Source organism: Gavia stellata, chromosome 9, assembly GCF_030936135.1.
Source record: "Gavia stellata isolate bGavSte3 chromosome 9, bGavSte3.hap2, whole genome shotgun sequence".
NCBI classification, from domain to species: domain Eukaryota; kingdom Metazoa; phylum Chordata; class Aves; order Gaviiformes; family Gaviidae; genus Gavia; species Gavia stellata.
This window is the reverse complement of record NC_082602.1, coordinates 30,018,275-30,090,363: the sequence shown is the minus strand read 5'-3', so window position 1 is coordinate 30,090,363 and position 72,089 is coordinate 30,018,275. Positions and strand designations below refer to the sequence as shown.

General features: G+C 42.3%; 2 protein-coding genes across 3 annotated transcripts; both read right to left on the bottom strand.

The window, feature by feature from the left end:
• Nucleotides 1-8,313: 8,313 nt before the first annotated feature.
• Nucleotides 8,314-9,648, bottom strand: ADRA2A (adrenoceptor alpha 2A). The gene has a single exon (XM_009808046.2). The coding sequence runs from the start codon at nt 9,646-9,648 to the stop codon at nt 8,314-8,316; it is 1,335 nt and encodes a 444-aa protein (XP_009806348.2).
• A 19,300-nt stretch (nt 9,649-28,948) lies between these two features.
• On the bottom strand, nt 28,949-67,491 carry SHOC2 (SHOC2 leucine rich repeat scaffold protein). 2 transcript variants are annotated; one of them, XM_009819831.2, is made up of 8 exons: nt 66,599-67,491; nt 52,084-52,221; nt 39,240-39,370; nt 35,447-35,635; nt 34,014-34,136; nt 31,753-31,890; nt 31,141-31,258; nt 28,949-29,213 (listed from the first exon to the last, which is right to left on the bottom strand). In XM_009819831.2, the coding sequence occupies exons 1-8, from the start codon at nt 67,299-67,301 to the stop codon at nt 29,005-29,007; spliced, it is 1,749 nt and encodes a 582-aa protein (XP_009818133.1). In that variant the 5' UTR covers nt 67,302-67,491; the 3' UTR covers nt 28,949-29,004. The 2 variants fall into 2 exon arrangements, with proteins under 2 accessions (XP_009818133.1, XP_009818134.1); XM_009819832.2 differs by lacking the exon at nt 52,084-52,221.
• Between the last annotated feature and the right edge of the window lie 4,598 nt (nt 67,492-72,089).

The window sequence follows — 72,089 nt, the reverse complement described above, 5'->3', positions numbered from 1 at the left end:
GCTGACAAAGACAAGGTGCCCAGAGCAATTTAATTCCTACCTGATGATGCTGATGCTCCCATGTAGCTCTGGCCTTTGAACGCTCTCTGGCGTTCAGAAGATGTTCTAGCTTTACTGCCCACATAAACATCCACTGGGGCTGCTATATGGGGGGGAGAGGGAGCTAAATATTTAATTTCAGTCTATTTCATCGAATATTTAATCTGTTTAATATTAATTAAATCTTGGTCTGAATAAACAACAGCTAAAAATTCACCTCTTCCTCCAAACATCTGATAACTTGAACACGCCAGTTTATGCCATCCCAATTGAGATGGTAATTAATAAGGGAGGGATCCTATATTTATATTCCCAGTTGCCGGAATTGCTGTGGTGGGATGTTGGCCTCCTCTAGCCTTTTTAGGCTGAATCTTTCTGCGGCTGGATGTACAGTAGCATCACCTGGTTTACACCAACCCCTTCCACACCCTGCTTCGCTGCCCCTCATTTTCCGTGGACTTCATTTGTATCCATACAAGTGCACATCCTCATCCCATTCCCAGACACTGTTACATCCTCAGCGGTAGGAATCCATGAAGCTAAGGTGATGAGAAAGGCTATTTCACCACGGGGAATTAAAACCCAAGCCCCTTATAGGTGGATGTGGCCAGTGTGAACCATTTCCCAGTGCCTGGCCCACCCTCCTGACACAGCTGCACATCTCAGACCATCACCCAGCGGCACAGCCAGGCATTTCTGGGGACAATGAGCAACAGCTAGAATAGGAACAGATCATTTCCACTGCAAAGGATTTAAGCCAATTAACACTGGGCTATAAAGGCAGCTGCCACCATTGCATCTGCCACTACAACTGTCTTATTTTACAACAGGAAACCCTATTTGGACCAAACCCCATTCATCCCAGAACACATTTTCTAATTAGCCCCAGTAGAGCCAACAGCGATGAAAGATTGCCCTACATGCAACACTACTTACCTTGCTTTCCTCAGTGCATGCCCAATTTAGCAGAGCAGCATTTAGCTTTTCTTTTCCTCTCTGCTGCACTGCTTTAAAGCCATCTCACCCAAACACTGACCGGTGTTGACAAAAGGAATTACACTGGGGTTCAAAATGTATCGGATGCATCTTCATTATCCGGAGACAACACCACCAAAGGACCTATGATGGTAAATCTTTCAATGTAAGCAAGTCAGATTATTCAGTTTAAACTGACCATTATAACTCTTCTGGCCCCACAAAATTTTGAGGCTGGCTTAAAAGCCACAAGATGTTCTGAAAATGATAAATGTAGGATTACTTTTAACTAATGTCTCTGAAGTTTAAACCTTTGTGTTGTGCTTAGATTACAGGTCAAACCTGTAACCAAGAGAAACGGGGGACTCCACTCTCTTCTCACGTTGGCCACTTGGTTGACTTGGGACGTGTCGCTGGTCTGTATTTTGTGTACACCCCAAGGAAGAGAAAAACTTAATAATGCGTTTGGGATCCCCTGTAGAAACGTGCCCTGTCTGGGTGACGGCACAGCAGAGCTGACTAATGTGGAGAGCTGGGTTTGTGCCGTGGCAAGGATGCAAAGCACCAGGCACAGCCATGCCTAAATTAACAGGAAGCTCATCCTGGCAAACCTTGTTCAAGGAGCCATTTCAGGTCAAATATCTGCATCACGAAACCAAGAACAAACTTAACTTTACACAGAGACGCCTTATCACTCAATTACCCAGGGATTGTGATTATGGGGATAATTGCTAGGAGAGGGGAAGCTCCGCCAGGGCGTAAATCAGCATCACAGCAGCTGAGCTGTGCAGGTCTGCCGCACTCAGGGTCTAACCCTGCAGGTTTTGGTCTGCAATAGGAATAGTTTGCCCAAATTTTCCTGGTGGCAAAAGTTAGCCTGCTAATAAAAGGCCAGAATTCAGCATTTCACTCTTTAAAAAAGTTCAGTCAATTCAGAAAAGCAGAAGGTTGGATGCAGTGTCTTAAATATTTATCTATACATTTATTTTATGTTTTTACTCCGGGAATTTTTCAGTAACACCTCAAGATTTCAATCTTCAAACGAATGCTTTGCAGCAACTCCACGCATGCAGATGAAGGCAACGCAGCCTTCAACAGGAATTATTTTATCAGAGATGTCCAGTAGTGGGAAGCTTTTTCTTTTTTTCTGTGGAGAGCAATTGAAAAACAAACAGGAAAAAGGCCATGAAGTCATGGTCCAGCAAAACATAACTGTTTCAATCAGCAAAGGAGCAATCAATTCTTGTTTTAAATCAGCTGCTACATGAAAATGTTTCTCATCTCTGGGAGCGAACCCTATGGCAGGTCACACGGCTTGGGAGGACCGCAAGGCTGCTCCTGCAAATGCAATGCCCTGGGCTGTACCCAAACCAGTATGGGCCAAACGCTGCAAAAGTTGCACACAGGGAAGCAGGGATGTTTCGATAAGCCCATCTCACCTCCTGACAAACCCCGCTCAGTTGCTGGCTTTTGACTCAAGCACGTTTTTGAAAGCCGTCCAGACCTCCCGATGCAGAGCATCGCTGAAGGGAAACACATGTCGGTGGAATTTCTCCATTAGCGCAAAACGCACCGCTGGCCCCAGGAAATCCCTTAATGCCTAATGACCCCCGAGCCTCCTGGGAAGGGTCCTTGCTCCTCCCTGTTCCCTAAAATTTGTTACAGGCCACTCTCAGAGCCACAGAGGGAGAGCAGGATCTTAGATCCAAGCCAGCACGGATGGCCTCTCCTAATTTGGCCGACATGGAGTTGACCATCACACATCACACTAACAGACTAAAGCAGAGCCAGCTTAAGCAGTTTTAAGCCAGTTAAACCAGCAAGTTTACACCCTTACCGATAGACACCTATGCTCAAGTGAGGGAGATGCCTTCCTGCTCCCTTTTATCATTTGTCCTCATGTTGCTTTCTTGGATTTGGGTGCTGGGACCCATCTTATGTCCCTATAGACCTGGCTGTGAGATGCTGTCCTCACACACTGGTGGTCCTCTCTGGGAAATGAGCACTCCTATGGGACTACTTAAATGGCCAAGAAGGTCCCTCGAGAAGGAAGGGATGTTGAATGACCAGCTCAAGCATCACCATTTCCATTCAACACCTCCCAACATCCCCTGTCCCACGACAGCAGGTCTCCTCCTCTGCTTGGAACACACCTCCCTCCTGGGAGCAGCCACGGACCGACCCAGGGAAGGCATGTTTCATGGTGCCCCCACAGCCCTGTTCACCGCTCCCTCTGCTCAGCCTTGGCGGCATTTGGGAGTGCGCTGTGGCCTTGTGCAGCAGTACTGCAGTGCGAACCCCAGCTGGAACTCCACCTGGACTTCCCAGGGCTCAGACTACAACCCTTTCTGTTCGCAGAGGGGTCAGGATCCAGTCCTGGAGTATCTGTGAGCTGACTGAGTACTAGTGGCTAATGCAGGGGGTGGACTCCCCGCTAACCCTGTGCTCTCTTCACTCCATTTCTACACCTTGGGATAAGGCACAGCAATCGCTGCTACAAATATTTAACGAGTCACAGAGATGTTACTATAAACCAGCTGCAAAGCGTGGTTCGTAGCAGAAACGATGAGACAGCTCCAAGTGTAGCTGCCTGCCAGGGCACCAGCTGTAATAAAGGAGCAATCTCAGCAGACTTAGAACTTCTCCAGTGGTGAAAGAACAGGGAATGTTAAGAAATAGAGTAAAACAAAGAGCTTCAGCTGATGAGACCCTCACAGGCAGAGGGACATTGCAGGGCACCAGGTCCAGCAGCCCCTGGGCGAGGGGATGCTGGATGGGATACCGGTACTTACGGCATAGGACAGCTGATGGACACAAGCTGAAACCCACGGAGGCTCCCCCAGGCATGGGAAACTCATCTTGCGTGAGCAGAGTGATTTGGGCCAAGTCCATCCCTCGCTGGAATATCTTGCAGAGGCTCCTCTGCATGACCAGCTCCTTGTCCCCCAGAGAACGGGGACCAAAACCCCATGGAAATAAACGCATGTGTCAGCAAGCCGAGGGGGTCAAGCCCCAGGCAAGCAGTCACCGATCTCTGCAAGGGCAACCCTGCTGCTTGTGCAGCTCACCCCTCGGGATTTTGGGACACTTGCCACATCTCACCTGAGCCCCTCCTGCGTGTCCCTGAGCTGACGCTTTTGGGCTGCCCTCGGGGGTCCCCGAGGGTGGGGTGCAGGGTCACCCCATGCAGGAAAGCTGTGGAGAAACCCCTCCGGGGGCAAAGGCACCCACAGCACCCCTGCCCACTGTTTGCTGTGCCAGCCCCGGGGGCTCCCACCCCACTGGGGAGGCAGGTCCCCCTCCCCGCCCTCGCACCGTTCACCTTTCAGCCCCAAAATACAAGGTTATAAAAACAACCAAAGTTCATTACACCCCCTAATGTGTCATTTGCGTGGGAATGAGCTGGGAGCAATGGGGCAGCTTTCTCCTGTTGAGGAGGGATTCGGGAGGGGGAGGAGGAAGACCCATGCTTTGGGACCAGGCAAGGGCAGTGGGACTCAGCCCCACAGTGAGATGAGGCAGGCACAGAGGTGAGCAAGATGGCAGAGCTGGACACGGTTATGGCAGAGTCCAAGGGAGCATCCCAGCAAAGCCCGCAGCAACATGACCTCTGGCTCAGAGGCAGTGGGGCTGGTCCTCACCTTCCAAAGGGAAAGTGATGGTGGTTTCACCCCAGCACCTCCACCACACAGCCCACGGTGCCCGGAGGTCACTGCAGCTTGGACGTGCCCATCCCCAGCAGATGTGGAGGGTCCAGGGCACAGCTGAAACCACAATGACCAACAGCTCGGGGAGAACGAAATAAAAGCCTGAGTTGGAAGGTGGCAAAGGCAGCAGGATGGTGGAAGTTCAGACACTGGCCACAAGGACAGGCAAGGCAGCTTTGCCTTGTCAGATGCTGGGAATCACTGCCCAAACGTAAAACAGCCCCCTGAGTATTTTATTTGACTGGGCTAAACCATGAGGGCATGAGGTTTTGGGAGGGACACAACCCTGGAGGTATAATTTCAGGTTTTTGCACCTTACTTTTACTTTTGATGGAAAATCGGGAGCAATCAGACATTTCAGCTGGGCAAAGCTTCACTATCTGAAAGCCCACCAAAGCCCCAGTGCCCCAGCCCCAAACCCACCAAAATACTCTATCGTCTGTACTAGAGGTTCGGCCATGAGGACATCAGACAGCCAGAGGGATGGGGCAGGCGTAACCGATGGCTGCTGGATTACCCCCTGCCCCACGGGGTCTGCTTTGTAAAACCCTCCAACAGGGCCAGCTGAGACCAGAGGACGGACAGCAGGACGCTGCCCAGATCAAGCCCTCCTGGCCTGCAAAGGCCACCACAAGGGGACCAAGAGGTTCATCTCTGGGCCATCACCGGGTGCCCTACACCCAGCAGTGATGCTGCTCGCCAGCCCTGGTCCACCTCCCAGCTTGCCGAAGCACCTCCAGCTGCAACCTTGGTGGCAGTGGCAGCGCTGGGCTGTGAGACCAGCAGCTCCAGCACTGGGCTCTGGTCACTTATCTCTCACCAAACAAGCAGCAGAGCAGGAAAGCGGGGTGACTCCAGGCACCCCAACAGTGGGAAGACCAGGAGCCAGAGCTCCCAAACGGTTACATGTGCTCCTGGGCAAAATGAAGCACACACTAAAGCACTCGCAGGATCAGCATCTCGTGTCCCCCCCACCTTTGGAGCTACCTGGCACTTGTGGCAAAGAAGGAGCCCAGCTGAAGCTGATGGCGAGTGGACCCCAGTGTCCTCAGGGAGGCCGGCAGCCACACAGAAGCAGCGCTTCGTTCGGCAGGAGAAGACCCCCCACCACCCTCCTGCAGGGAGGGTCTCGGCAGCACTGGTGTAAGGGCAAGTGAGCCCCGCCGGCTGGCTCTCCGGGGCTGGAAACAAAGCCCTGCTCAGATGGACACTCCTGCATCTATCAAGAAATATTGCCTTCCAGCCTAATCATTTCTAATCCCATCTGCAACCTAATTATTGAAAACCTTCTCAACTCGGTAGCTGTAAATGCTGCACCAGCCAGGCGTCCCCAGCCACAGTGCCAGGCTGCACTTCCAGGGAGCAAATCACACCCTGAAACCCTAAGCTCTTTCCTTTAAGAAACACGTGAATGCTCTTACTGTGGCATGAAGGGGGGGGGAAAAACCCAAGAAATATCAAGGACTCATTTGTTATTATGCCACTGCGCAATGAACCGAGCCATTGTTCCCTACCTGGAGTAACAATGCCTTTCAGAAAACACGAGTGCTTTTCCCAATGCGTTCTTTAAAAAAATACCAAGACCAAAGGCGCCACAGGATCGGTGAAGAGCTGGGAAAAAAAATAAAACAAAACAGCTAACAGATTATCCAGAGGGTTTTCACACTTGATCTGTAAACACTCTTTTATTTAATAAAAATAATCATCCATTATAGCAACTTCTGCTCGTGGTTGGTTTTTTTTCCTACAGTAAAGCACAGTTTATTTGCTTTCCTCACCTCTTGAGGATTCAATTCTGAAAATGCAAGTGAATGTAAACATCGCTCTCCAGATGCATCCGGGGACCCTTGGAGTTAATTACAAAGTCAAAAGAGAGAGCAAAATCAACAAAACACTTCCCAAAAGTAAAAAGGTATTTTTTTAAAGTCTCTTCCTATGCACCACACAACTCCAGAGAAGGCAAATTCATCTTATACACGAGACTTACACAAACTTTGCTTTCTCCAAACAATTTCTGTGACATGTCAGTATTTGACAAAGCTGTTTTCATAACATTAATAGGCTTGCAGACTCATTTATTGTGATGGATCAAAAGTTTTTCCTTTTAATAGTCTCCAGAAATTTCTTCATGGCACAAGGACATTGTATTTGTTCTGTCCATTTGTGTATATTTTTTTTAGCAGAAAGAGCTGAAAGACATTTCAGGAAAGGAGTGTAAAAGCAGTATTAACTCTCTCTCCTGCTCCAATCTCACAATATTTACACATTTCTTTTTTTTAAAACAAAAAAAACCAAAAAGCTTAATTACACTATAAAATACTGGAGAAACTGTCAGTTAAGTTTTCCATTTCAGAGTTTTGCCCTGTATAAGACTGAAAGAGGGGTGCTTTTGTATTTCCTAGGGAAGATGAGACTGGCACATTAAAAACTGAACTCTTCTCCCTTAATTCAGAACGGTGGAACAGCCTCTGCGCACAAACCCCCTCTTCTTCTGCAGGAAATCCTGCAGGAGCTAAACCATCACAAATCAATACAAACAAGATAACACGATATACGGAGCCCTGCTATTTGCTTTGAAATGTTACCTATTTACAGTTGGAGGCGGGGGAAGCAAGTTAGCATCGAACACATTTCGGTGCTGCAGTGTGGTATAATATCAACCGAGATTAACTCGTGGGGAGCTTGGCCGGGTCCCAAGCCTCACGTTGCATGGGAAATAGCCTGTCACTCCATCGCCCAGGACATCCCTGCCTACACAGCAAAGCCACCGCTCCGTCACAGTCTGCTTTAATGAATAACGAGAGGGCAGTTACCGTCTCAGCTGTATTATATCACAGGCAACATAGAAATTAAACACAATCAGGTACGATATAAAAAATAACAACAAAAATAGCCAGTCTGGTGAGGTCTGTGATCCTAAGCTTTATAGCCAAAATAATGACCGGACATTGGAAGTTTTGGTAATATTATCAAACTGTCAGGTAGGGGGAATGGCTCTAGTTGTTCAGCGGTTTTGAGTGAGGAGGGTTTCAGGGTTGGGAAGAGAAGGGCTTTTAAGGTGTCAAAGAGAATTAAAGCATTCACAGTTTCAAAGCTGTTTGCCTTACAAAAATTAAGACATTCAGATTCAGGGATACAATACCATATCGTACAAGGGGGTTAAAATTAGTTACATATACAACAGGAAAAAAAAAGATACAACAAAATAAAAAAGCCAACACCTCTGGGGTGGCATACTCCCTCTTTGTTGTTCATCTCACGGAGCTGCACGTTGCTCGTCTTTAAAGAGCTGACTGAGCAGTCATGAAAACATCCACTGAGAGATTCCGGCAAAAGAAAAAAAAACTAACAAAATAAACCAAGCAAGTCAAAAGCCATCCTCCCCTGGAAAGCCAAATGCCACGGCTCGGACTTCCACTTGCCTGCTGCTCCGTGCTGCTGCTGACCGGCGTTTCCGTAGGCTCATCTCAGGTTTTAAAGGCTTCCTGCTCGCGAGCTGAAGGAAACCATCCCATGCAAGCACAGCCCAAGAGAGCCATGCCTTACTCTCCTACAAAGTCTTGAATGAGTCCTGCCCATAGCGAAGGGTCCTTCAAACAATCCTTTTCCTCTCTATCCTGCAGAGGATCCTTTTGAAGGCCCGTCTGAAGTCGTGGTTGAAAATGGTATAGATGACGGGGTTCAAGGAGCTATTGCAGTAACCGAACCAGAAGAAGAACTTGAAGAGGGTGTCGGGCACGGAGCAGCTCTTGCAGACGGCCGTCAGCGTGTAGGTGAAGAAGAAGGGGAACCAGCAGATGACAAAGACCCCAATCACCACCGCCAGCACAAAGGTGAAGCGTTTCTCCCGGTTCTGCCTGCCCCTCCACCGGGACCCTTTGGTGTTCCTCTCCTCCTCCGCCTTCCTGGGCAAACTGTCCCCAGGCTTAATCTGGCTCAGCTTAGTCTTGGTCTTTCCCCTCGACGGTCTCTCTGACTTCTTACACTGGTTGTTCTCCTGGTGCTCGGAGGAAGAGGTGTCCTCCATGTCCATGCCGTTGACCTCTCCCTCCTGCCCGCCGCTGCCTCCTGCCGCCTTCTCTCCATTCAGCTGGGCTGTGGCGGGCAGGTTCTCCTTGTCGGCGAAGCCGTTCTGCCTCTTCTCAGAGCGCTCTGCCCGCTTGTTCGGTGGTACCCTGGTTCGTCTTTTGGCTATCTGGTAGATGCGCATGTAGACCAGGATCATGATGAGGCAGGGGGCAAAGAAGGAGCCGATGCTAGAAGAGATGATGTACCACTTCTCATCGTTGATCTTGCACCCTGCCACCCCCTGGTCAGCCTGCTGCCCACTCTTCTTCTCGATGGAGATGAGCGGTGGGAAGGAGATGACAGCCGAGATGACCCAGACGATGAAGATGATGCACTTGATGCGGCGTGGGGTACGCTTGAGGTTGTACTCGATGGCTTGCGTGATGGACCAGTAACGATCCAGGCTGATGGCACACAAGTGCACAATGGAGGAGGTGCAGAACAGCACATCCAAGGCCAGGTAGATCTCGCACCAGACTTTGCCGAAGTACCAGTACCCCATCACCTCATTTGCCAGGGAGAAGGGGATGACCAGCGTGGCCACCAGGATGTCGGCCGAGGCTAAGGAGACCAGGAAGAGGTTCTGGGGGGCCTTGAGCGCCCGGCTGGTGAAGACGGCGATGATGACCAGGACGTTGCCGAAGACTGTGAAGAGCATGAGCAAGCCCGCCAGGCTGATGAGGGTGACGGTGGTGTGCAGGGGGTACGGCGTGCCCCAGCCCGGCCCGGCCCCGCTGTCGTTGAAGGTCCCGTTGGCGCCGGGAGGCGGGTAGCCCTCCTCCTCCTCCAGCTGCCGCTGGTACTCCATGGAGGAGAAGAAGTGGCCCCTCTCCGTGAACGGGCGCTCCAGGTTAAACATCAACCCCGGCTGCGTGGACACCCCCGCCCTTCGCCCCCCGCCCCACCCGGCTCCGCGGGGCTCCGCGCTCCTACTGCGCCGCCGGCCGGGGCGGGGCTGCGCGGCGGCCGCCGGGGGGCTGCGGGCGCCCGCGGCTCATGCTGGAGCGCTGCCTGCCGGGAGCCGCTTGGCGCGGAGCGGGGCCGGGGCTGGGGCTGCAGCCGGCGGCGGCTGCTCTGCCTCGCTCGCCGCCGAGCCGCTTTATAGCCCCGTAGCAGGCCGGGGCTGCCGCGTCAGCCCCACGTGGGGAGCTGCCCCCGGTGCGCGCACACACACACACACGCGCGCACCCCGCACCGCCCCCCGCCCGGCCCTGCGCTCCCCCCGCCGCTCCGCCCCGGCCGCCCCCCGCTCCGACACGGACACCCGCGCCCCCCGCGCCGGCACTCCCCGCCCCGCGCGCACTCACCTGCCTCCGTGCTCGGGGCCGCCGGCTCAGCGCGCACGCACGCACACGCTCTCCGCTCGGGCCCGTCTGTGTTTCGCTCACCCCCTGGCACCTCCGCCCTTACACACGCACCCCCAGCCCCGCGCCCGCTGCCCCCCAGCCCCGCTGCTCCCCGCCCCGCGGTCGCGCCCAGCCCGGCTCCGCGCCCAGCCCGCGGCGGGAGCGGCTTCATCCCGCCCGGAGAGAGGAGCGGCCTCGCGGAGCGGAGCCCGGCGGGTCGCACCCGGGGCGGGGGGGGAATGCGCACGGGGGAGCTGGGGCAGAGGCAGCGGGGCCAGAGTGCGTGTCTAGGGGGGTGGGTGTGCGTGGGGAGGGGTGCTCTCGCCGTCCAGGCGCTGCGCAGCCCGCGGGGCTCCGGCACCCGCGGTGGTGAGACTGGGGGCTGCTCCTGCCGCCGCCGCCAGCCCGGGCCGCGCTGGGGTGGAAGCAGCTGCACCGTCCCGCGTGTGCGTGGGGGCACCGACGGGCTCCGCCGCGGCAGTGCGGCTCCGCTCCGGGTGCTGGGTGCGCGGCTGGGCTCGGTGGGAGCCCCGAGGGCAGCGCTTCGCCCACGGCCTCCCCGGGCAGGGCTGGGCTCCCGGCCCCGCGGGGGGGCACGGCCGCGCCGCTCGCAGCGGGGCGGAGGGGCAGGAGAGCCCCCGGGCAGGGCGCTGCCCGCTCCGCGCTGCTGCCGTGGCGGGCGGCGGCGGCCCCGGGCAGCGCGGGGGGGCAGTGGCACCTGCTGGCCGCGGCGCCTCACTGCACCCACCGCCCGCCGGCCCAGGGCTGAGCCCCCCGCCGTGCCCCCACCGCAGGGCTGGGCAGCCCCCCGAGGGGTGTCAGGAGGAGCCCCAGCACCCCTCTCCGTAGGCACGGAAACGCTCCTGCCGAGGACACCCCCCGCGTGGCGGGGGGAGCAGCCCCCACAAAGGGAAGGATGGGGCAGGGCACCCAGGTATGGGGCCAGGCCCCCCGGCTGGCTCAGCCCCGCTGCACAGGCCCTTCTGCCTCACAGCACCCACGAGGGCTCCCATCCCACAGCAGCAGACCCAGCAGACTTCCTCCTGAGCCCCCCTCCTTTCCTCGCCCGTGCTCCCCACTGGCTCTCCCCAGCCCCATGGGTAGGAGGAAAGGAGGCCCACACCGTGCCCCATGGGATGCCCCAGCCCTAGGGAGCATCCCCAGGCGCTCTCCCAGGAGCACAGCGGCTGGCATCACGCACCTGCGTGGCTGCAACAGCAACACGGGACCTTTTCAATATCAAAAGAGCAATAGTGACGTACCTGGTAGCCCGCCTGGCCCCCAAAGCTGTCAGCTCTCAGCATGTACAGATTACTCACCCGTACAGCGCACAAACTCCAGCCCTGATCCTCTCGCTCACAGTCTCTTCTCCCTCATCTTCAGATGGCTCTAATGATGCTCGCTTGGTGCTCCAGATTCAGGCAGCTCTCGATTAATCGCTGTGCTGAACGCTCAGGCCAATGAATGTATTTCCTCTGCGAGATGGAGGAAGCCCTGTCATCTTTGTCCCTGCACCACACACCATGTTATAAGCCAGGCCCAGGAGCAATGACGCCCAGGAGAGAGGGAGCGGGAGTGGGAGAGACGGCGTCTGGGAGCCAGAGAGCACAGCCTCTGCGGCTGGCACAGGGCAGAGCGAGGGAAAACAAGGGGGAATCCCACTGTTTGAGCAAGGGAGTGCAGAACCCACTGTGCCCGTTTGCCTGGGAAAAGGGCAATGTGCAAGGAATGATTTAAAACCTGTAAATCGAACCCAAGATGACCGACATGCACGCGCAAAAGATCTCTGTCTGAGAGCAAATGCGATGTGGTTACAGACTTCACTGCAAGGGGCAAGTGGAGACGCAAAGGATGAAGGGACTCACCTGTCTATCGCAAGGCCAGGCGGGAGGTCGAGGCGATGCTGGACTTTGTGAACACCTCCTGCTCGTTGCAGGAGACCTGTGTGCTCTGCAGGACGTGTAGCTCTGCCCAGCAGTGGGTCTACCTCAGATGTGGGATCTGCCGGGGGCTTGAGATCACCCCTGGCAGAGGCTTCCTTGGTCACTGCTTGGATGGAAGGACCCAGAGAGAGGGAGGGTGCAGGCCATGCCCTGCCTGACGTGGATAACCCCTTTTCTGGCCAGTTTGACCTCAGTTCTAACAGTGTGCCTGCACCAAGACCATCACGGGCTGTCCGAGATGCCTTGCTCCAGACCGGGGCTGGTGCCTTTCTAGAAACACCCTGTGTGCCCCCCATGCTCTCTGCAAAGCCAAACTGCGTTCCCTGATGCAGGCAGAGAGCAGATTTAAATAACAAAACATGACCAGCTGCCTTGATTTTCTGTCTCCTTTTGTGGCTAGACACACTCGGTCCGCCTGAAGCTAAACCCAGCCAACAACATCGCTCCTGAGCCACCCCATCGCGAAAGCAGAGCTTCGATGAGGGCTCTTTGCTGGGACAAAGAACGCAAGGGCGACACGCGAGGCCAAAAGCCTGAAGAAAAGGGTTTGTTCAGAAACACCGCTGGACGGAGAGCTCTCTGCAAGCGTGGGACAGCTGGGATGGCACTGTGTTCATCTCAGAGACGGCGAAAACCTGCCTTATCAAAGGCACTTTCCTCGCACTGCCACCATTGTGGTGCGTGTGACATCTCTGTGATTTTACTGACACCAGAAGCACTCAGCATTGTCTGCAAAGTGACTCAGTAACGCCAAGTCTCACCCTTTATTTTCCCTGCAGGTCATCTCATGGCTCTGCCCAATTCTTCAGATGAAAGGTGGTCGCAAACTGCCGGGTCTCACAAGCACCCTTTAAGATCTCACACGACAACCCATGGCGCACCCTGTCCTACAGGATGAACGTTTTTACCAGTCTATACCATCCTTGATGATAATTTGTAATATTCATAAAGCCTCAACTCCCAGAGTCCTGGGATTAGGCAAGAAACTTGAATTTGTAGACCCTGGAAGACTGTGGAGAAAAGCTTTAGGGGGAAAAAAAAACAGCTAGTAAATAAAATTTTTATACCAATCCCCTGGCATTTACATCCAGATGCTCAATTCTTGAATGTGTGCTGCTGACGGCGTTGATACGAGTTATAAGGGCTTTGCAGTTAAAACTCAGTTAACAAGTGCTTGACGAGACGGCCCAGAAAACAGCCTGTTCTCCAGCGGCATCCCATCCCAAAGAGCCACAGGAGCCTGCCCTTTCCCCGGGAAAGCAGCCTGGTTTCTCAGCAAAGCCCCGCAAAAAGCCAGGCTCACCAGGCGAGGGGGGACAGCCTGGGTGCGCACTAATGAGCGAGGCTGAAGGCTATCGATCCTCCTCTGACAGCTCCCCCTCCGCCAGCCGCTGTCCCGGGCGGGCAGCGATGCCCTTTTCGAGGCACGGCGGCGAAGTTTGCCTGAAGCACGTGTACCTCGAGCGCGTCCCTCACAAACAAGCTGACCTTTATGGCTGGTTTCAGGTCATTAATTAGGCACGCTGCTTCCATGTTTATACATCTCTTCTGCCCGCCGGCTCCGGCATTGCTTCCAGCGGTGCGGGGGGAGCCAGGACCACCCTCCTCTGCTGCCTCTCAGGGAGAAAGGGAGCTGAGAAATGTTCGTGGGGTCTCAGGGCTGCTCACAGCACGGAGCAAATCACATACAAGGAGATAATCTCTGGAAAGAATCGCTATGGTAATAAGGCTGCAAAATGTGTGTTTTGAACAAACAGCCCCAGGAACTGTTTATTTCCAGAAGAGCAGTGAGATTCTGGCAGGGAAAAAAGTAACAAGAGCTGCTGAAGGACCAAGACTTGCTTTTTGGACAGCCCGGTTCAGGGTTACAGAAGCTAGACAAACCTAAGGCTAGCTCAAGGCATTGCAGCACAGACTCCTGGGGGGACCACACGAAAGGGCAACCACTAGAACAAGGTGCCGAAATTATTTCTCACAGAAGCTTTCAAGAGCAGCTCTGTGCCGACTGGACACAAGCCATCAAAGAGAGGAGCCTTGGGCTGGGAGCCGTGGGTGCTCTGCGACCAGAGGTAACAGCAGTCACAGTTTGCTTTGTGTTAGGAGAGCTGTGGTTTGCTCGTTTGCCCTGATCTGAATATTTGCATATCCATGGCAGGTAGCCTGTGTTGTAGCTGTGGATTTTGATCGTGCTGCTGGGTGTATTTGAATAAATCAAAGCAGGGTGTCTTTCAGGAAGATTTGCTTTAGTAACTGGGCTCCATCGGGGGTAACGCACTGACATCCCATGGCTTGTGACACCCTGTGGCCTAACGACTGAATAGCCCTTCACAGCATCTTCGAGTTGGCCAGTTTTCCTCCAGGCCTAGGACAAGCTAGCGGAGATGCACACAAGTGACACAAAAAAAAAATGCTTTTCCCCTCTACTATGTTAAACGCAGGAGGAAAAACACTGTGGGAGCTATCGGGGAAGAGGCACAGACCTTCTGCAGGCAAACCCGGCATTGCTGGGTGTATGACAGTGCCACTGCAAAGTAATAAACAGCAAGCACACCATCCATTTCCAGGGAGGTGTTTCAAATGCTGTGATTCGTATTTTCCTTTTATTTTAAAAATTATTTTTTTAAAAAACAAATCAGAAGCGTGGCTGGTCTGGCCACCCCTCCAGCTGCTTTGGGACCCCAGGCATTTTTCCTCCAGCACACACATTCAAACCCACAGCCCTTCCTTGCCCCGCCTGCCGCTGTGCGTGCAGGTTTGGGTTTTGCTCTTTTCATAGATCTCACAGCAATGGCTTCTGCAGAGCCATGTTTTTCAACAGAGTTTGCCTGGACTCAGCTGCTGGATGTACTTTTCCGAGTTATTTGAATAAACCAGTAGGAAACGGATAGCTGCAACAGCGCTCTGTGCTAGCACCTAATCCCCTTGTGAGCAGGGATGCTGCTGTGGTATCAGACGTTCGGAAGGGAAGGAAAGGAGGCATGCTGAATATTACCTACGGCGGCAGTTCTTCACTACTCCCCCATCTGCAGAGAGCTGGCTCAAACCAGTGCAAGATGGATCCTATGTGACCACCTGCTCCTCCGGTGCTTTTTCTTGCAAACAGCTTGAAAGCTCTGCTTGCCTTTCCTCATGGGCTGGCGTTCAGGTTGCCTGCCCTGTTCAGCAGGATTTGAACTACCGGGTTTGATTGCACAGCCCTAAACCAACAGCCAGGAGAAACATTTCCGCGCTACAGATTATAACATGGCAGAGTCAGGGGTGAGGCTGAGACACGGGGACTGCACTCATGGGAGTGCCTCTGGTTTGTTTATTCATTATTTTCCCTCTTTTGCTTCTGCCTGGTGTCACAGTGGCTTCTGCGACATTAAAGGTTCGTTTCAGCTCCGCAGGAGGCATGATGCACAACAAGAAACCTCCCCAGCTGTCTGCATGTCACTGGCCTTATGCCTCTCAGGCACTTCATGTCTAGGGGAGAGAGAGAATGTGCATTTTCTCTCTGTAGCATCCACGAGTACACACACGCATGTGTTGGTCCGTGCTGAGCACAGGCAAGTGTGTTTTTACGCAGTCCAGTTTTCTTTATCCAGTTCCCTAGCTGGGAATCCTGCTGCATCGTGCAACATGGCCAGAACAAAACACCTGTGGGACCATCCCTCAGCACAGGGGAGCCGCTCCATCCCGCTCTCCAGGCTTCCCATCCTGCTAGCTCACAAGATTGATCCCCCCGAAATTAGCCAATAAGGGCAGAAACATAATAAAAAACAAAGCCAACAGACTATGGACCATCCCTAATACATGACAGGGACCTTCTGTATCGCTGTCAGTCCCTCACTTAGGGGACTGACTCACTGCCTCCCATAAAACCCTTTACCAGACTACAGTGGGCTTTTCCATAAATATGGTGCCTTATAGCCAAAACACGGCGAAAACACAGCCAATTCCTTCCAGCCCTGGCCAGAGCAAGGGAAGGCGATACCCCCCACCCCCTGGCACTGCTCCCTCTCGGGGGTCTCCTCCACACAGCCCTGCTCCGGTGGGCGCTCCCTGATCCGCTCCAGCACAAAGGCAGCCGGCTAATCCCTGCAGTGACACCCCAGCAAGCGATAAGCGAGCCAGGAGCATTGCCGTGCTCCCGGGGCACCACCATCGGCTGCTCCAGCCGGCTGCAAAAGGAGCGGCTGCCCAAGCCTGCACCACAAGCAGAGGCAGTACAGAAGTGGCCAGAAGGGATTTTCTAACCAGCTTTTCAGAGGAAGAGCAGGTAGTCCTGGGCGTGTGGAGAGGTGCCCAGGCCCACGATCAGAGAGGAGAAAGGTTGGGCGCTGCTAACTTTCCTTGTAACCTTCCCTAAATGAGACCAATCAAGTTTCTGCAGCTCAACAAGTTACCTTTCATCAGCAGAGCCGGCCCACATTTAAGGCAAAATTGAGGCTGCCTCACTTTAAAGCATTTAATTTCCCAGCTGGGAGAGGTTAACATTCAATTACTCAGCTGAGAAGTAACTCGTTCATTCAAGTTTCACTCCCCAGGGCCCGAGCGCGTGTCTCTGCCCTTTCCCTCCCCATTCTTCACCATCTCCTTCTAAGACTGACACAGTGACACTACCTCAAGGCCAGGGGCTGCAGTCAGTAATACTCATTCAATCCCTCTTGCGGAGGCAGAAGTGCCCTGGGTGAGCGGTGACTCCCTGGTCCGTTGCACATCCCCAGGAAGCTCCTTTGGCACGGCCAGAACAAGGCTTCCAGCAAAGCAAATAGCTCTGAAAAGAGAGGGTACAAGAGAGAGCAGCCAAGCAGGGACTGAAGGTTGCCATTACCGCTCAGCAAGGTGTGGGTCTCACAGCAGATTCAGATCATTGTGGGAAAGGGGGATTGCGTGATACATTCCTTTCAAAAACCAGACCGCGGCAAGTTGCTACAGCAGGAGACAACTTTCCGCGCACACTAGCATCAGGCAAGTTCGCTGTCTGCGTTTGACCCAGTTTATGTGTCTCACTGAATCCAGGGCGGCAGCATCAGAGTTAAAGAGATCAAAGAGCCGGAGCGGCAGCAGCAGTTCTTGAAGGCTGAGCTGTATAAAAGGTCCGGGGGATAACTGCCCGAAATTGCCGGCTTCCCAGAAAGCAGAGCGCGTCAGCCTACTTACACAGGGAGGGAGCCCGCCGGGAAGCGCAGCGAGACTTCCCGTTTTCCCTTATTCCTCATTCCACCACCTAGTGGCAAAAGCCAATAATGCTGAGGAGCCATCCCGGAGCTGCAGCCGGCTCTGGCAGGAGAGCTCTCTTTGCGCCAGCTCCTCCCGGTTACCCCCACAGCCGCCCGGGCTGGGGACGCAGGGGAGCACCCACCGCCCTGCCAGTCCCCCAGTTCCAAATCACGGCCCTGCATAAAGGCTCCTCTGCACAGGCTGACTCCTGGCCCAGGACCCTCTGCCCACCCCCCTGCCACTGTGTCCCCCCGCCCCAGCTGTAACCCACAGGCTGCAGTCGCTTCTCCTCCCAGGCGCTGGTAACCCCCTGCCACCATCCTGCCCCCAGCCTCTGCCCAAAACCACCTGGCCTGCCCTGGGGAAGCACCAGCCCCAGCTCCCAGGGGGACAGTAAGCAAAGACAGCTGCAGAAGAGCAGCAGAGGGTAGGGCAAACGCAGGTCTCCAAGTGATCAAACCCAGCTTAGCTAAAGGCACAGGCTGAGCTAAGCCCCCAGGAAAAATGTCAGGTTGAGCAGAGTCCTTCCAACTTGAGGCTTTGCCTTCCCCTCCTCAGCTGAACCGTTAGCCAGGGCTGCGGCGGGTGGAAGAGGAAGGGTGTTGGAAAGGGACGCAAATACACCTTCAAGCAAAAGCCTTTACTGTGGACTCAGCCTGGTGTTACGAGCACCTGCAGTGCTGGGGTGAGCCTGCACTCACCAGCTCTCTAGAGGTGCTTCCTCACTGTGCTGCCCCTTTGCCATCAGGCCATGCAGAAGGGGACATTTCCCCCAGGCTCAGGTTCCCTTCCCACACCCTGGCCACAATCTGCCCACTCGGACATGGCAGAAAGGTTTACATGTGGATCTGCTCTGTGTGGGAAGGAGCAGGGACCTGCCTCTGCGGGGGGACTTCCCGGAGAGGAGAGCTCACACAGGGCGTGCAGCCCTCGCAGCAAGGCCAGGGGCTGCCCCACGTTTGAACTCCGGCTGGCGGAGAGCCCAACACCTTCCCGACCTGCGTGATGATAGCCAGGCGAGCGGAAAGCCGACAGAAATGTTCGTCATCCGGTGGGCACAGGAGGGAGGGTTCTTCTCTCCAGAGCCAGGGTTTCCATCCTCGCAGTGGTTTGCGGATCCTGTGTGCAACATGCCGCAGAGGGAAATCCATCATCCTTATCGCACTCATTCCCTCGTTGCCTACAATACAGTTATCCCTATGCAGATTGCAAGGTACAACATTTTTTTTCCTGAGAGGCTCAAATTAAGTTTGAACACCAGCTTTTGATTTATTTGCTTATTCAGCACCATCAGTTGCTTTTCAGCGATACAAAATAGCTCTCTCCCCAGGAAACATTTATCCTGTCTGGGAATACTATACCAAGGGTGGTAATGTGTAATCAGGACAAAGCACTTAGAGAAGGCAGGCTGATATACTAGCTGCTGAGAGAAGAGGTGTAATACATCTCCACTTGTGCTTTTTCAATTCCAACTTTCCTTTTCCCTGGAAACATCCTAGGTAGCAAGGGAAATTCCTGCCATACAAAATTCAAGAGCAAAATAATCCATGTCTTTCCCTGAAGTGTCACAGAAAACAAAGCACATACCAACAAGCATTAATCTCTGCTGCTACAAACAAAACTCTTCCTTTTTTTTTTTTCCTGAGAAGTCATTTTCAACCCTGCACAGGCAATGCCAGCAAATTCTTCTGCCACAGTTTTGTCTTTGCGCTCAGATGAAGGATACTGCAGGTCAGTGCTCTCATCAGCACAGGATGCCATCCCCATCCTCACAACGCCTGATGTCTTTAATACCCTCTGCCCACTCTGAGAGCAACTGATGGGAGCTATGGCTGGGGGGAGGGAAAGGAGAAATCTCTTACTACTTCATGTACAATTCTGCTATTCAGCCTGTCAGCACCAGTTAAATGCAAGGGCAGAAGGACTGAAAGGGAAAGCAAACTGTGCTGGAGCTCCCCTACAGATGGGAGTGCTGAACCCACCCTGAACTCTTCTTTCCACTTGTTGAGGCCAAGCCATTTGCTGGGTCACAACAGCAGAGAAGTGGAAATTGCCGTACAGCATCCAAGCATTAACGGAGGCGTAGTCCCAGCGCAATCAGACGCATCAAGAGGAAAACAGCACAACCAAAATCTCCAGACTTAACAGCACCCTTTCAGTTCAGCTAGGCTAAAAATATACCCCAAATCCTCAAAAAGGCAACTCATTGCAGATCTCAACTGGCTTCGATCGACAGCCCCTCAAAAATGTTTTGTTGAGGAGCCCCTCTTTGCTGCCCAGCAGGCAAGGTGTATGGGATCAACCACCCACCCAGCCAGTCAGGAACCAGGCTTAGGTGCTGCCGAGAAGGGTTCCCAGTGTCTCCGAGCGCTGGGACAACTCACCAGGCCAGCAAAGTTTTCTGAAGTCACTGAAGATCACCACTGATTCCTCACTACAATCCAATCTCAATTTTCCTTAAGCGGAGCTAGAGACAAGAATGGTAAAGAGCAATCGTGGCAACTTTAACAAGTATCTTAAGAAATCTAAATTTTTTAATGTTTCTGGGAAATTAAATGTCTGTATGAAGTAAGAATGTCATTTTCTCATTAATATTTCACTAACAATTGAATTGTGGGAGCATGTTGGTTTTCCTAAACCAAAGCAACGAATATTATTAAGCATTACACATATTTCAGAACTCTTTATGGACTGCCAAGTGCTCTGTGTCACTTCAAAAACGAAGACATTCATCCTTATTCCTAAATGGTTTGGAGCAAAGATTGGCCACAGAATTGTCATTTAATCAAAACTCATTGCTATCCGAGTTTTGACATGTATCCCAAGCCAAATAATTTATCTGGTAAGTACTCAGACATCAAAACCCTCACAGGGACTCTGAGACACTGTGTAAAAACCTGGCTGGGCTCTATAAACCAAGTGTCCAAGGAGCCAACAGAGAAGCTGTAGAGCAACGCACAGCTGTGCCATGTGCAGCAGATCCATCTTTTTTACTTCCCTCTCCCAGCCATCTGTTCCGTTTTTCTCGTGGTTTCTTCATTCTGCAACAGAACTAGAGAAAAGGGCTTGTAACCCATACGAAGCAGGTTCAGAAGAGGAACTGGATGCACCAACAGGTAGATAGATCGGAAGCCACTGGTCCCACATCATCTTTTTGCTCTTCCTGCCCTTCTCCACTTACTTCAGCTCAGCATAGTGTGGGAAGCACCGGGGTGGGATAAATGGCTGTTTGCAAAAAGAGGGAAATCTGAAGTAGGAGAGATGGGAGGTAAGAGCACAAGTGGAGAGGATGAGATCAGGCATGAAACTGCAAGAGCTCACAGCAAAAAAAAAAAAAAAAAAAAAAAAAAAAAAAACAGGCACTGCTGGAAAAGCCCCTCCTTCCCATGGAGGATTCTGCTACTTCCAAATACGGTTCTGTTTTAATGCGACATCAACCTCTCCAAATTTCAAAAGCTTCTTCAGAAGAAGCAGTGCCCTGGCTCCAGGACCATCCATCTGGTGGAGCCACAGACCCAAGAATCTTGGCTGCGCTCTCCTGCCTGGCAGGCTGTCCCCAGGGCTGCAGCTGGGTGTGGGCTACCAACGCCACCAACCAGGAGGCGCTGGCCACAGGGGACCCGCTTACCCCTTTCCTCAACTTGCTTTTAGGGCATTTCCTCCAGTGCCTTTCACCCCTTCCAGGCAAACCTCTGACTCCCTGGCACTGCTGGGAATCTCTCCTGGTCCCCCACACCAGAACCGTACGGTGCTGTCTGACGCGGCTTCCCGGGAGGCTGGAAATGCCTCGCAGGCCTAAAAAGAACTACTTTACTTGGAGAAGGTTAAAAAGCCCGAAAGCAGAGCTGCCTCGCTGACCAGCAGCTCCTTACCTAACTGAATTTCTTGCCCTCTGCTATGCTGGCAAGGATAGATGATGCCAACTTCTCAGTTATAACTTCCCACTCAGTTAACGTACTTGGCAAGGACCAAAAAAAAGCTGAAGCGCATCCAGAAAACTCGGGTCATACAGACAGAAGTTTTACTGCGCTGTCCTTACCATGGCTGTTTTCAAACAACGTTGTAAGATTTTCATGGAAAAATGTATTTCTATTAGAACTGCCCACATGAAGTTTGGAAATCGCTTCAGGCAGCACAGCTGTAATAATGTAGGACAAAAAGCAAACCAGCCACTACTAGGTCAAGCGAAGCAAGTACCAAACTACAGCAAATTAAGGATTCGTTATGAGTCTTAAAGAAATACTTTACCAATAGAAAGGAAAAAGAGGGTGTTGTGGAAAGAGCTTTTAAAAGGGAACACTTGTGTGCAATTTTGCAGATAGCATCTTACTCAGAGGCAGTGGGGTAGATTGATCTCTAAAGACCTTTAAAAGGTTTTGCAGTGGAAAAAAAATAGTTGCAAGGCATACAGTCAGATCATTAACTGTGCAGCCCAGGCTGCCAGCTGCTCACTCAAATACTCCAGATGGCTCCTCCTCTAAAACATCATCATTTGATCTTGGTAATCAAATTATCTCCCACTCGTACAATCCTAAATGAGGCAAGGCTTGTACGAAGAGATGATGTATTTTATTTGACTGAGATGGCTTGCAAAACCAAAACAAATTAGCTTTCAAGGCATTCAGCCTCTTCTAACTGTATCAAAGCTAACCATCTCCAGCCCTTTAACACCTTTTTTCTCCCATTGCCACCACATACAGTTCAAAGCACCAGCTATAATCTACAAAAGCAACCCAGCGGTCGGATTTTATACATTATTTGCACACTAAACACTTCAACAGACAGTAGGTATCTAAATCCACAACTTCCCAGGAGTGGAAAGTAGGACCTGTCACTGGAGAGCAGCGCTGGGGGACTCAGTATCCTGAAGCACTTAGGTTGGATTAATTACAGAAACATGTAATTTGTTTGTCTTGCCAGAGTCATGCAAGATGCCACCTGCTCTTTTTTGAGGCCTTTAATACAGTCTTTAGGACATAGGGTGCCAGAAAGAGACATTTTCTTCACTTTTCACTCAATCAGAGCCAAAATGCATTGCTCTTCTGAAGGCCAGGCTCATTTGTGGATGCTCAATTCAACCATTTGAACAGAAAGTGGTCATGACCAGCAAGACCCCCCCCAGTCCCTGTGGCTGCCGAGCGCCGTCTGGGTGACACCGATTATCAGCAGGATGCTACTGGGGCTGGGGGAAATTGCTTTTTTTTTTTTTTTTTTTTTTTAAACTAAGGACATAGCTTTCTGCAAAGGCTTCCAGGAGGAAAATGAAACTCAACCACTGCACTGTCAGTCTCCAGCTTCTCTTCCGAAGAAACACCACCACTAGAAGTTTCCCAGTATTTTCAGAAAATGTTGAGCTTTGACAGCTGAAATATTCAAAAGTCACATCTTCCGAAACTATGCACTCTTACTAGCATCAACAGAATATTTTAAATCCCGGCATTATGTAAATCAGCATACTTACGTAAAATTTAATATTAATTTAGTTTCTCATACCTAGTTGCAAGAGATGATGAAAGTCAGTGTTACAGCTGATGAAAGGAAACAATTCATCATTACAGTGGGTGGCTTGCATCTGAAGTCTGAACCCCAATGTGATCATTGCCTACTGGAGTTTAGTGCTAAACTTTATCACCCACTCAACTTTAAGATTCATAATAGAGCTGTACTTTTACTTCACAAACTAGAAGGACACAAAGAACAAAATAGCTTGCTAAAGGCCATGAATTAGGAAAACGAATCAGAGCTGGGACTAGAAAACTAAGGAGAAAGGCAACAAGAATGGAAGAGGGTTTGTTTGATGAGAAGCTAAAAAACGAGAACTCTATGGCTTGGAGAAAAAACACTGCCATTTATGAAAAAACCCTCAAGAGCAGTGAAAAAGCAGATGACCAGGAAAAAGATTGTTCATAAATTTGTCAGAACATAAGAACTAGGAGTCACCAAATGAAATAAGGTGGTGTGGTTTCAAACAAACAAAAGGAAGTACTTTTTCACCCAGCACATAATTATATTGTAGAATTATTAGACACAGGATGTTGCAGCAGCCAGAAATACAAATAGGTTTAGACTTAAAAAAAAAAAAAAAGCACTTTCTTCTGTGAATTTGCCTAACCTGTCAAGGGCTACTAAATGCAGTGATGCAGATGCTGATTCCCTTTTCACAAGCCTTTCAAACTCTGGCTGGTGAGGTCTGGAGCAGTATGCCGGGGGAATGGCATGTCCCTGTTATGTTCCATACACATCTGCCAGTCAGCCCTGTCGGACAGGGGAGGGATGGTACATGGTCCAACATCACTTTTGTGATGAGACTGGTCAACTCCTTAGCTTGTGTTCAGATTGCTGGATCACTAACAGGGATCAACTCAACTTAAAGACAGACCTTCAGGCAGTTCAATCAGGCCCTCTACTGATTTTAATCAGCAGAGATCTGATGTAAGGACAGAGGTACTCAGATTATTACACAAGTGACTGCTGCACACCACAAGAACCCGTTCCAGTTTTTTAAAGCAATCAGCTGTAGCAAGCACACCGGTGCTGCCCTCATCATTTTATCCAAACTGGAGAGGCCTTTCTATTCTGATTTCAAAGGATATTAGCATTTTTTTTGTTTGTAGGACATGATGTAAACATTACCTTCTTGAAATGGTGTCTATCGTAATAAGCTTTACAGAGTTAAAAGACATCAATTTAGAGCTATGTCATGCCAGCTTGGCAATACTGTCTTTTATTAAACCAGAATTTTAAATGCAGGTGTCCATCTTAGAGGCACCAGAATTCTATACCTACTTTAATTTTGTTGTTGTTGAAATGCATTTTGCACTAAAATCTAAGATTTATTTTCCCTTTCAGAGAGAAAAGGGGTTTAGGTTTCTTACTATATGCCCTACTGTACTATAACAAAATGAAAGTAAAAGATTTTACCAGTATTTGCTTTATAAAAGGTGTCCAATCTACATGTCTTTGAGTAAAGCAGTTACTGTCATGCAGCTTTTGAAGTTTCCTGTAATTGCTATACATGAAAATCTGTATTTTACTTGGGGGAAAAAAAAATCTTTTAAAGAGCTATGAGTACACAATGAGAAAGTAGTTCTTGATAATTTGGGGCACTGCAAATGTATGACTTACATCCAAGTTAATGTGAGACTAGAAATACTAGAAAACTTTGAAAAGACTCAGTGGCAGCTTATTTACAAATATACTATTTATAATGAATGCATTGATACAGAATGACTCTTATAAAAAAGCAAGGCAATCTTTTATATAGACATAAAAATCAACATTACAATAATTCAGATTAAAAGCACATTTTTGTAGACTGTTTACACTCTTGTTTAGCTTTTAACCACAGAATCAGTGTGGTCTGGTATTTTTCCACAGCAAAAGTCCTGTGCAGTCGTGGTTAAGACCTAAACATCAGAATAATAAACATAAATTTTCTGATCTTTGCTAACGTAAGAACAAAAAACATTTGTAGGTACTATCCTTTGTTTGTAATTGTCCTTACTGTGCCTCGAAGTTTGTGTTGTGCAAATCACTGCCAACTGCACATTTCTAATTTCTAATTAGAAACTGTTCTGGCATGCCAATTTGATACAACCGAGGTGCGATACTGACTATATGAAAATTCTTAGTTGCATCCAGATATGAATACTCCCCTGATATAGGTTTGTACTGATTCAGAAATTTAATTTATTTTTGGGTTTAAAAAAAAAAAGGGGGGGGGGGGGGGGGGAATAACTTCTCAAAGTTTTCTAATTGTTAAATAAAAGGTATTTTTTCAAACTCCCAGGATTAAAGGTGACACTTGACTTCCAGGTGACACAATGGGTTTAAGCACTAACCAGCTAGACAGTCTGAGTACTAATTTACTAAATCATGTACATGAGCAAACACGACCTTCAAGAATTCTGAACATGCACTTTCTCACACAACATTAGCAAAAGATGGACAAAACTGCAAAGAAAAGCTAAATCCAAGACAGGCACTGAAGCAAATATTCTACAACCCAAATCTCTTTCTAAAAAGGGTGTATGAATTTCAAAGTTTCCAACAGCATCTGGCAAACTGAAGAGTGCCAATTACACAACTGTGTGACCCAACTTTACATGCAGCATTTTCACTGCATTTATGCTAGACAGCTTTGTTTACAAACTTAAATATGGGACAGCTAGAGACAGAAATTTGATGGGTTTATACTAAAAGAAAACATTTTTGCAAAGAATTACCAAACAACTTTCTATTTAGTAAATTTCAATGCAATATGTGACCAACATGAGTCACAACGACCATTATTCATTCTTTTCATTACTTAACAAATCCCTAATCTGTTTTACACGTTAGCAGACTTCCATAATACTATATAGTCTATAGTACAGTAATTTAGCTTGCTAAATCAAGGCATGGTTCAGGATAGTGTCTTTATGGGGCATGTGTATATATATGTACATATTCTTACGTACATAGGCACAGACACATACAAAATTGATCTTTAGTCTACAGGAATGCAATCAAGGTCATGATTTTTCACCCAAAGTAAAGATTGTCACACTTTTCAATAACCCTTCTAAATTATTTCCCCCAGTATATATGAGAGGGATAAAGATTTAATACAAGTATCTGGGAATCACCTCTTTCTCTACCTTGTTTTCAAAGATGCCATAAAGAATTAATTTCTCCACCTTGTCTATGCCTTCATAAATACAGAGATACACGTATGTGTATGTTTGTATATGTATGTATACATACATATAGAGATATACCTAAGTGTAAAGTGTATGTATGTATACATACACTTGTGAGGATGAAGTTCTTTCCATTCATACTTAAATTGATTAGGCCAAACAAAATTCTTAAACATGTATAAGCCAGCACGCATGTCCAACTGAATGTCATTAGGCATTAAATAGAATTTAGAAACTGCACCAGTTAACAATCCAGCATCCTGGGAAATGCAACAGTCTGTTACATCAGGATGTAAGACCGGGTTTGAATGATCAAAACAGCTGGATTTATATGGATTTGTGCATAGAGTAGGATATAAACCCATGTATGTACTTACGCGGATTTATATGCATCTATTCCCAATCCATGCCACACATTTAATACTTAGGCTTTTGGATAATTTTAAAGAACTTTTCCAATTCTTCTGAGTTGATTTCTCCTGTACCAGAACTTCTCTCACGCTGTTTTTATTCAAATCTCTCGAGACACTGAAAAAATAAGCATGCACCTCAGAACGTATAAAATTAAACTCCTAAAACAGGGCTCAGGATTATCTGGCATTGCAACAACCATACTAGTACAAAGATAGTTTGAAAAAATATCCTGTTTTTAATATAGCAATGAATTAAAACATAGCTTTATTTATTCCTATAAGTGTAATGAAAAGAATAGTTTGTTTTTAAGCAAGTGTAACGAGCACTATTTTGGTAGCCAACTTCTCCACAAGAATTTATGTGAGAGAGGGTCAGCTCCAATCATACAGTCATTAACCATGTACCTTAACAAGGTGAATAATCAACATATTTACAAACTAAACAAATTCAATCCCATCAACTCGTATAAAAATGGGATTGAGGAGCAGACAGGGAATGAGACCAAGATGCTTGAAAACACAAGGGGGTCACCACTTTCATTTTAAGGAACCATATTAATCAAACCAGTTTCCCCTAGTGACCTGAGGGCAGAAATACGGATTTAGCAGTATATTCAGAAGTTAGATTACAGTCTTGATACTAAGCATTTCAGCATCTTCATATTTCAACAACTTAATGCTGAGAAAGATTAACTTCAGGCAGAACTGTAAGGAACTAGCCTTTCATAAACTAAAGTCTAAACTGAAGAGCTACAGTAGATGTAAAAAAAAAGGGGGGGGGGGGGCGACAGAGACAGATTGTGTGAGAAAGAACAGAACATTACTTAGTAAAATCCAGTGACATCTACAATAGTTTTACAGCATGTTTAAGCCCTCTAAGGTTTTATATCTCCACCTGCCTTCCATTTAAACTTACTCCTTGTTAATGAAAAGACGTACGACAAAACAGAATGCAAATAGATCAAGGCAATACGTCTAAGTAAGCATGCCTGAAAGCCAGAAATAGTATTCCCCAAACTTCTGCATGTGAAATAGATTTCCCATGGCATCAGTTGACTTGATGTTCAAAAACGTACAGTCCTTTAAGTCACACTACCCCAACAACAATTCTAATGAGTATAAACTGGACAGTTCTTGAGTAACCGTGGAATGCAACCACCTCGAGTTCCTACTCTCCTGAAAAAGGACAACTGGCCCTACAAGTGCAGCAATAGTGTAAATCTCCCTGAAGCATCTTCTGCCTTTCAAACAACCAAGAAAGTAATGATAAAACTGAATGTCCACTACTTACAGTGTTTCTCTTGAGCTACCAACATCTATGCAGAAATGAAAAAGGTGCCTGTTTTTTAATAGATCGGTTTAATACTGAAACAAATAGGATGAAGTTAAAAAAGAATAATCAAGATACTGAACTGAATATTTTGAAGCAAGTGCCCCAGCTGTGGGGAAAAGTGCATTTAGTTCAGCAGCAAAACAGCACAGTGTGAAGATATTGTGCTTGGACACAGAAGTTCCATAATGGAAGGAGGTACAAGGCAAGTCAAGATATAAAACCATAGTACATTGTTAACCAACCTTAAAACTTACATATATTGCAGTGTTTAAAAGTAAGACACATTCATTTATTGTACAAGGACTATAAGGAATCCTTAAAATTGCCTGTTGTAGTTTATGACTCAACATTGTAATAAAAATGTACATATATATTATTTCCTTGCCACTTAACTGTACTGTTAGACCTCATGGACTTGTTACTTCACAAAATGAAAACCGCTCTTCACTGAGTATACTCAACATTTTTACCAATCTGAAAAGGTTTACTTGTGCTAGAAAAGACCAACTGCAAAAGGCTCAGTTCAGATATGTTATGCCTGCAACTGATAACTCAGGGAAGCAAGACTTAAAGGAATTCAAGCTTTTTTTCTTTTCTTTTTCTTCTGTTTTGACTGCATCCTTTTAACCTGCCAGTTGTTCTGATGAGTATATGTTTTTAGTATACAAACCAGTTGATAAAAATTCATCAGCAGAGGCATATAAATTCTAGATATGATTGATTAAAACAGAGCAAATCAGAATAAAACAAAATCCAGTGATTTACTCTGACTGTAAACAATATAAAAACACCATTTGCTTCAAATCTCAAAATAAGTTAAAAGAAAATCCCAACCTCAGGACACGTGACCCTTTCAGGTTTTGACACAAAAAAAAAAAAGAGAGGGAGGAAAACAGAAAAGTTCATTATATAAAGGTTATACATTTCTCTTAACTGAAAGTAAATCTAAGCAAAACTATTTTTGTCCCTTAAATTTAACCTTTGAGTTCATTGGCAATTTCTTTAAGTGAACTGGCATTTCCAGATTATTCAGACAACTTCCATCAAATTCAGCAAAGAAAACTTAGACAAGCATTTTTACAGAATAAAAAAAATCTAAATGGCTATGATTCCTCTATTAGCAGAAACACATAATGCAGTCTTAAATTTGCCTTTTTATATTATTTATATATATTTTATATATATATATAATATAATATAAACCACATATATTATATTATATATACATATACAGACAATTACAACATTAATGCAGTTTGTATTTTTTACAGTGTATTGGACAATCCGATTAGCATCAGACCATGGCACGATATGGTCCCTGCATTTTTAGGAACTGAATGATGAAGGAGGGTCCTCCTGCAACAATCTGAGGTGGAAGGTGGCTGAGCGGGCAGTTCTCAATACTCATTATTGACAGTTTGCTGCAAAGAGCCAGCTCAAAAGGAAGGCTGTGCAGATTGGGGTTGTCATTCAAATACAGTTCTTCCAGATTCTCCAGTGTACCTGGTTAAAATAAAATAATACAAAGTAGTATTTTTTTTATTCATGCAGTTTATAACTCCTAGACAGAAGCTCTAAGTCCACTTGAAGATTCTTTACTATGTAGAATTCTAGAGTCAGTGACTCATGTAAACTCCTATTTTCAAGCACCAGAACCTAAGCAAGAACCAATTTGCTTTAGTTTCCCTGTAAAACTATCCATTACTACATCTCCTTTAGATAACAACTGAACTGAGAATACACAGAATAAGAGAACTGAGAGGGACTTGACTGTAACTGTTCAGCCAAGTGCTTTGCAATTGCAGGCAACATAGAATAGCTATCTAGTTAGAAGGGCCTAGAAAATATTTACACCATACAGCATGTATTCCCGCTATAAAAATATCTGTGCCATACCTTTTATTTAATTAGAACACATACATTAAAGACCTGAAGCTGTAACCGTAATGCATCACAGGAAGAAAGCAGGAGAGATCTCTGCACAGCAGTGAATTTATTAAATAGAACAAACCTGTGTGAAAAATTCCTCCTGAATTCAAATTTTACAGCCTGCCTCTGCTAGCGATACTGCAATATAGATTAACCAGAAGATGCAAAACAGACCAATTTCTTCTTTCTTAAGACTTCCATTCCTCCACAGCAATCAAATATTAAAATTAATCCATATCTTTGAAACACACTCGAAACATACAAGTCCTCCTCAAAACATTCCCCATTTTCCAATCTTATATACCCTGAACATCTCCTATAAACTAAAAGACTATGTCATCTTTCACAAGAGAAGGCAGTAGCCAGGGCTCAAGGCATGGAAAACCAACAAAAAGGAAAGGCTAAGAAATAATGGGAAAGAGCTGATAACTTTAGATGAAGCAGTCATATCTCAAAATCGCTAACTATTCTCTGATCTGTTAAGACAACCAGCTTTAATAACCAAATTGTACTCCTACAACAGTATTTCAAGTTTACTTACATACTTTAATTCCACAGCTCATTTCCACAGCATCCAAACTCTCTCCACTTACTTATGAACTAAATTACAAAGCTCCAGATTTAGATGATTTTAGGCCGTTCTCACACTGACACACATACAATATGAGCAGAAGCTGTAATGGCTCTTCACTAAAGATGCTGGGGGAGACAGACTGTGTCCCAGGCCTCTCCATCTGCACATCACTGTTTCTGACCACATTTTGCTTTGTGTAGCTCTCCCATCATTTCTTCCTCCATAATGAGCTCTAACTTTAAGATTTTAATTTAAGTGCTCAGAATCATGCTCTGGAGGTACTTCTGACCAACTATAAAAGAAACAGGGGCTCTCAGTTTCAGATGCTCCGAATCTCATTTACTCTGGATGTCTCAAAGAGACAAAAAGAATTCTATTCCTCCCTTTCTTTCTGTAGATTTCCTCCTTCACTTCCTTTTCTTATCTCATCAAGGTGAAAAATAATACGGTGGTCTACAAACAGAAGTGTGTGCAGAGGGACTATCAGCAGAAAAGTTTGCTTCAGCTGTCTACACCTCACACAAGGTTTTGTCTACACCATGGAATTACAGTAGGACCAGTGCATTTCCTTTCTGACACAGACCTCTCTCCAAGAACGGGTTTATGATGCTGAGTGACTGATAATACACAACTTGTGGGAGAATTCGGAGAGAAAAGGAATCTCACTATTCCAGGTTAGTGTGTGTTCAACAGCTTTCTGCAGAACTGAAAAAAGCTACACTGACTGTTTCACTACAGTTCAGCAAGATAAAGATCATACCCCACAGTGCTGTTCCTGTGGCGCATGCTTCACATGAGGTTGTGTATATCTAGAAGTTTCACATTAATTTTGTGGCCTCTACTTATGAGCACAGTAGATGCCTATCTTCTGTGTCAGTAACTGCTTTGGCTCAGGCACACTGCCTAGACACAGAAAAGGGATCTTACCAATTTCCTCAGGAAGGTGTGTGAGAAGATTCTCTCCAAGCCCAAGGTGCGTCAGATTGGTAAGGTGACCGATACCTCTGGGAAGGGTGGTCAACTGATTATTAGTCAGAACCAATTTCTAAGGGAAAAACCACATTTTTAAAAATTAACTTAATGACTTCTGCTTCGAATGACAGCAAGTAACAAGATACATAGCTGACAAATTGATGGGTTCTACTCTCTAGCATTTGAACAAAAAAATTTCTACCCTTCAACAACATTTCAGACCTCTATTAAGCACCACTAAACATAAAAATAAAACAGTGCATAGTAAAATACGTGCCTAAATATAAAAGCTTTCATGAACGTGACTGAAATCAAAGGTTATTCCTGTGGCAGTATTGTACTCATGGTACAACAGCTAAACTCTTCAAAATTTGTTTGCTCAATATTAACTGATAAATCTGGGGAAGAATTAGTGGGGACAGATTATGGACGAAGTTGCACAAGATTCTTAACTTTCGGTTCTATGTCCAGTCCCAAATAGTTTCCCTCATCAAACCAGCTGTAATTAAATCAGTATGGTGTAAATAAAAGACGTAAGCTGTTTATCTCAGCCCATTATTGTTTCACCTGCAGATCCTTGAGGTAAGCTATTTCATTTGGCAAGGATTCCAGTTTGTTTTCCTCTAGATCTAGCTCTCGGAGTTTCCGTAGATTTCCAATTCCATGGGGAAGTTTCTTTAGTAGATTGTTTGACAAGATAAGAACCTTTAAAAAAACCAACAAACACAGAATTTCAGCAACACAATTAGTAAATAACGATTAAGACAGGATCTTTTTGTATTTTCAAGTAATGAAGTCCAAGATTAGCTTACATTCAAGTTATGGAAGCAAACTGAAAAGTTTAAAAAACAACAAAATCAGTGATTAACATCATTTTTTTAAAGTCTTTAATGATACAAATACATAGATTTATGACAGAATTCTTTCAAATATTATTTTACATAATAATAAATGCAGAATAAAAACAAAGAACATCATCTTCAACTGACCAATGAAAACAATTTCTTCCTGGACTTCCCTATCATTTTGTTATCCCTCCTTACAGCTATCTCATAACTATGTTTTACATTATTTGCTGTGCTTGCCAAGTCCTCCTCAAAAAGCTTAATACTTCCTCTTTTCCCTATGTCCCTTTGGTTAGGAGCAGCAGCAGCAAGTAAACATAGAGATCAGAGCACCTAAGCAGAGCACTGCAGAGATATCCACTGGCTTTTCAAAATGGTCTCCTATCGCACACCCGGTCCTACTAAAGTGTTATCCTCTTGGGTTTTTTCCTCCTTTCAAAGCTGAACTACAAATATCCTAGGTTCAAGAAAAGTATCCTATTTGCAACGTCATTTAACAGAGTTATTCATTATACCACAAGCAAGTTAACAGGGGTTACACTAGTATACCATTTTTCCTCCAGAGAAGTCTAACAGTCCTTAGAAGTAATCAAGCCTCGTAACAACACAGCGAGCAGTAAGGTAATTAATTACTGATTAAACAATGCTATTATCTAGTTATTTAACACAGCACATTGAAACACAAGGATGTGAAAGAGCACCCAATGTAGACCCTCATCCCAGCCACGCAGAGCTCCCTACTAAGCCAGCCAAGTTTGCAAATGCCTAGCTTCTACCAATCCCAGCTCTCACAAGCTTCATGTAACGTGGAAATGCTGTAGGCAGGAACAGAATAGAAAACAAGGCTAAAAATCGAAGTGAAAATCAAAATTAATAAAAGCCAGCATCTTAGCATTAGCACAAGCAGTATTTTGGTGGCCTTCCTTTATGCGCTATGATATGCACAGACGATAAGAATAGTAACATTTTAATAGCATATCAAGAAACAAAGGCAGGAACAGAAAGTATTACCTACATGCAATACAGCTGACTTAGCACTGCTGTGGGAACCTTCACTTTTGCGTAAACACTGCCCAAATAGTTCTTTGTATTCGATTCTTTAATTACAGAAAAAAATAGCGCTAACGGGTCTGCGGATCGTGCAGCTCTCCAGCTTTGGCAGCCGGCAGACCAATGGCAAATCCAGTTGTTAGAGGTTACTAACTTCCCAATCGTATCAATCACAGCCTTAACTTAAAAGGGACTGGGCCACTAAATAGCTATTACTCTGCCATATAATTTTTGCCCCAAACTACAGGAATTGTTAATTATTCAGAGCAGCAGTCACACTAGAAATCTGCAATTTCAAATATGCCATTTGCTATTGTACTTCAACAGATTTTTCCCAGCAACTCCGAGAGGCTATGAAGTCCCTTCAACTGCCCGAACAAGGACCTCTATCTTTATGTCCTTCCAAGACAATTAAGTTTGTCTCTCCTGATGGTACCTTGGGAAACAGGACTAGGGGACACAACAGGTTTAGTTCACGGTTTCAACTTATAAGTTCTTCTCCCTCAAAAGTTGAAAATTCCCACCCGGCTGCCTGCAAGGTTCACAGTGCTCCATTCAAGCCACCTCTGGCTGTACACCATTTCATTACGTTTTTCTGACCCTTGCTGTTTCCATGCTGGTCTCTCCAGGAATCAAACTGAGTTCAGTGCCATTTCATTTGCAACAGTAAGTTTCTGTTGAGAAAAATTTTCTGCCTACATAGTTCAAATATATATGTACTTAACTCTTTGTGCACAGACACTCATCTAGAGTGAACAACATTCAAAAAGCTGTTGAAAACAATCATAAATAGATGCAACACATCTATTTAAATAGCATATATACACATATTTATTTGGCTTTATTTGACCCAAAAGTAATATTACTTAAACCTGAAGTACAGAATGCCTATTTGCAGGAATTCACTTAGCTGTTCATTTATACCCTTCTCACCTCAAGAGAAACAAGCCCAGATACATCCTCGGGGATTTTTGTGAGCTGATTAGTCGCTAAGTTCAGTTCTACCATGCTAGTCCAAGTCCCGAAGTCCAAGGGGAGAGAGGTCAGCTGATTGTCCTGTGATTTAACATATCAAACATTTAGGGTCTGCACTTGCAAGAAGTTGGCATGGCATCTGAGAGATTAAACAAACTGCTTACAAAATACTTCATAACAAAATAGTAGATAATTAAATCAGAAGACTAAAATGTTGATAATTGGCCAAATATTTTTTAAATTCCTCAAAACATAATAAGCAGTTCCAACGTAGAGTAACAGAATTGACTCTGCGTTACTAATATGAACTGAAGTGGAAAAATTAGAAGCACGTAATTCTCAAGATTTCATGCGTCCTAGTAGTTAAAACATTTTTTGTCCTTTCTTTGCTGAATACAATGGCAGGGGGGAGAACAGAAAATTCACCATAACTTACAAAGGTGCTATCAGAAATGCTGCAATCCTAAAAATATATGAAGTTAACTTAAAAAGAAAAAAAACCCCACACCACACACACAACACAACTAACTGAAAAACACAACAACAAAAAAAGAACAAGTTAAAAAAAACCACCGAACACACCACAAAGGAAATATATCTTAATGGCTCAGAGTAAAAGCACCTGAAATTAATCTGGACATCTTACTGCACAAAATGTAGCCACAAAATTTGATCTAGACCAGACACTAAAAAAATCTAAAAAACCAGGTCATACAAAGTCCTGGTAAACATGCAAAGTTACAAACAGGTATGTTATAAAAAATGGTCTTAATGCAAATTGAGAATCCATATGTGCCAAAACATATTCTAGAACAGTAGCTGAGCTTAGATACTGCTTAAACATTGTTATTTTTTTAAATAATTTAAGAACTTGAAACAAACACATTCATAGAAAAACATCATTTTTCCCTAGTTCTCTTCACTCTAAGTGTACATAGCACAGACTTAAAGGTTCTTTTTCTGTGCTCTACAACTCCTGCCAAAAGTCTCTAAACTTAGGTTTTGAAATAATATATTCAAAAAAGATATTTTACATAATTTGGTTTTTAATCTAAACTGTAACAGTAGAAGGGGGGAAAGAAATAAGCTACTCTAAATGCTTATGTCTCATTTGAATATTTGAGAACTTTCCAACCAACTTTCTTGTTTTCATTGTTCAAAATTGAGCAAATGTGACAAAATCTTAACTAACAAAAAATAAAGACAAATCAGTAACATCTTGGTAGTACATTTTTAAACTAGTACAGAATTGTTTCTATATGTGACAGCAGCAGCGTCCACTTCAGCATGATAAATTCATTCCTTATATCATTAAGTTTGCCAGAATTCATGGAGGAGCAAACAGTGCTCCTCATTGATTTTACACACAGTAGCATGTTTCTGTGCCTCACCTTCATGTTCAGTTTACTTAATACTTTTGCTCTAGAGAAAATTCCAAAGGGGATTTTATTGATGCGGTTGTGCTCCATATTGAGAGAGTAGATTGTGGAGAACTGGGACGGGCCACCCACGGGATAGGACTGGAAGCAGTTCCTGGCCAGTGTTAAACTAGTCAGTTTGACAAGGCTGGATAAAAGACCCTGTAGAGAGAAGAAAACCACCCAGGAACTTAGGACAGATTTATTTGAATACATCTCTTTTCCCTCATGGGTCTAATTAGAAGTGTTTTCCCCCCCTCAAGTCCATCCCCTAAATAAGTGTTGCAACACACAAACCAGTGTTAAATTTGATAAAACTTCCATTAGCAACAACCTCTGCTCACAATCATCAGCCTTTACCTTATTCCCCACCTTTCTCCTTACATACTGCCAGATACAAAAAAGCAAACATATCACATTTAAAAGCACAAGTTTAGGAGGTTTTGTAACTCTTCTCCTTCAAACGGAATTTTTTTAATAACACATTGCTATGCCTTAGGTAACTCTGAAGAGCGCAGGGGCAGCGGCTGGCAGGCGCAGTCAGCAGCATGTCCAGCCTGAACAGCGGTCCCAGCTTTGGCCCATGCCACCCAACTGCAGCTCACTCAATTTTGATGGTGGCTCACAGTTGAGAGTGGGGCCCCAAGAATTATCAACTGCATGCACCATTTTTCAAACTGGTGTTTGATACTTCCAGTACAAATCTTTGTTAATATAATAAAAATCCATAAGGTGAACACATCTGATAGAAGTTTCCTTTTAGGCTGTAACAGTTTCAGATACCCATTCTTTATCTCTGTCCTGCCTGGTTAGGCAAGGTTTTGGAAGTTCCATTTTTTTTTCCTGTTTTCAAAATATTCCTAAATAGTTATTACTCCACTTCCTTTTTTTTTTTCTCCCCCTTAAGAAATAAAAAGCAAGAAGCCTGGAGTTAAACTGGATAGCAATGGTTGCCCACTGAATCCAGAGTCCCATTTCACTTCGCCATCTAATTAGATTCTACAATGTCAGCAGCGCGGATCTCAGAGTTTATCCGTTAGTTACGTGCCAAGCACATTGCTGGAAATGTGGGGATGAATAATGAGATCTAAATTACTGCTGAAGTGTCACCTTTGCTTATTACTATGCCAACTTGAATTCAGCCCTATTTGCTTAAGTATTACAGAAATTGGAGATTTATGCGCGACATTACATACCATAAATAATGCAACATCTGCAATCAGGAACGAGCAGTAAGATGATAATGATTCCAACCATATTCCTAATGTCAGTATTTCTGGATTGCAATTTCAGTGCTATATTCAGTGTAAAAGCTTTAAGAACATGGCTTTGCTCTTTCCCCAGGAAAGCTCTGGCTACTTTTGCAAATAGTTTATTAACATTATTGTAAATAAAACAGGATTAAATAGGGACTTGTCTACATGTCACAGCTAAAACTTTAAGCACTGAAATACAATCCTGGGGGCATCTCAGCAAATATCAGTGAAGCAATTTTCCCACTAACGATAAAATAATGGCTCTTCAAATCAGTATTAATCTAACCTAATCGTTAACTAGTATAATCTTTGATTAGGAAATACTGCTTCTAGCTATACTTTAATTAACAGATATTCTTTGTCCTAGGGTTAGGCAGTCCCTGAGCTCCGTTACAAACACACTTTATTGCTTCAAATGGATCTTGGCATTTCAAAAAGACATTTTTGAAGTCTGCTTCCATACAAAAAATATTAAAAATATGTTAGCTAATACACTCTAATAGCCTAGAGTAATTAAACACATTTGAAGGGAAGCAAGAGAGCTTTGGCAGTACAAAGAGAACAATGCTCTTATATCTGTGAGAGCTGTGACAGTGCTGCCTTCTCCCAGCCCATCCTTTTAAGATAAAATATTTATTAGGCATTGTGTCAGCAGCTTCACTATGCTTTGAAATTTCAAAGTTTTCTACAAATACAGTTCTTTGTATTACAGCACAGAATGTTTTACTTTAAACAGATTACAGTATAAACTATACATTCCTGCAAGGTAGCAGCTTAAGTGTTAACATATTGTTGGCAAATATATATGAAGAAGGCAGCACAGTCGCAAAGAGTTTTGTGTTATGACTGAACATATTTTAAAGCAAGTAATCATCCCTCATATTAGCTTTTTGTAATTATACTGTAGTTGCTTTTATAATACGCCTGGGTGAGGTGAGCTAGCTTAGCTCTCACCTTAAAAGCAGCCTGGTGGCTTTCAGTCAGTAGCATTTTCTTAAATGATAGTTTTATCCAAACATTTATTAAATTCTGTTTTCAATCTACCACTGCCAAGTTTAGAAATTTACCTGAAGGAAAGTAGTTACTTATTGCACTTTGTTGCTATGAATACTCTGCCTAACTCCAAATGGATTCTGTTTTTTTCTTCTATGTATAGTTTCCTATATACTGCTTCAGATACATTTAAAATTATTTGATACTAATAATTTATACTTTTTTTTTTTTTTAAACAGCTTAGGAAAACAGTTTGGACCATCATTAAAACAGAACAGAATAAAAATTTATGTTGTGTCCTGAAGACTTCATCTCCAAACAGTTCTAAAGCAATGGAAGAAATACCAAAAAATAAGAATCAATCACATCGGATTTTTTTTCTGTCATCGGAGCAGTTCTCCCAGGCACTAATGCTTCAAGTCAAACATTTTCTCTAAATGTTTACTAGCACAAAAAGTATGCAGTATGCAGCTGAGCATCTCGCATTCTGCTACCCAGATAAATCAGTCTCAAGAAACTAAGAAAAGGAAAATCAGGATGAAGGTATAACCAACAGCTGAAATAGTTTCAAAGTCTGCAGACATCAAAGCTGTATTTAAAAAGTGGTCTGTAACCAACTATTGCAGCTACCCAGGGCTGTGAAACTGGAGTCCACAGGGGCACCTTTCAAAGAATTCAAGGGAAGGAGTATAGAAAAACGTACAGATGCACGGGGGACTAGGACTTTCTGCCTCTCCACCCCAGAGCTAGCAAAGCACTCCATTCAGAGAACATGTTACTTGAAGAGACTGACAAGGTGGCTCCAGAACTTCTAACTATGGACATTTTCCTTGGTCCCACACTAAGCTTGAGGCAAGACCAAGGTAAAACAATCAAGTGCAGCAACTCTGAAAATAAAAGCAAGAAAAAAGGATTTCTCTTAGTCTTTCTCCCATGATCCTCGGAGAGTCACCAGAAACTGAAAAATTACACAAATTTTTATTTTTCATAACTGACAGAAGGTGTGTCAATGAGTTGCCAGATGATATCTCATCAGTGTCAACAGCACACTTTTCCACTTTAAAACAAGAATGCTGAGGCCAAGTAGCTGTGACAAGCTTTACCCACTCTCTTAAAGGTCATTCTTGACTCAATTAGATGGGAAAGAGATAATCCATTTTTCATTTTTCTACTTCTTCCCTACCTCCATGAAACAGAAACACTGAGAAGCTCTTATCTAGCTTGAATGGTGGGAACCTGGGCTCCTTATTTAAGGTTTTCTAAAGAGACAGGACAAACACAATTACATGTATTGCTCCCATTTTTGACTGAAGATGTATGACATCAGTTCTTCTATACTAGTTAGACACACCTAACATACAGAATTGCAATATTTTACACAAATGTAGATTAAAACAAAGGGTATTTCTCAGAGTTGTGATGCAAGATGAAGTAATTCCACATGTTCCAATCCCTTTAGAAAACACCGATACCTTACAACAACGTTCCCTCCCAAATCCACTCCCTCTAATTCTCACCTCTGGTAAAGTAGAAATGTTGTTGTTCTCCAGGTTCAGTTCATCAAGTTCACTGCATTTTGCTAAAGACTTCGGAATTGCTGACAGCCTATTGTACCTCAGGCCAAGACGACTTAGACTGGACAGATTTCCTACAGGTAGGAAACAGTTATTAATATATCGTTAGATTAACACAAAGGCACAGAACAAGGTTTGACTCGTGATTCGTCTGCTGTCTCACACTCTACACTTCAAACTTTTCATACGGTGAAATGGAGCTATCATCCCAAAACAGGAGACTCACAGATTACAGTGCTTTCCAACACTGAAGTCGACCACGCAGTGGAAGTACACTGTGCATATTACATATTCTTCTTAAGTTGGGCATGATACAGTAAGCAGGCAAGGCCTATGTACTATTGTAGAAGTCCTTCTATCCTGATCTTTCTACCAACAAACAACTATCATTTACCAGATGTCCCCAAAATAACTTTTTAAATTACAGACAGCATCATTCAATGCCTTGACTCTTACTACCAGAACTTGGGCATACATTACACAGCTCAGGTCCTGGCAAAACAATTTTCTCTACAGGGAAAAATACCCAAAACCTTTACCATCCTCCAAAAGCACCAAAGCCTTTAAAAAGTTATAGGGAAAAAAAAAAAATCCAAGTTTTCTGAATGATACTGAAGGAAAAGACTGGAGGAAGTCAGCAAAAATCTGGACAATAGTGCATGTACAAATCCTTCTGAATATTGCCGGGCTGACAGTCCCAATTGATACGTATTTCTGTCAGGAACAAAATTCTTGAGAAACTTGCAACTTGAAAATTTCCCATGTGAAGCTCCCTTTAGCTCCAACCTTTACCATCTAACAAGTACTTAAGACCAAAATCAACTCCTTAAGGATGTCTTTGAACTATATGGCGCCAGGGCATTTAGACTCTCCTACAGATAGTAAGACCTTGAACTTCACTGAAAAGTCAACTGGCAAATAGTACGAAGAACCGTGCTTAGTCTTCTGGCTCATCCCTACGATCAGAATGCATGCCAGTGCACGTGTGTACATCGCACCAGTGGAGCTTGTGAACAGATTCACACAATCAATCAGTTCCTTGCAAAACATTCACTATTTTACACTCATTTTTACAACCACTCATGGCACAACACATTTGTTCTTCAAACTGAAGTACCAGAAAGACACATTAGAAAAGAAACATAAGATTTAATAAATGGCAGCAAGAATAACCAGAAATAATTTAAAAAGATGAAGGGAGCTTAATATGTACAGTCTAACTACTCATTAAATGACGGATATATTAATGTCTATGCATAGGTACTTATACAAACGTTACTGGAACACAGCAAAGGAGGAAGCAAATGTAGCGTATGTAATAGGCTTGGAAGCAAAGCACGAAACAAAATAAAAAAAAAAATAGAGAATGAAAATTAATCCAAATGCTACAACAGGATCTGCTAGAAAGAGGAACAGTATCAACAAAGAGAGTGGCAAAATACCTCTTTCTTGAACTTGTTCAAAATATACTGTAAGAATGACCATACATCACTGAGTAGCTGGGAATGTAGCTAATAAAAACTGGAAATTGGCAATGTTGTATGATTCACTGTAGTTACTAAAATGGAGATTCACAAGAGCAGTGAAAGTAAAAAAAGAAAACCAACCCAAACAAAAACCCACAAAAAACCAAACATAAAAAACCTTCTATAGAACAAAAATTAGCCAGGTCTTACAAATCAAGAAAAGAGGATGAATTTTCAGTGCATATCTGATATTTAGCTAACAAGCTTAGCAACAAGTTTCACTCAGTATTGTCAAAAATGAAACAAAAGTTAAAACAACAGGTAGTCACCTGGAGCTGCTTAACTAGTAGTATCTCCCATTGGGATTTTTATTTATACTTTTTGAGTGCTTTCTAAGCAAGTATACAATTAGCTTTTGCAGAAGCAGCAAAGAAAGTCTCTCCTTAACCAAAAAAGGCCTTCAAAATCCGGGGCTATCAATATTGCTCTCCAGTGCACAAATCTTCATCTTTTGGGGTTAAATCCTACAGCACATGTACACGCTAAAGAGAATAATTAACACCTATTGTAAGCCTAGAAACCACTATTATAAGGATGCACATTTGTACATAATGTAGCTATTTCATGCTGTATTTGGTGAGATCTGGCATTGCTGGCTTTATAGGAAACTGGCCTCACTTCACACAATAGGCATCCTATTGCAAGGCACCAAGATCATTAGGATTTGCCATTCTAGGGATGAAAAAAGCACATCCTGACCACTTTTCTCTGAATTGTTATTTAATGCTTTACTAACAAAACAAATTACAAACTTGACACAAAATAAGGTATCAATCTACTGTTCTTTTTCACTACTTAAACCTTGAGCTAGATGCTGATCTGGATTTTTCAGGCAAAGAGAATGGCTCTAGCAGACAGCGTGATGCCAACTGTTGCTTAGCAATACAATGTCGCTATGCCAGTTCCCAGATTGTGAGCACAGGTTGTATGTATATGGCTCTCTTCCTACCAGCAACATGGCATTTCAGAAAAATGAAACAAGGCAACCATTGGAGAGAGTCAAACTGTACCATAATTTTCTAGGAGAGAATGACACACGTTGGCTATCCTCATGGCATTATCAGAAAGGAGGCATAAATAGCAGCTCTTAGTAATTTTTTCTTATCATAAGTAGCATTTCTCAATAGAACTTTATCACTGTTTCTCTACCGGTTATCTTTCTCCTCCATGGGAAAGGCATGCAAAGGCATAACAGAAGACACATCCTGTGTGTACCACATTCCCTGGGAGTGTTTTACACACCACAGGACTAAATACAGTTATTCCTGAGAACTGCAACAAAAGCAGCAACATTTCAGCTGGAGCTTCACCAGTAGCACCTCTCCCACTGCTCCTGGAAAGGCTGTCCTGCACCCAGCTGATTCAGGCAGTATAGGCCACCGTCTCATTTCAAGCCAGAATTTATTTATAGACAATTTATTGCCATTTAGTCTTGTGTCAACAAGACTCTGATATCTTTTCATCCTCAGAGTTCATATTCACACCTCACTGTGAATGTATTGCGTTGAGAAACCCCTACCAGCTTTTATCTTCACATGCTGGAGAAGATGGATCTTAGTCTCCTCTTCACAAAATAGGATGATCCTTACAGCTCTTCCCTCTGCTCAGTGTGTTAAAACTTACTGGCTTTGTTTGTTTGTCTTTAAAGAAATGGTCAGACTTTTAAAAATTAGGAGGGTCACATTTAGTGTCCAGTACAACGATGTTAGTATTTGCCTCCATGGTCCACGGGCCAGGGGCTGGCTAACATGCTCAGGCCACCTCACCGGCTCTCTCACCACCCAGTAACAAACTCCACTTTATTACAGATACTGTTACAAGTTGCTGAACAGCAGACCTTGTGCATTGCACTAACAAAAATGATTCCACTTACAGCTCCCTGAGCTCAGGATTACCCAGCTGATAATCATATTCTGAGCTGCTTTACAGTGCCTGCACCCATCTTTATCTTCTCCAGTTCAAGCTATGGTTTCTGAGATGGTACCATATTAGGTACACCACTGACGTGGTTAAGTCTAAGAAATAAGGCGAGGAAGGTAACAACCGATCACTATCAACTCAGACAGTCAGTCATCAGGATCATTTGTGGTTGTACTTTTGTCACTGAAACCGTACCTCAGCAGTTCCTCTAAAACAGCTCCTCACAGGTAGAGTGACTCAGAAAATGCAGCATTAGATGTTCATGAACATGACAGTTTGATAACCACAACTGAAAAGCAGCGACTAGCTGGAAAAGCAACAAGCAAAACCCCTTCCAACTTGTTTTCTTAGGGAGCCCATTATAAAAACCCTTGTAAACTCAACTGGCCCATCCGCTAGTACTTCTAAAAATACGATACTGAAGCCTGACTAAGCCCTAAACTTCTGCCAGGCCTAAGAAAGTCACTGCAAAATTGTTTTAGCTCAACTTCTGGTGTGAACAGTCATTCTTGGGAATCAGACTTCAGACAGCGACTTTGTTTCAGGTCCATTTTCTCACCAGCAAAGCTTCCCAACACCCATCAGTGGGCTCCACTTTGCCCAGTTCTCAGGTTTGAAGTGAAGTGCAGAATTCATAATCACTTCACTGGAGTGCCTGCATGTCTCTCTCAGGGTTAGCTGTTTAATTTACAGAGAAATTAATTAAAAATTACTTGGATGCATGCAAATCCAGAAACATTAAATTGAACTCTGTTACTATAAAAAAGGACTCTAAATACATGGTTTAAATTAAATACTTTATTAAATGTACCTCACAAATATTAGTCAAAGAAAAAAAAAAAAACAGGTGTTTGCCAGTCCCAAAATGAAGAGAAGACTGGAAATAAAGCAGAAAACCATGCTTACCAAACCACACTTTTTAGAAAGACCACCTGAAGTGGTTCTCCAAGTAGGAACAATACCTCTCAGGTTCCTGAGTGTTTCAAAATCAAGAGAAACAGGATTTGGTATGTTGAATAATATAAAGAAGTCCAAATTCCTAATTCAAAGTCCTATCGGTGCTTTCTAAAGGGAGTGACAAATGCTCTCTTCTTCTGAGATTTACCACACCTCTTTCTTTCCCTCCCTTAGTTAAAATAATCCTTCAAATTCCCTATCCTTAAATGAAGGGTCATTACTTAGTGCCAAATATTACTGCATCATTACTAAAAGATGGAATAATTAGTCTGGTTTATATAACTTAGTTCATCAAGCTAGTTTGCTATCAGGATCAGTTGCTTTCTCCTAAATAAACCAGAAGCATCAGATCAATTTAAAAATCTGTTCGATAGAGAAAATTCTTCTGCAGATAACATTAAAAACACAAATTGGACTTACAAGAGCTGTACACATCAAAAACCCGTAGAGATTGTAATCAAGAGTATACATGAACCTCAGTATGCAATACATAATTGCAAGAACTTGCTACAAACAACATGGCACTATTAAGTATTTCTGATGATCTAACTTCTATAAATATTCTTAGATTTTGATTTGATTAAACTTTGCACACAATGAGTAGCCACCTATTACCACGTTTTACATGACCACACATTATTTCATAGAGCGCAGTTCACTTAATTCACTAAGAGATCTTCTAAGAAAGAAATTGTTGTTTTGCATACAAAAGGTACCAGATGTCATTTTTAATGAATAGAAAGCAAGAGGTACATGCAAAATTAATAAAAAAATTTAAAAAAAAAAAATCAGACTTGATGTAACTTTTTAAAAAAAACATACATTAATTAAGCTTAATACACCACATCGCATTAATCTTGTAGTGGGAATAACAAAGATGGCAATATGGAAGAAAAAGCCAAAAGAAGTTCAATGAGTATGTTACAAAGCAGGTGGGACCTAAGGGCCTTAAAAGAGTTAAAAACCGTATAGGAGAGACTAGACAAGCTAGAGATGGCCAGCTATGGATAGAGATTAAACACCACATTCAAATATTTCAACAGTGCTCCTAGCCTAAAATAGCGGTAAGTCAGAAGATGCCGGTATCACACTTTGTACTTACTATATATTAGTTTTTCCAGATGTCGGCCATACTCCATGACAATTGTTGAACAGTTTCACAGATTTTTAGGTGAAAGGAGCTGTTGACATGTTTAATCTAATCTCTTGTCAGAAAGCAAACCATTTCCCCTGATAGCTGTAGAGTAAAATGAAAGGCTTCAGATAAACCATTTTAACCTTCAGTTGCATTCCCCAAGCAAAGACGATGTCTGCCAATGTCCAACACTGCGACAGCACAAAGTGACTGGTCCGGCAAGACATCCTGAAGGTGATCTCAGTGAGCATGTTGCAGAGGAAAGCAGAACAAAACCCCATAATCATTACTCATCTGATCTGGGGGCAACGCCTTCCTAAACCAAAGCCTATAGATTTGTATGAATGTAAACTTGTGTCACCAATCAATCATCCAAGAGAGGTCAAATCCTTTCTATAACCTGCAGGACTGGAAAGTCCCTCATGTTTAATACGCTCTGGCTAAAGGCTGATGGTTTAGGACAATTGGGAATGGGGACAGAAAGGTGATGGGGGTGGGAGGGCAACCACTCAGGAAAACTGTAGAAGAGAATAGAATCCCTCCTGATCATTGCTATCAACTACCAAAGCCAAAGCATGAAATGTAATTACACTCTTCCAAATACAAAGGTGTAGCTGAACACAACACAAAGCTTGACTTAGGAACTCTGGATTTTACTGGTTTAACAGTAAAGTAATTTTTAGCGTATTTTAACTTTTCTTTCCAGCCACCAATACCTCCTGACATATCAGGAGGCAGATTCAGACTCACAAATTACAAGATCAGCAAGGTCCATCATTTTTTGTCCTGCTCAAACCAAAGTGCATTATCCTCCTTACACAAAGTCTAGGAATTCTCCTAAAAGATGTTATCTATTAGAAAGCTATTTAACATAAATTTAAAATTAATCTCTACCACCCTTACTGCTTGAAATGCTGTTTTCAGTCTAACAGTATCAACCAAAGACAGGTTTTCCCTCATTATGTCAAAATTAAGGCTAAAGCGTGACCATGTCAGCAGTTATTTTTCAACTCTGTTTTAAGACCACAATCATCGCCAACTGCATATGTGTGAAAAATGCATGCAAGACGCTGGCAAAACTCGAGTGACAGAGCCTCAAGTATCTGATATGCACCACACACAACATGTGCATAAGGCTAGGGAGCACAAACTCTTAGTGGCATGTTTCTGAAACTGACTCAGCTATAAAAATTCAACTTCATTTAACATGTGTTCATCAAAATGCATGTAACTAATAGACCTGCTTGTCTCGATTCTGATGTGTTCCTTTGAACCACTCTTCCCTCGTGCCTGCTTCTTACATAAAGAAAATGAGATTATGGGCTTTTTGTTTCTGCAGTATACAAATCATTCTGAAAATGCTGAGCTGCAGTTATAATATATCTGTACATACCGGTTTAATTACTACGTGATGGTATGTACATTCACTAAAATAAACTGGCCCCATCCTAGTCTTACCAGGAAGAATATCCAACCAAAATACAAAATAAAAAATATTTTCATAAATATACATCAAATCAATAAACTCAGAATTAATAAGCCAATAGAAGTTAGCCTAACTTTTACAGAAAAACAGTACATGTGTATTTAACTATATTGGGCTTGCATTGGAGATTTATGTATTAAAACAAAAAAGGGAAGTTATAATTAGCTGAAAATGATACAAAAATACAAAACCACTTCACATTGCAGAGTCAAAAGCAACAGTTGGGACTTATTTTAGGCTATCAATGAAAGTGTTGTATTTTACTCAATTCATACTTCATACAATAACACAAAGCAACTGAAATTTATTTCATTTTTCATTGGTAGTCTTATTTTCAATTGACTATTTAAAACCTTTCTGTGAAATTTATATAAATGTAAATCACATTGTAAGAACAGTTTATACCTAACTGGCAATGCAAAAAAAAAAAAAATTAACTTTTCCTAAGTGATAAATGTGTTTAATTTTTTAAGTCTGCCCCACTATATAGAGTAAGCATATAAAATGTGTAACACATGAATATACATTTATAATTTTAGCTTATTAAGGAATGTGAGAACTATTGCACTCAGGCCAGAGAGCCACCCAGTACTTTCTCTCTGGAAAAAAATGGCCAACAGCAGATATCAAGAGAAGAACCTAAGAAAAGGGAAAGCACACCCTGAAACTTCCCCAAGAGCTGGGGGAAGATTCAACAGCGTGTGGCTCAGTGACTTCCTGAATTTAGCAGCAACTGATACATTCTTCTGCATAATCGTCACATTGCCCTGTAAGCTTTTAGCATCTACAGCAACCTGTGCTAACACCAACACCCAAGTGTTCCCTACCCATCGCATGCAGTACAGTCGGCTTTTAACTGGTTTGAGGTTGACATATCACAGTTTGCTTCATCCCTCCCATTCTGCCATTGGAGGAGGCCATAAGCAGTCACTTCCCACTTACCCTCTCCTGCCACTCACTATTTTCTAGCCCATTTCCCTGCTTTACATTTACCAAGTCTAGAATTGAAACCAACAAGAACCAGAAGCTTCATTCCCTTTCTGAGACCACCATGAGAACTAGCACAGGCTTATAATAACCCAAAAATAAAAGAGTGGGAGCCACTGCTTTCCACCAGATAAAGAAAAGGCCAAGCTTACTGTGATTGCCCAATACTTAGCAGATTGTTTCATTAACAGCACAGTCCAAGAACAAAACCTTAGACAAAGCACTAAACACTGATCAGATCTCCCAAAGTCAGCCTATGGAAACAAGCTTGATCCTGCAAACTACTAAATGCTCACAGACCAAAGCACTAGGTCATGTGCTTAAATTTTAAGAATATGAATATTGCCGTCATAAAGCTGGAGCAGGAGCCTATACACTTTGCACCATCAGGGTGGCAAGTAATTAGTAACATCAAACCCATCAGTCACGTATGAACATCACCCCTGAGCACTGAAGGAGCTGCAGGTGCTCTGCTGGGTCTCATCAAGACCAGTGCATTTGTCAGACATTGCAGAACAAGACTTCTCCAGTTTCTGCTAAGCCTGCTAAACTTAAAACACCATTTGCACGTAGTTCCACTTTTCTACAGAAATATCTTTACTAGGATTTCTAGGGACTTAAAGTTCTCAACCACAATTTGTATAATCTGAGCTGTACCAATTATATCTGCTTGGTTCTGGTCATAATGCTTCATGTTTTATCAACAGTATGTTTTAAAAGCACAACAGTGCTCTCAGAGGTACACGGGGGCTAAATGGGTTAGAAGCCTAGTTTGTAGCACAATTTCAACCAGGAAAAATGGCAAAGCTACTCCACAAAATATCTGCTTTCATGAGAGTTGTGATTTCAGGTTCTGAGCTTGTGTGTCGCAGCAAAGGCCTCTCATTTTCCTAACTGTCTCTTAGGAACAGTGCCATGTCAGACACTGGAAAGAGCGTCCAGTGACAGAATGTTTTGTGCTTTTAAAGCATCATTTTGGAACGTTGACAGCTGACTATTCTTTTTCTTATTAAAATGTCTGTTGCCTTAAATGTCCATGAATATGGCACATTTGACTATAATCAAACTGCACACGTAAACACACAAACCTAGAAAATTACAACACAGATGAAGAATCAATTTTTTTAAAAGCTGTAGTTCTGTTTCTGTTTAATTTCTTTCTCAAATAAGTGATTCTGTGCTTTTAAATAAGAAATTGTGAACACATTTGTACAGAATGCTAAAATTAAAAGTTCAAAGAGGGAACACTCACAATGTGGTATTTGCAGCACAAAATTTTCTAAGCTAGCTTAGAAAGCTAGCTTGTAATCCAAAGAAACACTTTACTCCACCCAGAATTTGCTTTCTCTCTGTCTCAAAGTCCAGTTATTCTCTCTGTCTCAAAAGTCCAGCTATTAATTTTAATATAAATGGTATGTTTTCGCCTTCTTTTATATATCTTTTGGATATATTAGTGTGCCAGCTAAGTATACAGAGATAAGACATTGTGTAAATACAAGTAGATCATAATTCCCCCCCCAAAAAAAAAACCATGGGGGTCGGGGGGGGGGGAAATCTGCAATTAACACAGTAAGGAGCTAAGATCCCTCTATGATTTTGATTCTAGACTTGAGACTCTTGGAATGTGCTAAGCCGTTCCACAAAGCTCATTTTTCTTACGGGAAGTGATCTAATATACAAAGTACTTTACAATTTTCAATCAACAGAAATACAGATATGAATGTATTAAGCCAATATCTATAAAGCAAGACATTAGGTCACTTCCTGACAACTAATATCTAAAATCGACATTTGTTACTGCATGAAAGCGTGCTTATACAGTGTTAGTCGAAACAAGAACTTTGTATTTTTACAGAGTGGGTATATTGGCTCTGCTACCTCTGCAATCATTGCTGATGCATAATCCCTTCCCTGCCACTCCTCTGCGTGTCACCCTCCAACATCCCTTCCTCACAGCTCCGGCACATTTCGGTACAGTACTGTTAGTTAGAAAACAAGTTTTGGGGGTTTTGTTTTGGGTTTTTTTTGTTTTTTTGTTTTTTTAACTGGCAGATTCAGAAATCTTTCTGCGGTAAAACCAAAACTTCTTTAGATAGTCCAGCAGGGAATTTAAGAATTTTGCAAGGGTTTTTTGGGGTTTGGTTTGGTTTGGGGTTTTTTTTTTGGGGGGGAAGGAGGGCAAGGGTAATTTTTGAGGGAAGGGGGAAATAGAAAAGGAAGGAGGCTGTTTGTTTCTCAAAATAGCTTGACAAAAACATTCCTCTCAAGAAAAAAAGAGGCCTCCATCAACAGGGTGTCAGTGGGGGAGGAGGGGACAGAGCTGGCAGTAATGGGAAGTCTGTTCCATAACAGGAGGCTCATAGCTCATAGTAGATTAAATATTTATAATGAGCAAATGCACTTGGTCTTTTTTGTACCCGGTCAGTGACCCCCACCTCAGTTTGACTGAACTGGGAAAATATTAACAGCACGTATATATTAAGCGCATTAAAACCTGGCATGTAAATGTTGCAAGAAAAGCCAGTTGTGCCGAAGACCAGGTAGGTAACGGCAAGGAGGGAAAAGACAGAAACTGGAGCGAGAGATGGAGAGGCTGGAAAGGCTGTCCCGCAGCTGCGCCGAGCGACACACGCCAGGCCGCCACGCGCCATTTACTCGCTGGGTTTTTCTCAGTGCTCAAAGTCTCTCGCTGAACAATCCTAACCACAGAGCAAGCTGTAATCTAAAAATCAAGCCGCAACTTGCTTTAATGTTGAACCAAAACTGCGATGACTAAGAAATAAAGCCAATGTTGCTGAACTGGCTACGGCTGCCTTTTCTGTAACATGCATAAATGTAGGTTGATCACTATCATTTAAGCTGGAGTTTAAAATTTTTCCCTTCAGTATTCAATTCTGGCTGTTTGTGAACTGTATGTGGCACAAACACCAATTTCTGATTTTAAGTTTTCACTCTAAACAGAAATGCTCAACTACTACATGTCGGTCAATACAAACAACAGATATTTTCCAGTGGAGCAAAAACTGAACCAGTGTAAGGTTAAAGACACAATGGTGCACTGCTGTCTTTTACCATTATTCATCTGTCTTTGGTGGTTTGTTGAGCTATATAGCATTGATATTCAGCTCAGATAAGCATGTAAAGAGAAAGCTATATACATTTAAAAATAAGTAACATCAAAACACTATAAAGACAATGCAATGGGAAAACAAAACAAATAAAATAGGCAGAAATCCAGTTCGACCAGGTATGAATCTGACTCAATACAAACCACCTAAGCTTACAGTAACTTTCTGAAGAAACAGATGAGTTCAAACTACCTTGATTGCATAGTCAGCAATTCCCTCTCTCTCACAAATGACTTAACTGCCTAAGTAACTTTGTGCCTCTCCTACCCAAAGACCTTTCCCTGTAAGCACAGTCTTGCAGCATATTGTAAGTAAGACTTCTGTGGTCCTCTGAGAAGCACAGTGACTGCCAGTCACTAAACAACTCAGTAAATTGCACTACTATTCTGCACAAGAATCAACAGTGGTCTATAAGCCCTGAAAATGTAAATCTCTCACTTGCTTAGAGAATTTTTCCCATAATTAGCAGTTTATCCATAAAACTCGCTTCCTAAATATGACACATACACTACACGTAAGTTTTATGTAAAACCAACTTTCAGTAAGATTTACAAAATGGCTACAAAAATAAAGGGTGTGCTTATGAATTGTGTAAGTTAGATGCAAATGCCAGATGGGATCTCCAGAGTTTAAAAATATCATCAATCCAGGAAGGAAGTTAAGCTCCAGTGGATGCTTCATCAATGTAAACTCTGTTCAGGTCAAACTTTCTAAATAAAAAGCCACAGTAGCTCCACACTCAACAATTTACTGCTGGAAGAAAAGCTGGAGTGTTGTTAAGTGGTTCCTCACTCCTCTGCTCACTCACTTTACTATGCGTTAAAGTACATTAATGAAATGCTCAACATTAAATACTGTTTAAGTGATAATGTTCATTCTTCTGAGTATGTTCTGGTGACAAATAAGAGTGTAAAATCATCATGGCCTTGTTTTTTGTCTTTTTAAAATCAGAGCATGCATCTTTTTCTGCCATCTGTTTGAAACTGATTTAATTAAATAGAAAGTCATACATTGTTGTCTCATCCTATATGATATTCCGAAACCGACCAGGACAGTGTTTATTTCAGTCCATTATTCCCAATCTAGGTTGCAAACCCTCTGTATTTTATTGCATTAGAGCATGGTAACTTTGTGGACTTGGAAGGTTTTTTTTGTTGTTCTACCAAAGAGCACAAAATATACATAATTCATTTAAAACATCTATCTTTTTAGTTCTATTTTTCTTTAGCCAAAGATGTTAGTTAAAACCATCTGCACTTACACTTCAACTACAAGTCTTTTAGCCTTTTATTCCTTTATATGCTCATTTTCATTACATAATGGACAGACAAGCTGTAGACATTTACTCATAACCACAGAACACCTTAAATCAGAGTTAGAAGTGATGGATTTTTTCCCTTGTAACTCTCATTCTTAGACGATGCTGCTTTCTGCAGCACAGCTAGATTTAATAACATAACTCAGAGAGCTAGAAACTACATTTAAGGTAACACGCACACCTTGCTTTTAATCTCAAGTGTGAAGCTGCCTTGACCTGAACACCAGTCATTCTACAGTCACCAACCAAATACTCATTCTTCAATTTGTTTCTCTGACTGAGCATTTTGAAACAGTGATTTATTTTCTCTTCTCCAGCCTTTTCACATACCTATGGTTTCTGGCAGGTCCAAGAGCTCATTGTGCTGCAAGTCAAGATTGGTGATCTGCATGCAGCTTCCAATCTCTTCTGGAAGATGTTCAAGCTGATTGTGCGCTACATCCAGCGTTATGAGGTTACACAACTCACCTAAAAGCACACAAGAAAAGCAAAATATCAAGTTCTTTAACATACAACGCTAGACAACGACTTCCACACATAGAATCAGACAGAATTTAGGAAAATCTAAAAAAGCTATTGCTACTATAAAGCTATACATATAAAATATGGCACTACAGGATCATAATTTCATCAGTCAGATCTAAAACCTGATCAACAATTTTGAAAAACTCAGATAAAGCTTTTATAGATTCTCTGAAGAAATCTTACTTATTTCTTGATTTTCTTCTGACAGTTCAAGCTGTGGAATATGAGTACAAAACCTGCATCTCACTTGTTTCAGGCTGACCAGAAGTTTAAGACATCACCAAGTAAGTGAATTGTATTGAATTTTGAGAAACTGAGATCTATTTTTATACCATGAATTACTTTCAGGCACAAAATCAACAATTAAGGGACAACAAAATTATTTGGCTGACAACCTAGATAATCCAAAGTCCTGAGTGCTATTTTTAATCATTTTTAGTCATCACAAAAAAGGCAACATATGATAAGTAAACTGTAAACCTGTTTACACAGAGTATTATATTTTATATATGCAAGGAGACTTATAGCAAATAAAAGTTTGAAATAAAAGGCTTATCTGTTAAGCCTTAAAAAAGATAGGATTTGCTTAGAGTTTAGAGCTACTTTACACTGAACTGCTTCATTCCTGGCATTTACACATTAATTTAAAAGTACGGCTAGGCACAACTCTCTATTTACAATAGTTTCACCTATTTTAATGACAAACATACCATGTTCTGAGCACTAGCTTGTTGGGTTTAAAAAAAAAGTGCGTGCATGAATACAGGTGTATGCATTCACATTTTTTGCATCTGATGGAGGTGAAATTAATGGGAATGATTTGAACAGCTTCAACTCTATCCAGTAAAGATGAGGTCACTGTATTTGTGTATAAGAGCATGACTCAGTGAGTAACAAACTTGGAAGAGTAGCAAATTCCTTTTGAGGAGCGAATGTCTATTTTTAAGCTTCAGTATTGTATCTTTGACACAATCCTTTAAGGATTTTCCCACAGGCCTGCAGGACTAGCTCGGGCAAGTTCTGACGTGTAGAGTGTTTACCCATTAGATCAGCAGATAATCACAAATGGTGATTTATTAAATCATAAAATATTTATGAATTCAGTCTCTGTATTGAGTTGCAGGTGTCATGTAGCCACAATACTTACTACATATCACGAAACAGTTGTGAAAGGCCAACAACAAAAAAGCCAACAGCTTCATTTTTCTGTTTTTCTGAGATTGTTAACCTATAACAGATCTTATTTCCTGCATTCGTTAACCCAAATTGGGATGTTTTTCTAGAAACCAGGCAGATGGAAATATAAAGGTGGTGCTTAGGCAGCTCCTCAATCACTGTATGTGTGTCCCCTCAAGTCAGCATTCAAGTGTATTCCAGGCAACCAGAGTCAACAGTCAAACGTGCTGTATTCAGCGCTGCATAAACCACACATTTCAATGCCATTAATATGCAGAAGAAAGCAAATTTAAGAAAAAATTGAGAAAGAGTTAATGTTCTGTGGTAGGAGTGTCTTTTGTTATTCAGGAAAACAAGTGGGCAAAGTGTAGAAGGCAATAGAAGGAGGAAGAAAAGCTTGAGGAAGACTTCAAAATCCCTCCCTTCAAACAAACAAAGAAAAAAAAAAAAGAACCCCACAAATCTTTACTAAGATAACTCAAGAATCTTCACGCACTTTGGGGCAGTATTTTTCACTTCATGATTGCTGTTTTCATTTGTTTTCACTTCAGACCTAAACCAATGATGTCAAATTTCAAATATGGCATAGATTTCATTTCATCACACCGATTCCTCATTTACTTGACTCTTCCCACTCTACATCTGCTGAAGTCGAAGAAAGACTGGGGTTTTTGCAGCAACATTTGCTGCACTTCATTTTTGCACCTGCTGAAAACTTTGACAACAGCAAGCGACACGTTTGAAACAAACATCTTACTAGCTAATTCTGGGGAGGGAAAAAAAGAAAAGAGATGCCTATGTTTATTTAGACAATTAAGGGCAAGCTAACACTTTGGTTTAATTTGGATAGCCATACTTAATGCTGTTATATTAAAGATGCAGGCATTATTTTGAAAAGCAACACTGGTAAACATTTAATAAAAATTTTGAATGGTAAAATAGATTGAGGACTGCCCAACAAATTTTAGACTTTAGAGAAGAGCCCAACAAATTTTAGACTTTAGAGAAGAACCAAGTGAAAGTTAAAGCCCTATCATGAAGTACAGTGACTCAAGGAAAGCAATTTCAAGAGATATTTTAACATTCAGCTTTTAGTTCACATTGCGTAGCAAGGAAATCTGCTCTTGGACATAATAATACTTATGGTCTGACAGCATCTCACCAAAATGTTCTTTTTGCCCCCCTAAGGGCAGAAGGAGAGGGGAGGTGAAGTGCTGTTGGCACTGAAATTCATTCAACACTTTCACTTGTATTGCTGAGACACAACACAGAGAGCGTGCAAGTCAACAAAAAGCACTCAAGGTACATTTCTCCTGTTGTTCACCATGACACATGGAAAAAATTCCTACAGCCAATATGCTTAAGAAGGTCAAAAGTGTTTAGGTGATGTGGTAGAGGTGATGAGGCTGATCTTCACGTGCAAAGGCACACAGAGTGTGCAGTGGGTGCGAGAACCCAAATACTGGCTGTCCCAGGAGAGCCATCAGCCCCATGGCCAGCGTGAGACCCATCACAGCGAGTAAATGGAAAGGCTCCCAGAGCACCTGGCAGACTGCGGGCTGTTACGGCATATGAGGCTCAAACACCTACTATGAGGTGCAAGGAAGAGCAACTTGGGATGGTGGGAGTTGCTATGGGATCTTTAGAGAAAGGGAAATGGGGGAATCAATGGGGTATAGGAAGGACAAGTGTGGGAAAATAGAAGAATAAGGAAATAAAAGGGTCCAGTCCTTTACAAACCAGTGCTGGTCACACCCTGTGGCCGATCAGCACCACCTGCCCGGTCTTCTGCTTAAACTATATTTCTAACTGTTTTCCTGGGTGAGAGGCTGTCTGTTCAGCGTGCATGGAGGTCTAAGTAGCAGCAACACTGCAGTTAACGTGACCAGCACTACTGAGAACATCCCAGCACATGGGACCACAACCACTCTGGGCACGGAGAGCGTGCCGCTGCCACGGCCAGCAGCTGAGAAACAGGGGCAGCTCTTTCACCGGCTGACTGATGGCAGTGATCTACCCCATGAATGGACAGACTGTGAACTGCACTGCTGCACAACAGCAGCTCTTTCAAAAATTATGCCAGGATAAACACATGGCATAAACAATCGATACAACAAATAATGATCTGCAAGAACAAAGAGGCCAAACATAAGGCCATCTGCACAATGCTCTTCCTAGGAGCTGATGCAAAGCCAGCTTGTTTCAGTGATTGAAAGTGTCCCTCTTACTGTCCGAACAGTGGCAACTGTACTGAAGGAAACATTTCTCAAAAAAAGGTGAAAATAAGTTTCACCAAGATACAACTGAAATCTGGCATTTTTGCTTGGCCAGGGTAAGAAGCATATGTCAAAATCTAAAAGAAAGTTTTCCTAAAAGAAAGATTTGCTCAGGTACAAAAAGAAAAATGGCTAATGAGCAAGGAGCTCATGATCATATTTGTATTAAAAGAATCAACATTTGCTCTTTTCTGGTGTACTACCTAACTTTGCTGAAACACGTTCATATCTTAATCAGTTTAACAGAAATACACCAACCAGAAATGTGCTGCAGCTCAAAATCAGCCTTATCCAGAATGCAGTTTACCAAAGAAAAAAAACCCATTCCCATTCACCACAGGGACAACTCCAGTATCACTTCACCAAAGGCCTGTTCGAACACCCGAAATCATTGGAGTAAGGCAAGCACTACCTTAGGAAAATACTAATCACAGGTAAAATGAACTAACTCTTTTCGCCACAAGTAATGGACAAAATAGGCAAATCTTAAGCTCACAGTAGTGAATAAAGGATTCTCTATGGACTACTTGCAACTGCATTGAAGGGAGAAGCATCCTCAGGACAATTAGAAAATAAACTAGGAAGGTGCTGGGGTTTGTGGTTGGGTTTGGGGTTTATTTTTCCCTTTTTTTTGCCCCTTTGTTTTTTTTTAAATACTATATTGCACTGTAATTGCAAGGGGAAAAAAGGCAATTGAAGCTCAAAATCTGCCAAGACAGCAGACAGAAATTGCATGTACTAGCTGGCTTGGCAATAAAAGATTTTGAGGTAGAAGTAATGCACATATGAAACACATAAAGCAGCTTCCTATATAAATAATCTTCACAAAACATTTAGTTACACCCTATTATGCAGTTTTTAAAAACTTGTATTTTAAAAGGTTCTAAAAGATAAAAATTTCAGATGATTCACACGCATTTTTCAGACAAAACAGTTTGTGAAGACTCCCAACCACCTTCCAGTTAAAAACATTGTTAAAAATACAGCTAAGTGTACCTCTCAACAATCCTTAAAAAAGGTGGGGTGAGCAATCACCTCACTCTTGTTCTCATATGCATGGAGACTAAATGTTATAGTATGACAAAGCTAGATATACCTGCTGAAAAACCCCAGCATTATGAAATTACTAATATTTTCTGCATAATGAGGCAGAATTGGCCCATTATATGGCCAACCTTGAAAGCCTGTTATAACAAGAGAACCAAGTTACATGCCCTGAATTATGTAACTCTAAAAAATTCTTCTTGACTATTTAAAAAACAAAATATGGCTTCATTAAAAAAAATAAAAGTACTCACAAATTACCAGTCATATAGGGAGAATACTCAATAGCAAAGAGGCTTCAGTGTCTTCTACCACTAATTCACTCAGTGGGCAACACTCTTGGACAGCAAGTACAACTTGTAATATAGCCTGTTTTCCACTGGATTAACTCCGTGCCTGCCCTTGCTTAAGCAGATCGCAAATTATGAAATCCTTCACGACATGATAAATCCTGGGCCAGATGTCACAGCAAGAGGATCAAGACTCTTATGGAAAGTACAAGGAAGAGGAGAATACAAATATTAGTGGGACTTCAGGCTGGTGTGTCACAACACTGGTTGTAAGCTAATTTGTAAAGAATAGTTACCCGAAATCAGCAATGCTGGGAACAAGTTACAAATAGTTCCTATAACTTTGGTAGTTATTAATCTCTCACTAGGTTCTCTGCTGGCAAAAGGAAAAAAAAAAAGGCAAAAGAATTTTTAGTCTGTCTATAAAACTCTGGGGGATAAGTGTCCTGATTTTAGAAAAAAAATAAAAACATTTTTACAGTTTCAGAATCTATTCCCTCTCTGAGATTTGAGTACATCACTGTAACAGACAGCCTGAACTTTTTGCTGTGCATTACCGACTGCCCAAAAGAACAGTTAAGCAGTCAGAGCTATTTTGAATTATTACCACACAACTATAACTTACACAGAAGAGTTACTGAGTAGAAAGAATGCAATTTTAATATGGTCACAAGTGACTTATGTACCAAAGTTAAAATATTCATATAAGTAAGAAATAAGCACAGTAAAATACGTAGAATTTGCAGAATGTGCAGCAGGATCTAGTTATGGGAACCACTCAAAAACACAGAAGCTAAGCTCAACTGAAAAGAAAGACTCAGAATCTGGTCTAAAACAAGCTTCAACAAGACAACACAGCAAAACACTTTTTATTTATTGTTTAGAACTGAAACTAACAAATACAAATAAAATCAAAAACGTGTTCAAACAACATTTTAAACATGTGAAACATAGAAGAAACCATCTTCGCAAGGGCTTAAGGCAGGATTTGAGCTGGGCAGTAGAATAAACCAACAGGAACCTCATGAAGTGCTAAGACAAAGGTGAAGTCTTACGCCTAGAAAAGAATAACTGTGTAAAGAACTACAGCCTCGCACCAGCCAAAGAGAAAACAGCTCTGCAGGGAAGGACCAGGCGGTCCTGGTGAAGCTGAACCTGGCGTCACATCTTGGATCCTGTCCATTTTGAGTATGGAACAAGTGTGCTCGCTCTCAAATAACAAAGGCTAACCACCTACCGGGCCGCATTAGCAAGGGCAGTCTGAAGGAAGCGATTATTTCCCTCTGTTCAGCACTTATTAAAGTATTCAAACAGTTAAAATAATTGCAGCATTGATATAAAAAAAAAAAAGCTGGACTTCTAACAAGCTGTCAGTATTTACTGGAATTACACTTGGGGCATCATCCCAATAAGCTCTGCAAGTAGATCAAAAAGACATCATTATCCTAAAGCCAATCTGAAGAAAATGTAATCTGGAGGAATTTGACTAGCTGACAAGACGAAACTGCGTCCCCACAAAAGCTTTCACAGGAATCAGAACCCAGACACCAGAGCTGAAGCCAGCCAAAAATCAAGTTCTTCACCCTTCCTGCAGCTCAAGAAAGCAACCAGACCTGGATCAAATAAGCAGTCATTTTCTCTGACTTCGAGGGAGCAGCACACATGTATCAATGCCTATATTTATTCCACTTCTGTTCACAACTTCATGCTTTTATTGTATCAGAATACAAAAATATAAATATTGTCAGCTGCTGTGTTTGCAGACATTAGCATGCCAACTAAGCCCAGGAACACAACTTGGTTTCTTTCAAAGTGCTGAAACAGAAGAAGGGGTTCTTAGATACAAATAATGTAAAGACATATTTCTCTATATTGTCAGGTCTGCTAAAAAAAAAAAAAAGGGGAAATGAAATTCAGAGCATCACTGAAAAGCTTTGCAACTAACAAGTGATTTCATAAGGAAACACTATATTCAGCATGCAGTGAGTAGACGTGAACTAATGCAGCTGCACACATCTGGTTTGCTGTCTATGCTACTGAAAACCAAAACAGGTGCAAGTGTTATGAAAAAGAGTTTCAAAGTAGTGAAGAAACCACAAATGATCTAAATATTGGGTAGATGGGGGAAGGGAAGAACAGAAGAGAGTTTCAGAGACATTCCAAGTCTGGTGTAGGCAGATTCCCTGAATTACAATCTAAAAATATTTCCCTTGCAGAACCGCCCTGACCAGATTCTCCATAGAATAAAAGTTGCATTCACAGACAGAAAACACAATATTTGAAGTCTCAAGAAACTTGCAGAAACTATGCAAATGTAATTTCAACTGTGCTGACAATATTATTTCTATTTGAGCTCTGTGTGTGTGTGTGTGTGTGTGTGTGTGTTAAGAAGACAAAAATATCCCAAACTGGTATAAGATGCAACCTTGCTTTGCAAAGAAAATATTATCAGCTTGATTGTGCAAAACAATTCCTTCAACACAACATGGAAGAATGCAATAAAACTCTCAGTAGAAGAAATGCAAAAGGCTTGCTTAAGTAACAGCCTGCAAACTGAAGCATTTGCTTGGCCTCATCCCAAGACAACTGTCTGTTCCTCTGGTTTTCATCCTTCTCGTGCTGACTGTCTGACTCACTAAAGTGTTCGCATTTTTCCATTCTCATCTTCAACTTTTTGATCTCAGTGGAATGGACAATTTACCAGATATGGCGATGAAGCTAGAGTCCACCTTGTGAACTCATTTCCACAATTATCCCTCCAGATTGTGTTTTGGCAAAGCTTCCACGTGGAAACCTTTCCGTTAAGGTTTTATTTTATGGATGCCACCACAGATTCAACAGCCAAGTGAACAGGTAAGTTCTGCTTTTGCACTCGGTATGTATATATATTCAACATCTGCATAACAGTGACCTTTTAGTCAAGAACAACATTCAAAGCAAACTTGTGGATCTTGCTAAGGACAAAGCATTTATAGGAGTTTAAAGGAAAAAAAAAAAAAGGTCAAACCCTTGGAAAAGGAGTCTACTGAGAATTACTAAAGAGACAAGCTGCACCAGACTGAGGAAATCCCCGATATGAAAATAGCTGGATCTGGGAAAAGAGTCAGGTTAAGTCTCATATATACACTTACACTGGTTTTATGCAGGTGTTTGCTTAGGGCTACAGTCAGAAGCAGGATACTGGGCAAGATGCACTCTGAAAATTTAGCACCACTGTTAGGTGGGATGCAATTTATAAGAAAGACTAGGTTCACAAAGAGCAACATAGAGTAGCTTTGCCATCAAGAAACTTGCATCAATGAATTCTCACCACTATACATAAAAACATAACAAAAAATGGCTTCAGGAAGGTGGGGCTGAGCTGATGCTACTAGGACTCCAATAAGCTACAGAGGGTTTTGTAGAACAAGACATGGAAAGCAGAGAGAAAAGGAAGAAAGAGAGGTTCTGAAAATATAATCTGATGCATTTTCAATGGCTCTCTGCAGACAGTAATCCATCCTTCTTCAAACCACTTGCACTCCACTTCCCATGCTTTTATACAACATGAAACCGCACAGGTAGGATTGGTCATAACTGAGCTGCAGCGAGCCAAGCTGATTTAACAGCTCAGTGCGGGCAAAAGTGGCAGTCCTGCTCTCCCTGCTCCAGTTCACACTCTCCCACTCCTCCTCCTACACCAGTTCCAGTCTTATCTGAAACTTTACTGATTTTAACTAAAGTAATAGACAACAAAAGTAGCAAAGCCATTAATATTTTTCTGTTAATTTAGTGAGATAAATCAGCCCACCAGGGAACAGCTCAGATGAAAGAGGCAGAAGGAGTGAGCAGCTAGGCAGCTGTGAGGAGGGGAGTGGATACTGCCCATTTCAGCATCATGAAGCTGTTGCACATCAGCACGGCCATTTCATGAAAACTCACCCTAATTCAGCTACTCTTGAACAGAGCTTTTAGCTAAACATGCCAAAAAAAAAAAAAGGGTTTAAAAAACCAAACCTCAGAATATGTTTTCAGTTAAATGGATTTTTAAGTATTTTTAGATCTTATTCAAAACAAATCTATTTATATTTGAAAATACAACAATGCATATCAAGACCTCAGCTTACTATGCAGTTTATTAAAATCATTACAATTGCATTAAAAATGTAGAAGCAATATATATGTTGCTGGAAAAGTGTTAAGAGAAGTCCAATAAATGACTAGTAGCAATGATTTGCTAGGTACCTGGAGCCTGAATTTTCCGAGTGACTAAAAGACTATCTTCTTCCGAAGTACAGATAATATTTTCTTCATTTTTTGATTCACTGAGTGAGTTCAGTTGAGTAAACTACTGTTTAAAATTAAGAAGCGTTCTGAATATTGAAAAGACGGGAAACCTTATTGTCATCTTCCTAGCTATAAAAAAGCAGCTGGATGCAAGGGAATGAGAGGTACTGCATTCTGGTGTAAAAAAAGAGCAGAAACACACAGATCTGTTTACTAACTATAGATAATAACACTTCCTCTTTCTCACTGTTTGTTTTAAATGCAAAGCAAGTTTTCCCCCCAGTGTAGTCACCTCATTTAAGTTTGTGTTGATTAACTAAAGACAGTTTAAAGCCGAAAATAGAACCAAACTTTAGATTACTTCCCAGCAGCTCACTGTGGTAGGTTCACCTCTTCTAGGTTTTCCTCAAGACAATACACACCATAACAGGTCAGTTGTTTTGAAGCAGTTTCCAGGACCACTTAAAATCTGATCAACTATGTGTTTTCCAAACAACATTTTGTTAAATGTTTTACCTTCACTCAGGCTTTTAAAATAAATGTTTTAGAGTTAGTTTCAGGTTTCCCTAAAAGGAATCTATTCCTAACAAGTATTAATACTGTATGCTTGCACAGCAAGCAGTAGATGTTATAGATAAGCATGTCTAGAAACTTATTTTGAAATCACATGACCAGTAGTATAGTTTCTACATGTCACGTATCAAACAAGGAACACTACCATAGCATTGGAGACTATCAATTCAAAATTTAAGATAAGAGGAATAACAAGGGGAGATTCTGACGACCTCACAGTCATCTAAACACTCTGCAGACCAACAACATTTGCAGGAAACATTAACCAAAGGCATGAAAACAGAGACAAATAAAAAGTTATTTAAAAAGAAAAATCAGTAAATTATTTAATTATTTTGGCATAAAGAGTTAACACTTTTCTACAAAAATGTGGAAGCTCTAGTTTATTCAGTCTAGTCAGTCTAGACGCCACAAAGATGTCTGATGTAGTAGCATGCAGAAAATAACTAGGAGACTCAGGTCAGTAGTAGAAGATGTCAGGATACCTGAGGAATTGACTACAACTTGCTATGGACATAACAGGACTGAAAGTAAAATATCAGCTTGGATGGAGGTTACCTCTCCAGGACTCTTAAGAATCCACCTCAAGACCAATCTTGTACGGTGTCCTCAGCTGTTACTTAGTCAGAAAGCAATGGTTTTCTAGCTAGCTAGAGGCATTGGAAGAAACAGGTAGCTAAAAAAATAATGGAAACTGTATGAAATTTAGCAGTGTAAAAAGAGTACATTTCTATTAGGATCTCAGGGTTGGCCTCTGGCAGAGAGGGAGAACAGAGAAGGCAAAGAGTGCAGGTGTCTTAGGTGGTCACAAGAACATTCGTATGATAAGTCTAATACAGTTGCAATATGATCCAGATCCATGGACAGAGTTATCCCCAGCACAAAGAGGGAAACTCTCATCTGGAACAGTATATTCAAACGAATCAAGCATGCTCAGCATTCAAAACATAAGACAAGGCAGAAAATGGATAGCGGGTTGAGAGAAGGAATGGAGATTTTATGCAAGACTAAAACTTGTGGTCTGAGTAGCAGCCGGGAGAAGATATGATTGCTGTCACCACATACAGTGGGAAAGCAAATGTAAGCAACAGAGGGAAACTGCTGCATCTAAGAACAGTGAAACATCACTGGCACAAAAATCAACTAGCCATAGACATATTGGGTGTTCGAAAAAAAGTCTCAAACATCAGAGCACTTAAGACTTCAGGACCTACTTTCAATTTCTTTCACTGAGAGTAGAAGGAAAATAAACTTTATTTTATAAGGCTGGAGACTAAAGATTCCTAGAAAAGTAATTAAATGAGATGATTGCTTACAAATCAGGTGACCCTTTATTTTAAAGCAGCAAGGACCTAAAAGCTTGGAAAGGCTTTTATAATCATTCAGAACTGGTATTTTGTGTTCAGTGGTAGAGAAAGCTATAACAAGTCTCTAGCACCAGGGTAAGACTTTAATTCCATCACACTGAACGCTCGCTCTTTGAGGGAACAGTAGTAACATGCCACCTTTCAAGCTGAAGTCTAGGGTTTTAATTTTTTTTTGTCCAGGGCAACCCTTTGTAGCACATCTACCTCCAAAAGACAAAGTTAAGAAAACCCAGGATTCTTCACATAGTTGCGTACCAGATTAGCCACGTGAACACATCGTAGCTAACTGCTGCAAGACTCTTCCTTGCTGGACAAGTCAGTGGGTTACATAAGCTTTGAATTTTTAAAAATATAAACAAGCACACTAGTTTACCATCAGATATGTGAGCCTTAGGCCTTAAAACAATGGGGTATTTTCAAAAAGAATTTGATGTGCTCTGCATGATATTGCTTTATAAAAGATACTGGCCTCATTTTACTTCCCGCTTTGCCGCAACAAAAATTTCTGTGTTATTTACAAGCTGATAATATAGGTGTTTGCTTGTATACAGTATTTAGGAACTACATTACAAATGTACAAGGGATTAAAATCATTGGGACTTAAAAGGCAAGTTTTTTTAAAGTGCACATGTAAAACGTAGAAAAATAACAAGTATTTAAAGAAACACAGAAATTCCATTGGAAAGTAAGAAATACATTTCTCAGCAGTTTCATTTTTCAGCTGTTTCCAACTCAAACATTTCATCTTTGTACTAGAACAAAGACACATGAAAGTGAGTGAGTAGAAATCAACTACAAAAGTGAAACTATCTTGTCTGGTTTTACTATTTGAGGAAAAAGGTTTTCAAAAGCCTGTTCTGTATGTCTTGGCAGTTAAAATTGTTTGTTTTACTTAAACTTAGAAATCCTTTAATTAATTTCTTCTTCAACTGATTAAATTGCAGGCAACCTAGCCAGAGAAATTTACTTTGAATAAAAAAGGATGCTGTTCAACATAGCGATTTCCTTCAAAATTCTTCACAAGGGTGACAGTCGTCTTGCATTTGTGCTTCTAAAATGCCTTCCACAATGAGGTGCTGACACATAACAAGGAACATACGCATTATCACAATACAAATAAAGGCACGACTAACTCCTGGATTCAAAGACAGAAGTAAAGTAGTTCATGTTCTCAAGCCAGGGTTTGATAAAGAACTGAGAACACTGCCTGTATGCACATCAAGGCAAGAATAAAAAAATAGAAAAAGAAAGACACAAGTCACACATATTCCTTCATGCTACTAAATTTCTCCATGAAACTGTTACACATGATCTTTCAAGACTACTGTGAACAAACACATATGGAAATTATGTACTGTAATGTAAACGTAACCTTAAGAATTCAACAAACAAAATAGTTAAGAAACAATGAGGTTCCAGCAGCAACAACAAAGTCTGCAGTATCAAGCACACCTACAAAAAGTTTCTAAAGGACAACACCAAACACTGGAATGCAACATCTCACAAAAGTGTTTTCTTCACACACTACTATTAATTTAAATTTATGCAGTACTATCCCCACTTGAACATCAGAAGCTGACTCTTTGCTAGATTACATTTAATAACTGAGCCACAAACAGGCCCAGATGAATGAAGTACTGACAATTGTGTAATACAGCTCAACCAGCTAAATCAGCTGCAATTTCTTCAACATACGTAGAAACACGCGGTATATTGGGTTGGTTTTTTTTTTTTGCAAACATCAGTCCCATGGTTTCCAGTATGATTCTTTGATTAGTAAAAGATTCAAAGACGCTGTTGGACTTAAACTGAAGTGTCAAAATAGGTCAGAATTGTAATTCCTTAGCTCTCCCAGGGGAAATTCCCAGGATTACCAAGATACTCATGCCAACTCAAAAACTCATGTTGATCAGAAAACACACCACATTAACCATTTAATTTTTCCCTAGCAAAAAAGTGTTTCTGTGGCTACAGTAGAATCCATTCCAATAGCTGCTACAGGGAGCCAAAGACTTTGACCAACAACTGACAGCCTCACTACATTTCTTCACTCCTGTTACCATGTACAGAAGCTGTCTGCACCAGACATTGCTGGTAACATGATTAGCAGTTTCAGACATGCCCAGGAGTTCCTGCCATCAAGAACACGTTATCTTACGTATCTTTTGTATCAAGGTGCAGGAGAAAGAGGCAAACACTGCTGGTTTGAAAAAGATCTACTAGGGATCCAAACAAGAGCATTTCCCAAGCTTTGCAAAATTAGTGAGCATAGGGGCCAACTTCAGTAACACTTAACGTACTCACATGCTGGCTTTGACAGGAAAAAGTCCCACATCAGCTTTTAAAAAGAGGGCACAGGAATTATTACTCACAGTGTTACAAGGACTTTTACAAGTTTTTTTCCACGCTTCCCTGCATGAAGTTTATGTTTCCCCCTTCCCCCAAGGGGAATAAGCTATGCTTGCATTTTAAAAACTGGTGATACATAGAAAAAAACCCACCGATGATAGAATCTCCTTTTATGAGGCACATACGTTGTTCAAATATCGCTTGATAACAGTGTGATAAAGAGATGTTTTCCGTGAATCAGAATCTATTAGGAACAGCTTAGGAGTTCTTGATATACAACTATTCCAGCACATTTTTTGTAATAAACTTTTTAAATTAATAAGCCACTTTCATACTATTTCACCACCTTTCAAACTTTTCTAACAATGTTTGGAAAAAGAAATATTATTCATAAAAAGTCAAAAATCATCAGCCATGCATACAACATTTGGTCCGTGCATTAATATATTCATGACTTATAAAAGGTAGAGGCTTTCATGAATCATTAACCTACATTATTAACTGTTACAGCGTCAAACAGCTTGCTCATGGTAATAGCATGTAGCTACCTATTCTACCTTGTATTACCATGGTCACACCCCTCTGTAACATGCCCATAATGTGTTTATAACTTGCAACAGTTCATAAATGATTTATAAAGAAATCTTAAAATGAAATATGCCCCTGTATCTTTTTTTTTTTTTTTAAACCATCTGGGCTCTGAAGACACAATATGTGAAAGCACAAGGCAAAGATGAAAACAAGATACATTTGATTTTAAGATGATAGATGAAGAAAAAGGGCTTTTTTAAAAAAAAAATCATCAAGGTATTGATTACTCTCAGTATAAGCTAACATTGTAACAGTATGATCATGAGCATAATTTTATAAAGTTTTAAGGAGAAGGGCACCTGGAGGAGTGGCAGTTTATGTATACTTAACTGAACTGCAAAACGAACATAAGCATAGAATTAAACATTCAATCGGTGTAATCGCTTACCAATTTCAGCAGGTAGTTGCTTGATTTTGTTCTCTCGTATGCTAAGCATGGTGAGTTTTGACAAGTTTTTGATATCCTTTTCCACAGTAGTTATACGATTAAAGCGTAGGTAAAGAGTGGCGAGAGAGCTTAGCCTGTACACCACCGAAGGGATTTCTCTAAGTTTGTTATGCCGCAGGTCAAGCATGCGCAGTTTCTTCAAGTTATCAAGAGAGTCAGGCAAACTGGTCAGTGAGTTTTCACTCAGGGCCAGTGTCATCAGGTTCACAAGACAGCCCACCTCTGCCGGTAAGGACTGCAGCTTGTTACTGTATAAATAAAGTTCTGTTAACTGCGTTAACTCTTTGATAGCTGATGGAAGCATGTGTATAGACCTCTTGGACAAGTCCAAGCGCATTGAATTCTCTTCCCGGCATTTATTTAGCTCTTTGATCACTTCAGCATTGCTGGATTTTTTGCGGGTACCTGTGGCTGGATTAGGTCTTTTTATCGTATTGTCCACTGAAAAAGCTACCCCAGGCTGCGTGCTACTGGAGTCCTTCTTTCCATCTTTGGCATCTTTCCCTTTGGTCTTAGGCTCCTTTTCTTTGCTCTCTTTCCCAAATCCTCCAGAGGCTTTGGCCTCCTTCTCCCTTTCTTTTGATGATGGGACTTTTGGATCCTTCTCTTTACAGTCCTTTTCTTTTCCTAGATTACTACTCATGGTGACTCAATGTTTAGCAAGCACCACATGAAATCTGTTTCTGAAGTTCACAAGAACAATTCACTGCTGAGGCAACAGGGATCCTTAAAACATGCAAGCGTTGAACCAAGGGAGGAGCTTCGGAGGTGTGATACCCGTTTGCTACATATTGGTTCTGAAGGCACTCTTTCCTAATCTTGGTATCAGGAGATTCAGCTGTAGAGATCAGAAGGTCAAATGCTCTGTATTAGTATTTCTGTAACACAGAGAGAAGAGAAGCCAAAGTTAGTGTTGAATGTTCCTATATTAAGCCTGTGCTCACTAACTCAGGTTAATGATTTGTCCTTCTCTTCAAATGTCAGTGAGAAACCCAGGGCTAAACCAAAAATACTACACATATTGCTCAGAAGACCCACTGTGGTAGAACAGCTATACTAATTAGTATACATGAGGAAAGAAAAATTACAATTCTTAAACATAATACTGCCTTCAGTACTATATTTTGAGTCACTGTCTTATGTCTTAGCTAGTTCTTAGCGTAACACCCTGGACATCCACCATGAATATTCTCTCTCCCCTCCATGCTCAATCAGTCAATAAAGATTTGCTATAATTTTAAGTGCCTGCCTCTTCAAATAAAACTGTATGCCTTATTCTTTCAGCACAAAAGAGTCTCAATTAGATCTACAGTGAAATCTAATACGCTACTGTAACACGAACACTTCGCCTCGAGATGTCCCTTCTGACTGGCTCTGAACCGCAGGTCTCCGCTTTTAACGTGGAGCAGAACGTTGTCACCAGCTTCACGTACTTTGAAGACGCAAACACGAGGATTTTAGAAATAAATCTATCAAAAAGTCAACTGAAAGCTCAGAAGAAATAATACATTATGCTTCAATACAAGCAAAACTATGAAAGAGTTTCTCTGAGAGTAGGATAAAATGCATCTTTAGACAGTATCTTGAATTCCACCCCCCCAATAACTATAATGCAGCCTAATAAGTGAACAGATGTCTGAAACATATAGAGGCCCATTTACGTATTTACAAAATCCTCATGCATCATAGAAAGTAGCTTTGCGTCATGTTTCAATGCAAAACAAATGACACGCCCAAGAACTTCCATGATTCTGAATACTCTGGAGAGGTTTTTGAATGTATCTTTGTGCAAGAAAATAAATGGTCAATCAATGGCAACAATAACTTCATGTCTCCATGTTAGTCCACCTTTTAGCCTAGAATCAACTTCCCTTTGTTATGCAGCATTCACTGATGAAGAAAGTTAGTTTGTATCTCAGAAGAGTGCCTTGTTTCCCCAGCCACCTGAGCTATGTTAAAATACCCTTAAAACCTCCACAGGAGCTGTGTCGCTGTCCTGGCATTCCATCTTCTGCACAAGTTCATAAAGCTCGAAATCAAAATCAATTAAATAACGTTTTGCATACTTAAGCCATCAGCAAGTACTAGAAATACAAACATCTTTAGCAAAGCTCAAGTAACTATTTTTAATTGCACAGTTATGCTACGTATGCTTGCCTTCAAGTATAAACATGTGCTCGGAGAACAGAAAGGAACACACTTTGCTCAATATATTCGTTCACATTAAAAAAAAAGCGTAAAGAAAATCTATTTAAGGATGGTAAGAAGGGCAAGCCACTTTACCTCAGCTGCAAACCAAGCTGTTTAGTAACAAAGCTCAAAAGAGAATCTCCCCCAGGAGGTGGCTTCCAGTCCTTCACCCTGATTCATTACTGCTATGGTATCAAAGTGTGTGCTACAAACCCCGTAATATCAAAAAGCCCTACTGCCTCCAGTTACCATGTTCTGGACAACTCTGTTGTAAAGGTCCATGGCCGTTTGCTAGCAGCAGCAAGCAACAGCAGCTTTTAACTTGGAAATTTTCTCCAATGCAGAGTTCTCTAAAGCAGCACAAGCCGGTTCCTTACTGCATCCATAAGATCTCCACCCAGTTTTTTTACACCATCCATTAACCTGACCTATCCTCAAGATTACCAACCTCGCTACAATGTATTTTAAAACTTGTTCTCAGCACTGTATAATCTACGTGCTTGTAAAACTCCAGCAATAGGAAATGTAATGACTCCAAATGCAAAACCGCAGCTGACTAAAGGGTGGGAGCCTGAAATGCCTGACAACATGTTTTCACTATGAAAGGTAACACAAAGAACCGAGAACTAACACAGCTGATAAATTCTGATAACACACAGAAAACTCAGCTATGTAGCAGTGCCAGACAGCTACTGCTCCACATCAAGCCCCTAAAGTGCAAAATACTCAAAAGGGCTGCTGCTCTCATGAGCTTTCAATTTAATCAAATTTAGGACCCGCCAAGCGATTTGTTTCATTTCTTATGTGCACCGCAGCTGAAGGAGGTTTTGAAAGAGCCTTAGAAAGGAAAGACGGCTGGAGATTAGTACCGCTGAAAGCAGCTCGGTAGTGCAAATGCTCCAAATAATCTGCACGCATTTCACTGTCTTCATTAGCAATTACTTTAATGGTACCTAAAAAAAAAAAGGAGGGGGGGGCGGGAACAGGCCTCCCTGTTTCAATACACCAGTTTAACATTTCATTTTCTGGTAAGGAACAAAAATCTTTTGCCTACAGAAAAGGATAAAAATTGACAAAGTCATTAAAAACATCATCTGAAACATATAAAGAAAATTCAGAGCAATACAAAGGGTCATGACCAGAGACTTCACCATCACCTCACAGTTAAAGATGTTAGGAGACAGTCAACTTGCAGGCAAGCCACAGGCAGCCGTGGTTTTCTAACGCACGGAAACTAGAGCCAAGCTCACAGTGCAGCAGGCCTTCAAAATACACTCCCTGTTCAGAGTGACAAAAGGCTAACAGTTAAATGTACGGCACTGTGTCATTTTTCTCTCTTTACTGAGGATTTTAATTACTGCCTGAGACTGCAAAATGTATTTAAAATAGTTTGAGATGATTGAGCCTCTTTCTTTCCAAATAAAGTAATTCTCTAATATCTAGGAATGACTACAACTAGCACTTGCAGAAAAAAAAGCTTATGATGAGACCTTTTCTAGATGAAACACAATAAAAGCCAATGCAGGGGGAATCGCATCAAAGAAAATGCCTTGACTGGAAGAGCCTCACCCCTCCGGAGTCACTGTCATCTCCCCCTTCCCCTGCCCGCTCGCCAGGAGGGCTGGGAATCCCGACAGCAGAAGGCCCCGTCGCCCTGCAGAGTGGTGGTGCACAGCAGGTACCAGCCAGGTTTCACACAGTTACTCCACGAAGCAGTGACCTCCTCTGCCACAAGGCAACGTCTGTGTCCTGGTGATTCCCATTACTCTTGACATCTCTGCAACCTTTCTTTCCCTCTTTATTTCAGGGAGAAAAAGTCCTAGCACGTACAAGAGCCTGGGCAGAACTGTAATTCAGGAGACAACCCTTTCTCTTCCTACAATCCTCTCAGTTGCCACACATCACCACAAGTGAAAGATGTCCAAGCAAGTCTTCCTAGCTAAATAATGCTCACTTACACTCCAAATTGGCCAAACCTGTGAAATGACTGTTCTAGGCTGTCCTGTAAGTACAGTATGATGTTCTTGTATCGTAACGCAGCAGCAGCACACGACCTAAATAATTATACAAAACTCATCCTATTTCTAGTATTTTGTAACTTTTAATACTGCCATTGCAACCTAAAATTATTTTTAACGTATTTGCATGCAATATAGATGAGAATACATATTCATATTAATATGTATTCTCATCTATATGCTGTATGCTTTCAGGTAGCAGGACTAAAATCTTGCCATTTCCTACATTAATGACAGAGTTGCGTCTCAAAATTTAACAGGGCAACTACACTCAGAACTCCTTAATCCTACCAACACATATATAAATTAAATGCTCAACTTCACTTCAGCATCTCTACAGAACTTTCATTTCTACTGCAGAACATTCAAGCTGATGGGGTTACTCACATACATCAAGTTCAGCATGTATGTAAACTTTCGGCGGACATGAGTGTAATTACATATACTACAGAGGAAGCTAAATATGTTTCAAAAGGTTATTCATATTTTTCAAGCCCTTTTGGTTAAAGGACAAGAGTCATCATCAATTCTAAACTACAGTCAAACAAGCATTCATTGTGTCTCAAAAGGAGATCTTCTTTTAGAGATATTTTTAGTAAAAGGAAATTCAGTGAAATTAGCCAGTTCTGCCAACTACTCCCATTTTCTAATGCTGTTCAAACTGACTTCCTGTTAATATTAATTGACATAAAAACATTTAACTATTATGTGCTGGAGAATTTGGAAAACTGAATAAGACTCTCGTTTGGTGCAGTATATGAAGGAAGATAAAACTTCCAGAGAAGTTAAGGAAAATAATCTCTTCCTGTTCCAAATATTTTTTTAAAAGTAAAATATTTGTAAATAGGTATAAATAATCAGCATCAGAGTTTTGATTCACTCCTCCTGATGTCTGGTAAACATAATCCAGATGTATTTATTTTTTTCTGTCAACTGTAACTGACGAAACTTCAGAAACACAAACAACTTAAGCCTAAATTGTATCACCTTCCTTAGCTGCCTGGAAAAGAATAACACATCAACCTTGCATACTTCACTGATTTCTTTTTTTTTTATATTTACAAGTAATTGAAAAGAGATTTCAGTTACTCTGAACAACAGACTCTAAAACATTTATGCAATAAATGGGGTTTTTTTTATTTATTTATTTATGCAATAAATGTTTTCTAAAAAAACATGGTAAAGTAGGAACAATCATGTCTGCAATTCTAGAAATAATACTA

What these genes read in the sequence shown, in the direction of transcription:
- ADRA2A (XM_009808046.2), bottom strand. Translation starts at nt 9,648, where the DNA reads ATGTTTAACCTGGAGCGCCCGTTCACGGAGAGGGGCCACTTCTTCTCC.
- SHOC2 (XM_009819831.2), bottom strand. Translation starts at nt 67,301, where the DNA reads ATGAGTAGTAATCTAGGAAAAGAAAAGGACTGTAAAGAGAAGGATCCA. An exon ending in ACATTTCTACTTTACCAGAG is followed by an intron (nt 35,636 to 39,239) that starts GTGAGAATTAGA and finishes TTCTCTCTACAG; the next exon opens with GGTCTTTTATCCAGCCTTGT. An exon ending in CTTACCTCAAGGATCTGCAG is followed by an intron (nt 31,259 to 31,752) that starts GTGAAACAATAA and finishes TTTTTCCCTTAG; the next exon opens with AAATTGGTTCTGACTAATAA.